At 37.0% G+C, this 72,089-nt stretch overlaps 1 long non-coding RNA gene across 1 annotated transcript; it reads right to left on the bottom strand.

The window, feature by feature from the left end:
- Positions 1–36,415: 36,415 nt before the first annotated feature.
- On the bottom strand, positions 36,416–49,042 carry LOC141325118 (uncharacterized). The gene is made up of 4 exons (XR_012353737.1): positions 48,666–49,042; positions 46,272–46,447; positions 39,928–40,046; positions 36,416–36,584 (listed from the first exon to the last, which is right to left on the bottom strand). It is a non-coding gene; the product is annotated as an uncharacterized lncRNA (long non-coding RNA).
- Between the last annotated feature and the right edge of the window lie 23,047 nt (positions 49,043–72,089).

Here is a 72,089-nt window from a genome sequence, read left to right as displayed (position 1 = left end):
TGACAATTCATAATTTTACGAGTTGGCTAATTTTTTTGCTAAATCATACTTAATTTACAAGTTCCCCAATTCGTATGAATTCACCCCTAAACCTACCTATTACTAGGCTCTAAACAAATCATGACAAAAAAAATTAATTAGTAAGAGTGAGGTCAACAACAAAGCTACAAACAAACACAGAAACAGATCGCAGCTTCTCCCTGAGGACCAAGGCAAAATGTGAGGAATGAACTTTAAAACTTGGAGTTGCAGTTTAAGTTAGATCATACATTCGGTACGTGAGGGTGACAGAGCTAACCTGCAGGTAATAGCAAGTAAAGCTGAGCCATTTCATCGGCCGCATGCAAAAAAGAGTGTTTTAACTCTGAGAGGGGAGATGAGGGTTGAAGTTCTGGTATTAACGGTCACTAGGCTCTAGACAAATCATACAAAATCGTGATTATGTACAAATTTGTACAAATTAGCTACCTCATAAAATACCAATGACTTGGTCATGAGGTTGGACCATCAAAATTCTTCATCACTTGAATTAAGATGATGAAAATGTAATTTTAAAGCACAGCCAACACAAAACCAGATTTCAGCACCTCTTTACTTTGAGATCATTCTGAGGTTAAATACTGATTTAAAATCATAACAAGATATAGTTTAATAGATATAATACTGGGACTTTATAATCGTTAACATTTTCATAAAGTACCTGTAACTGATTTTTTTTCAGTAACTGTAACAGATTACAGTTACATTTATTTTGTAATTAAATTACATAAGTGACCAAATACTTTTAAATACATAAATAACAGACTTTTTTATTATACTTTTCTTTTGCAAGGATGCATTCAATTGTTCAAAAGGGACATTATAGACTTATAAAAGATTTAAATCTTAAATAAATGTTCTTTTCAACTTTTGTATTCATCAAAAAATAATGAAAAAAATAACATCAAAAATATTTGCAAAAAATATTAAGCAGCAACACTGTTTTCACAAGTGATAATAATAGTAAATTGTAGTCAGTTCATTTTACATTTCACCTTTTGTGTTCCACAAAACAAAGTCTTGCATGTTTGAAGCAACTGAGTAAATGATGACGGAATTTTAAAAACCTAACATGAGATAATGGTAGTTCATAAACGTTAGAATAAATGTCAGGTCATGTGGCTGGGCTTTTTTTTTTTTTTTTAAGCAAAATACCGCAAATTAGTGCATCACTCAGAGCATCAAAATCATTTATGTACAGAGTGATTTTTAAAGTGCTTTCATCTGTTGTATAACAGTTATTTTCAGTGGGGTGGGTCACAGCGAGCAGATCGTTTTGGGGCGAGGACCCCTCATTAGCAAGGTGACAGCAAAAATAAACAGTGTACCAAACTATGCCTGTGTTCGGTTCCATTTGCATAGTTCAAGCCAATCTGCACCATTACCCAACATAAGAGCACAATGCTTTAAAAAGCCAGTCCTCCACCTGCAGTGCCCTGGCAAGTCAACAGCCATGCATCAATCAGGCAATGAGCTAATTTAGCGGGTCTCTCTCGGCTTCCACTGAGTGTGACGTGCAGGTGGGCTAAAGCGCTGTTTTAGGCCACCACTCCATTTAGAGTGACACGCACAACAAAGCCGCAAACAAACACGGAAATGGATCGCAGCTTCTCCCTGAGGACAAAGGCAAAGTGGAAGTATGAACTTTAAAACTTGGAGTTGCGGTTTAAGTTAGATCATACATTCGGTATGTGTATGTGACAGAGCTCTGGGACGTTACAAGCCTAATCTGCAGGTAATAGCATGTAAAGTCGAGCCCTTTCATCGGCCGCATGCGAAAAAGAGTGTTTTAACTCTGAGAGGGGAGCCAAGGGTTGAAGTTGTGGTATTAGCGGGCATAGTTAACATCAGCAGCGTGAGGTAGGCAGGGGAAGTTGGCGTTGTGCTAGCGTTTCTCGTGTCATTAGTCTGAGATGGCTCTAATGGCTGTCCCGCTGGAGAGCCTCTTCAGAGCCGGCGCTGGCAGAGCGGCGCTCTTTTCGCACGCCGCACACCCCGACGCGCTGAGAAGCGGAGAGCGGCATGCTGCGTGTTGTATGTAAATTCTGCCTCATTTATGGCATTATCTGAAGGAGGGATATTGTCACTCTGCTGTAATGTGCGTGTTCGTACCTCTGCTGCATGAGGAAGGGAGAGAACGAGAGCGCGGGAGAGAGAGGCGGTCTGGGCATGCATAAGAGAGATATCCACTAACTCACAATAGCCATTCTGCATATGAAAACAGTGGAGAGGAAGGGAGGAATGAAAGAGAAAAATAGAGTGGCTGATGAAGAGAGAAAGGTGGAGGGAGGAGAAAAGGAAAGAGAGAGCGAGAAAAGGAAAACAAGAATCAGCCAGACATATGCGCTGCTTTTCTGAGCAGAATAAAGAGACGTCTCTATTGAAAAATAGCCAGGTGGGTAAATTTGACTAGCTCAGCCATTTGAAACACCCTGAAGAGACGAGAGAAGACAAGGCTGAAAAAGTGTGACGGCGGAAGGGAAAGACAGCATCAGTATGAACAGGTGGACCGTGATGTATGTGGTGTACAGTTTGGAAGTAGAACATTATTGAAATTTCAACATATCTACCAGATTTAAGATGGGTTCTCAATCCCATCATGAAAGGGTTCATGACATAGTTAAGAATAATGTAAAAATTAGGTGCAACAATCACTCAAATCATCTCTCTCTATAACGTTTAAGATTTTAAAAGTCCAATGAAGCCATGTACTTTTGTCTGACCCAGATTTCCAAATGAACACATATGGGACTTTAACTTATGTGTCTGAGAGAGTTAAACATGGACAAGCAGGGCCAGCCCGTGTAAATAAAGTAATACAATTTTGCCTCTGCATAGAAACAGAACAGTGGGCCACAAAAGACACATACCTAATTTACACTTAAACACAAGAAATTAATTGCTTAAACAACAAATATTCAAAGCAAGTGCCATTTATACAACCATGGTGTAAGAGCTTTTTAAAACATCCCTTTTTTTGCAATTACTTCTTAACCATCTGGTCTTAAAATAATTTTTAGTGGATGTAAATGTTTGTGTGTTTTCGTAAAATCCGAGCTACTTAATATTTTGTTCTGCCTTAAAAAATTTCCAAGGTACAGAGTATTAAAAACAGGTAAAATCAAAATTAAATAATATAATATAATACTAATGCATTATTAAAATCACAAGTTGTGATTATTAACATGAGTTAATGCACTGTGAACTAACATGAACAAACATTGAACAACTTTTTTAGTAACAAACATTAATAAATAGTGTAATAAATGCATTGTTCATTGTTTGTTCATGTTAGTTAATACATAAGGATAGGACAATATTTGGCCGAGAAACAACTATTTGAATATCTGGAATCTGAGGGCACAAAAAAACAAAATATTAAGAAAATCATCTTTAACGTTATTCAAATTAAGTTCTTCGCAATGCATATTACTAAATAAAAATTAAGCTTTGATATGTCTATGGTAGTAAATTTACAAAATATCTTCATGGAACATGATCTTTACTTAATATCCTACATTTTTGAAATTTTGACCCATACAATGTATTATCGGCTATTGCTACAAATATACCCGTGCTACTTATGACTGATTTTGTGGTCCAGGGTCATAAATGATACCTTATTGTAAAATGTTACCACATATTTATAGCTGACTGGAAAAATTTGTTCAGTCACCTGTTACAGTACATGAGTGGCATGGCACAACACAACAAAGCTAAACTGGAGATGTTTGATAAATAATAATAATTTTGAAAAGAACAGATTTATAAAATATATTATACTTAGATGTTGTCATGCCGCTCACTGTCAGTGTAGAATGGATGAGAAGTGTTCTCATATCACAAGTTATGATCTGCTCATTTATTATGAACCATCTTGTAGGCACCCCCGGGCACATCGGCTATAGGATGGGCCGGCAGTGTGTACAAAGAATCCATGTCATTTCATCTGCTGCTTCTGCATCCAATGTAAATATGTAAACCACAGCACCACAGGCGGTCCAAAATCGCTTTGTCATGATGAAATAAGTAAGTCGCAGAAGCAGACTGTGTTTGACAGTGCCAGCCTCTCTCTCTCTCTCTCTCTCTCTCTCTCAGCCACCGTCTCTCACCCGGGCATAATAAGCTTCAATTACCCGTGGCTCTCTCTTTCATTAAAGACAGCCGCTGCACTTTGCTAGCCCACAATAAACACTAACAGAGAGAAATATTAGAGTCCCGTTTATTTATGAACCCGTTAATAATGAGTCGCTTGATGAAAACGGCTTTCTCAGCAGTGTGCTAGCTGAACAAACAGTGTGCATCGGGGAGAGATAGCTAGTTAGCCTCCGTGACTTAAACAAAAGCTAAGGCGTGACAACAAGTGTTGGCAATTAGCCGAACCTCCTCCAGAGGTAACCCTACGTGCCTTTGTCTTTTCCGATCTCACAAGTCTGCCACTGTAGAATTAAAGCAAGGATGTCATCAGTTTCCCTAAACTTCAACCTAATGCTCTGCCTTCACATGCTGGTGATTGATTGTTTTTGTCAGTTTATGAACGATGGTGCCCGTTTGCATGTGAGGGTGAGGGCTCACGCAGGGCACGACCCGCATCCCACTTGCTGTCTGAGGCCCTAATGACTGGCTCAGCAATGCCCTGCTCTTCTAATTAAAAAGGTTCTGGAAGGATGAAGCATAGTTAGAAAACTAGGTGCTGTATTCTCATCCATTGGTTTGCATGAATGTAGGTGTTTATTTAACTTTAACTGGACTTTTAAACTCACTGAAAACACACTTAAAATGTTTTCAATTAATTTTACCAGTTTCAATTAATTTTAAGTTAAATCAACTTAAGTCATTTTAACTCACAAGTTAAATCAACTCATTTTTAGTGTAATAAGTTAAAATGACTTGTAGTTTTAAGCTGATTTAACTTAAAATCTTAAAGCAGCTGCTGAACTTAGGGTTTTAAATTGAAACTGGTGAAAACTTTTTACAGTGTTTTTTCCTTAAACCATCATGGTCAAATATCATTTCCACCAGTAAAATTCCAGAAAATAATATCACAGTTTCTACAAAATTATAAAGCAGAACAACTGTTTATATAATACATTAAATGAGCACTAAATCAGCAAATTAGAATGATTTCTGAATGATTAAGTGACATTTAAGACTGTAGTAATGGCTGTTGAAAATTCAGCTTAGTCATCACAAGAATAAATCACATTTCTAAACATATTAAAACAAAAACTTTATTTTAAATTGTAGTAATATTTAACAATATTAGTGTTTAATGTTTAAAGTTGTTCAAGTGTCCAAATACTTTTAGAAACACTGTATTAAAAATAAATCAATAATAATAAAAAATCATTAATTGTTCATATTCTTAATCTTCCAAATTATTAAAAAAAGTGGCACAAAACAACAAAGCTAAAATGGACTTGTTTGATAAATAATAATAGTATCTTTTAAACACAATAAATATTAATTTCTGATAATTTCACTCTTTGTTTAGTGAAAGTCTGGAAAAACAAGGAAAAACAATCAAGGCCTGGTTTTACAGAAAGGGCTTAAATTAAGCCAGGATTAGGCCATAGTTTAATTAGGACATTTAAGTATTTTTTATAAATGTGCCTAGAAAAAAAATGAATCTTGAGACAAAACAAAGGCACTTTTATATTTTAAGATCAGTCAGTGCAAGTTTCTTTCAGTTGAAACAGCTCAGACTTACATTTTAGTCTGGGATAAGGCTTAAGCCTTGTCTGTTATACCGGGGGTAGATCTATATACAAAATAAATTTGAAAAGTAGGGGGGAAAATGATGAAGGCACGGTAAAAGGTTTATGTGATACCAAGAAAGGGGTTTACTTTATACCAAAAAAGGGGTTAGGTTAAATTCTATTATTTTTCATAAAATTCTATTCCTGGATCATAAAAGTGAATAGCCACATGTGAATATACACCCTGCAAATTCCACTTTGTTCTTTATATACGGCGACACCAAAAGATGCTGTGAGGAGCTCTCTCTCTCTCTCACCACCAAAGTCCCATCATCACCAGCTTTCTCCATTACCTCTGTCAATCAGACACCCTGTTTCTCGACTTCAGTTCTGTCCTGCAATATCACACAGACGTGTGAAGAGGACCTGTGAGTACACATGTATATTAACAGCATTTCCATTCGGCGCTGGTCAATCAGGCCTGGCGCGCTCTCTCGGATACAGTGACGGCGCCTCTCCTCCCCTCAAGTACCCCAAGCTCACGCTCTGCAACGCTCCGGTGCAGATTGCGGGCCGGGCTTGTCTGACTAGATAAAAGATCGCGCAGGATTGAAGCTGGGGGGACGATAGCCCCTGTGACACGTGCAGCGCTCTCTCCTCTCGCTCATTCCCTTCCCGAAATGCTCTGTGCCTTCACTCATTTACATAACAGACTTCTGACACCTTTACTTTATTCATCAATCACAGCGCTTCTCTCCCAGTCTACCTTTTGTCTGAGCATGTCTCTGCTCCATCAGGACCTGCACAAAAGATTAATTTCACAGTTTTTTTGCCCTCCCTGCTTCCCCCTCTCCATAATCCTCTGCTTTTTTAAAACCCTCCCTTCTCATTCTTTCATTTCAAAGATACAAAGCTCATGAAATGACAGTAGCTAGATAATGAAAACAACAATGCAAGCAATTTTTACTCCTGCAGGTCGCATCGCTGGATTTTCGCTCCCCTTCCCGTCCCCGTTTCTCCTCCTTCTTCTCTCCCATTTCCGCTGAGGCGCTGCCATCTGTCTAAGGTTCACGCTGCCGTCCCGCTCTTTAATCTGCATACTGGCAGCACTGGGCCCGCCACCTCACTGAATTCATCTATGCTCCTCTCCGCCACCCCTAACACTAATCTTTTGCTTCTCTACATACTTCTGAATTATTTATCGAGCTTGGAATTTCCTCTCTAGCCACTTTCTCACGTACTTTTAAAGAGGAACAATCTAAACAACATCAAATCCGCCGAATCATTTCTGTTCCATGTGCTCATGCAAGTTATGATACCATCATGCACCTGGTCCATAGTGGCTGACAAAAAAAAGAAAAAAAAGAAAATAATTTCACTTTTAGCACCTAAAATTAATTTTAACCCTTTATTTAAAATATATAATTATATTATTTATTAATAAATAACATTTACTGTAAATAATAAATGCTAAAATATTTAAATAAATAAATGAATTGATATATTTAAGTGCAATACATGTATTAATTTAAAATACATTTAAATTAATACATTAAAAACAAGTAGACTGTATAAAGATATGTTTGTGTACATTTTCTATTCATCATGGCATCATATATTTAGTGTTGGGGAGAATCTAGTTACATGTAATGAAGTTACACAATTTAATTACAAAATAAATGTAACTGCAATCTGTTACAGTAAGAAAAGAATGTAATTAAAATACAGTAACTTATGAAAATGTTAACGATTACAACGGAGTCTGAATATTTTCACATACAGTACAAAGATTTAATGAATTTATTTCCAAAATTGCATTGACTGCTCTTAAATATGAGACACCAATGTTTCAGGAGTTTAGGACACAGAATAGGACAAATGTTTATTTGATAACTGTTTTATTTTCTATTTGGGTTTGAGAATATGCTTTATTTTTTAAATTAACTGTTTTGGTCAAGGCATTTCTTAGATTACTGTAAAAAAAACAACAACTGTGTTTCCTGTCATAGCTATGCAAAGATTTGATTTCAAAAACAGTATCATAGCTATTAAAATATTTATTGTTATCATTTTAAATCAGTATTTAAACTCAGAATGATCTCAAAGTAAAAAAGAGCTACTAAAGTCTGATGGTGGCTGTGCTTGAAAATTCAAGTAATGAAGAATTTTGAAATTCAATACTGTAAGGTGAACCCTGCATGGTTTAAATGTTTGAAAATGATTCATAGTTTAGAAAATTAGGTAATCAAATGTAATCAGTTACATTACTTTAATATAATAATTGAAACAGTTACACTACTTATTACATTTCAAATAGGGTAACTTTTAATCTGTAATCTACTGCATTTCCAAAGTAGCCCTCCCAACACTGCATATAATTCAGCCGATATTCCATATATCCAGGCCTTCTAAGTGCACTTTCGACATTTTCAAAAAGAGCCGACTCAGGTGCTTGGATTGCAGTGGTTGAGCAATGTTGTAGAGTCACAGCATAGGATGCTGGATTGTAATAATTCACTGCATCCTCCACAATCTAGTAGTACTCATAGCCGGCTTGCGAGTATGCAAATAGGCACTTATTTTGTGGGCACATCTGCAGCGTTACCTGATTTGCAAAAGGGCATTAGAACCGCGTGTCAAAATAAATGACTGCATCAGCAACCGCTTAAATTATTCTTAGCAAATTTCTTTGATTGCAAGTGGCACAAATTAAAATCAAATTAATTGTCCAATCATGACAGAAATTCCGGACATCCTCATATTTTAGATCTCCACCAATCCGACTGCAAGCTTTGCTTAATGCAAGTGAGTGTTTGTTAAAGTATAGAGGGGGGAAAAAGCAGCGAGTTCATTTAATAATGGAGAGGCGCTATTTTAAATGGTACACATCTGCTTGTGAGTGCTGTTGCTCGCAGTAATGGGTCACTGGATGCCTTTGGGCAGGGCATGGACATTAGCTCCACAGGACAGCAGGGGCAAACAGCCTCATCCAACACCTGAACTTATTTAACAGGATAATTACCTCCGTGTGACTCTTCTGCTCTAGATAACTAACAGTGTTAAAGGTAACGCTACACAACGACCTCGCACCACTCGGCAAAAACACAATTAACTGCAAACATAATGAGCAAACAAAAGAGAAAAAAGCATGGTGTTGTTTTCTGCACAAGAAGATGGCGCAGACAGGTACGGTGCAGCAAACACACTGACATGCAGTTCAAAGGACGTTTGCGGAGAGTTTTTGTGGGCCCTGACCATCTCTTCTCTTTTTCTCCGTCCCCCTCCCGTCGCTTTATCTCGCTCTTTACACCTCTCGGCTTTCTCTCTTTTTCTGGGTGGAAAATGAGCGCTCTCCACCCACCGCAGGTGGCGCAGGGAGGGAAGAGAGGAAGCAAGCGTCTTGATTTATCGGAGGCTGTCAGCCCCTCTGAGGATTGGAGGCTACGGGAGGGTGGCGTCTCCTCCTTGGCCCCTTGGCTGGCTCTGAGGCAGACCCCATCTCTCATTAGGAGAGAGCTGCAGTTCTACTTGAAAGTGACATTCACACTCCCCTCTCCTCTCACAAATGCAAAGAGATGACAGCCCCTCACCACTTAAAAGCCCGGGTCCCTCTTTTCAGGCCCAGGAAAACATCAATTTATTACATTAGGTTTGGCAGATATCCATATGATACCTATACGACACAAATAACCCACCCCCTTTCCATTACAAACACTCACTCACTCACTCACTCACACACACACACACTCACTCACTCCTCACACTCTTCCTGTCGTTTCCTTCATCACCTCGTTCGGCAGCCCACCCTCTCGTTCGCCGACACCTCCTCACGGCTGTCAGCCTCACTCCAACCAAACATTTTGTTTGCTTGTCGGGATTTTAATTCACAATTAGCTCATAGGAGCATGTAGGGCAGTGGGGACAAAAGCATTTTTCAGGGGGTGTGTCTACAACAGGCACTTCCTTCGGACCCATGTATTTAATTATCTACTGAACGTTAGAATGTAAATAATGAAATCATGTACACAAAAAGTAAAGGCGTTCTCTGTTTTGAAAGCGTGATGTAAATGTTGCCATTGTGTTTCGCTAAAACATTCATTCAAGTTGGGGAATGTTAGTGTGAAATGCAGTCAAAGATATAACTTAAAAACACAACATGTGGTGAAACTTATATTAATTTAAATGGAAAAAAGTACAGTGTCCCAAAACGGCATACCTGAATGCATCTCCTATCCTAATACTCTTGCATCAAAGGTTACAATATGCATGCCAATAGCATATTAAATTAAAACAAACAAACAAACTAATAGTTGTTACTTGCTAAAATAAATTTTCTATTTAAAATATTTATAGTATTTATAGTATATAAGAAATTCATTCAAATTATGTTAAGGCAGTCTAAGCTTCTTAAAACATACAACAAAGTCTGGTGTAGCTAATTAAAATAAATAGTAGTAGTAATAAAAAATAGTTGTTACAATAAATTTTCTATTTAAAATATTTCTAATAATAATAATAATAAAAAATATATTTGTTATTGTGTGTATCTACAATCTTCATTCATGTTAAGTAATTTTAGTATATCAAAATGTCTTAAAATTATGTTAAGGCAGTCTAAGCTTCAAAAACATACAAAGTCTGGTGTAGTTAATTTCATATTCTTTTAAATGAGAAAATCAGGTCACAATGGCACACCTGAATGCAAAAATCCCTGTTCTAGTCATGCCAATAAGTCTTAGCAAAACAAATAAAAACAACTGAAATAACCTAAACTTAATTTAACCTAAATTATCACAATAAAATAGCTCACACAAACAATGTTGGGCCAATCCTTATATGGAAAGTAGTACATAGAAACTAACAGCCACATAATTATGAGACATATACCCAAGAAATCTCCATATCAAACATACAAGCTGTCATTCCCTTTTCTAAGCATTAAGGGACTTAAAAAAAAAAAAACTATAATGGGTCCAGCACGCAAAGCCACACGTTCGCTGGCTCGACTGTTCGCGGTGTTGACTAATTAGCCAGTAATAATTATCCTGGAAATCAGTCTCCATTATTGAATACAATAGGAACGTAATATTCGCTCGAAATACAGAGATTGAAGAGGAGTGATGGGGGAGGGAAGCCATTCGCCTGTATACTCAGACCAAAGCTGTCAAACACAGAGCAAAGACAAAGTGGAGAGACAGAAGCACGAGGGAGGGAGACGCAGGAACAGCAATGATAGACACGGGAAAATGAAAGACAGAAATCAATCAATTAAGCTCGATTTGGAGAAGATGAGCCGGTGTCACGCAGAGGAGAACTTTTGCATGACAAGGAGAAAAGTGATGAAGGTATGCATCAGAAAGAAAAGAAGTAGCTAACTCGCTCTCCTTCTGTGCCGCTCTCTCTCTCTCTTTAAAGATCACCGGCGTGTCAGGAGGGGGGTGGGTTGCGATATGCAAAACACGGCCTCCATAACCAAAGTAGCCTGCAAAATGAGGTGTCAGCACGCGAAGCTCATTGATGTATGAATGCGGAAAATGAAAAGCGGCAGCAGACAGACGAGGCTAAAGGTGAGACAGGCGCAATGTGAGCAGCTGTACATCTACGTCAAGGTGTTGGCGTAGCGGCCCTCTCTCTCACTCTCTCCCCTCCTCATCCCACTCGCTCTCTCTTCTTTATTTATTTATTTTCTTCTATCTATCTCTTTTCTCCATTGGAAGGGCCACAGCCTAACAAGGAACACCGGCCACAGGACATTGAAGGAATGCTACTCAGGGAAACAATCCTGTTCCCTGTGGAATACTAACTAAACTTGAATGAACCGGATAGTCTCTCCCTCTCTTTCATTCTTGCAGACCTCATCTGCCATGTCAAAATACATCACTCACTGTTGTGTGCGCAAATTCTAATTTCTGTCTATATGTTGGGAATGATATTACAAGGCTATTGTTATCATTTTTGCCTGTATTGCAGAAACAAAAGAGGAGAAAAAACACCATGTTCTAGCAGCCACAAGACAATGTTTACTTGAATACTGACAATGCAAGTAAAACTATTTATAGAACACATTTTAAAACAGTGCTTTACAGATAGATATGTTTTGTACACAAAGAATAAAAAATAGCCTATGAGATTAGCTACATATAATAAAAAAAGAAAACACAAAATTAAGTAATGAGAGAGGATAATTAAATAGTCTTAGTAAAAGTAAGTAAATAAATGTTTGCAATACTTTTTAGTAAATTAAACTAACTGCACAAGGTTTTTTGAGAGAATGACTACAGGGTGGCTCGCCACTTTTCAGCCATGTACAACTAGCAAGTTTAGAAAGAACATGCTGAGGTTCACTGAAGACATAAAAAAGATCCCAAAATAAATTCTGCAAGACACTGAGTCAGTGAAGGGATTTAGAAACTGGAATATTATTATTTAACAGATTATTTATTAAAACAAACTAGTTATTAAAACAGTTAAAGGGGTCATCGGTCATCAGTTAAAGGGGTCATTTAATAAATTAAATGAAATGCAACATTTATCTTATCTCTTTATGTCAAGATCATTGCTAGTCCGTCCAATCACACTCTGTATTTCAGCACAAATCCAAGACAAACTATCCAAGACAAAAGAAAATATGACTCAGACTATGTTAAATATCACATGCTAAATCACAGTTCTACTTTTTAATCTTTTTTTTTAAAGTTTAATTATCCCATTGGTCTTTCAGGTTAGTAATTTTATATAATAGAAATAAAAAAGAAAACACAAAATTAAGTAATGAGAGAGGATAATTAAATAGCCTTAGTAAAACTCAGTAAATAGATGTGCTTTGGGATACTTTTTAAAAGAGTAAACCGAATTAACTGTTTATAGGTAGTCTGAGAGAGAGTGACTACAGGATGGCTCGCCACTTTTCAGCCGTGATCATTTACAATTAGCAAGTGTAGAAAGAACATATTGCAACATTATCTTACCTCTTTATGTCGAAATCATTGGCAGTACATCCAATCACACTCAGTATTTCAGCACAAATTCAGATCAAATGGCACGTCCTCATCTTCAAACGAAGAACACAACTATCCAAGACAAAAGAAAATATGACTCAGACTATGTTAAACATCACATGCTAAATCGCAGTTCTACTTTTTATCCATTTTAAAAGTTTAATTATCCCATTGGGTCTTTCAGGTTAATAATTTTGCATACTTTTGCTATGCAGTTCATCAATTTGATTGATTTCAGGGATATGTTTACTTCCGCACACATCATACTTGATGTCCATTGTAAAATCTGGGTCCTGAAGCAAAAACACTTTCAGACAGCTCCAAGAACTGCTTCTTATTGATGGTCAAGCCTGGCAGTCTGTGAAACAGCACATGATGCTGCTTTCATTGAATTGGAAGGATACCTGCTGACAGCGGACTTAAAGGAGCTCCTGGCTGAGCTATCACTGCCTCAGTGTGTGTGTGTGTGTGTGTGTGTGTGTGTGTGTGATTGATAAAACAGATCAGAGGAAGCTTGTCTTACACAGTTTGTGATGTTTGTAATGCTTGTTTCATTCCAGCCTTATCGCATGGGATTTCAGAGATCTAGTCCATCAGTCCTACAACACCATGACCATCACATAAAAACACTGTGCAGTTTAGATGACCCAGAACCTTCATGCAACATTTTACCATGTAGAATTGTTGTAGAATGTACAATCTGTAAATGTGTTCAAAAAGACAAATGCATAGCCGAACATGTAGAATTTAGATTGTGAACTTTAACTTCCATTTTTGTACGTTGCACAATCATTACAGCTCATTGATAACATAAACTATGCATAAATACATGCCACCGGTAACATTAAATCAAAAAGGCCAGAGTCAACGTCCTCTTCAGGCCTTCAGAAATTGTTGTGCGCGTTGGGTAATTTGCTCTTTTGTCAAGGCGGCTGATGCGGGAGCAATTTGCATGCCTCCTCCGTGAAGAGCTTTGAAATAAAGGATGGTCGCTGTAATGCACTAAGTGTTTGTGCCACAGCTGATTGATAAAGTGAAGCCCTCTGTTGTGCAACACTCATCACTGGCCAGAGGGCTGCAAACAGAGAGAGAAAGAAGGGAGGAAAGGAAGAAAAGAAAGAGAAATGACACCATATGCAAATTAAAATTGAGAGAGAGAGAGAGGATGACAGAACAAAATGAGTTACACACCCTCTGCTCGGGAGGCTTGCAAAGGGGCGGTGGGGAGAGAATGGAGCTGAAATGAGTTGTTTAGGTATGCTCCTGGGTGCAGGACTTGTAAAGCAGATGTCACTCTAATAATGTGCGCTGGCGAACACGCTGGGCCTAAACCCAGCAGGATGAAGCTTCAAGCCCCAGCAATGGCAGCTAATGCCATTTTATGAGGTGCCATCTTATAAAGACAATGCCCACCTCATGCCATGCGCTTAAGCTAGTCAGCTGCAGGCACCAGCAAGCATTTGCTGCAGGGATTTTTATTTATTATTTCATAAGCCTCAATTTTGAAATCTGATTCCCACCTCCCATTTTACTAAAGCCGTCGTTTTCCATTTTTTCCTGGACAAGTGCTTCTTCATGTCCTCTTGCCGAGCCGTGGGCTCAAACCAGAACAGACCTTACTGAACTTCCTATTCTAGTTTCTTCAAGTCCAAAAGCTTTATTCACATTCAAATAAGCCGTTCAAAAATGTCTCATGTACCAGACCCCAGAAATGCCCCTAAAATAAAGCATACTTTTTTTCAATTGTATTATTATTAAATGTATGATTGTAATAGGAAAATAGTTTGGCCATATTACAGCTGAGGCTTGCAACCTGCCCATGCTGACGTGTCAGTTTTGACATATGTCAAGTTCTACCTAGCAAACAGGGTTGTGCAAAATTTAGAATTGAAGAACTGGCTTTCTTTTAGTCAATGAGCATCCATCCATCCATTCATCCATGGTTTTGTCAAGTCAAGTTTGCCTTACTTTTTGAGTTAAAACACTTAAAATTAATTTTAAATTAAATTATAATTGGTGCACAATGATGTAGATGAATGAAAAACACACGCAAACACACATACGGGTTTCCATTTTTTGTGGGGACATTCCATAGACGTAAGAACAGGAGTGGACGATATGGCAAAAGTATCATATCACTTTTTTTTTTTTTTTTTTTTTAAAACCCATGATTTATGTTTTAATTATTTGTCAAGTTAGCTTGAGGTTTTGACAAGTTGTCTGAGCAGTACAGCCAAACTAATTTCCCTACATTAAAAACAAAGCCTTATAATTTTATTAACATTAAAGAGATAATTCACCCCAAAATAAAAAATGGTCATTATGTACTTACAAGTTGTTTTAAACCTGAATAAGCTTCTTTCTTCATTTAAACATAAACATTACATTGAGGAATGTGGGTAACCAAACAGTTGTTGGTCCCTGGTGACTTCAACAGTATTTTTTCCCTATACTATCAAAGTCAATGGGGACCATACAGCAACTGTTTACCCACATTCTTCAAAAAAATCTTCTTTTGGCAGCAGAGGTGCACACGCTCAGAAAAGGCAGATATCAGAACAGCACATGAATGAAACGTTTAATCGGCAAAGCTTTAAAGCACATGCAGATAATGTACTTTTGTGATTGTGCAGTGCAGTGTTCCATGAGTTAACATTTGATGTGAACGTATGTCACATTGTACAATATATTGAGACGGATACCCCAGAACTGCAACTTATAGAATGTGTGCTGTAGCGCAATACTACGATATTTCTTCAAAAGCAGAGCGTGAGGACATTTTAATCCTCAGCTATCAAAAGCGTTACCCTAACCCTACCCCTAAACCCACCCCTCACACAAAACTTTCTCCTATTACACTCTTAAAAATAAAGGTTCCAAAAGGGTGATTTTGCAGTGATGCCATAAAAGAACCATTTTTGGTTCCCCCCCAAAAAATTTCAGTCAACAGTTCTTAAAAGAACCATTTTGAAGAAGATTTTAAAAATCTAAAGAACCTTTTTTGACTATAAAGAACCTTTTCTGCATTTGAAAGGTTCCATGGATGTTATTCATGGAACCATCAATGCCAATTAAGAACCTTTATTTTTAAGAGTGTATAGATTTTTAAAACACTCCATTCTGTATGATTTATATGCTTGTTTCCTCATGGGGACCAAAAAAGGTCAAAATTTGCTTGCAATACCATCCTTGTAGGGTCATTTGGTTCTCATAATGTAGGGAATACCAGGCACACACACACAAACATAGCAACAAGTGGATATGCAAAAAAAAAAAAAAAAAAAAAAAACACTTGCACGAACTGTAACACAGGATTAAACCATTAAGCAATACTGGACCTGGCTTTAATTATGGCGTATGGCTGTGTAAGTCCAAAGATGTGATGATACAGTGCAAAGGTGTGTATTTTCCATCCGGCTCTGCAGCCTTCACTCATTACCTGATGGCTCCAGGCTCAAGGCTACAGCTTAATAAAAGTTAATCATGAGAAACTTGCTCATTAATTACATTTCTGGTGGCTACCAAGCACAGTTCCACACTCTCTGCTTCCATTCTTCTCTTTCCTGCTTGTTTGGAGATACATTGTTACACACACACACACACACACACACACACACACACACACACACACACACACACACACACACACACACACACACACACACACACATATACACATTCATTCACACAGCGAGACATTTCCATAGCTCCAAGCATGGTGGCCTAAAGTAACAGGCCTGAGTGGCAGCGGGGCGGGTTGGGCCACAGACGTCCACAGACCCTGTCCAAAAACGCAGCAGGGTTTGGGTCTGGGATCCAGAAATAAAAGGGCAGGAGATCTGCCCCCAGGCGCCACAGCTTTGCCTGAATATGAAGTTTTAATTTACAAGCCGAGCGCTTGTAATTAAGCTCACGCAGATATGCGAGAAGCTGACCGATGCTTTTAATGCTTCCAGACCAGCACCAAACATGTTATTTGGGTTCTTAAATCACATCACACAGACAGTCAGAAAGCTACAAAAGCGGAGACTGACAGCCGCTGGACTGCACGCACACATCTTCGTGTTTGTTTACAGGTCTGTCGATATGTTCATTTGTTAAGGGTGTTTGTTATGTTTGACTTCCTGTTTTGGACTCTGAGCAAACCCCAGCTAATCCCTCGTGAGTTGAGCTGAATGTGTGTAGAGAAAGGGCCTTGTTCCAGAAACAGACAACGAGAAGAAGAAAAGAAGATTCAAGTGTAAACAGCCTCGTCTCTGTAATGTTAGGATGCACAGATCGGAATTATCATATGGCTTTGGGTGAAGGGACCAGCGAACCGAGTGTATCATTAAATATCAAGCATTCTTTCTCAGCTACAGTAGTTTTTGTCTCATTATGCTTTAATCGCTCTGACCACACAGCCTGTTTTAATGTTCAAAATGCTGAAATCAAATAACAGACGCATCCAGCCGTTTCAGAGCAACGCACCAAACAGAATGTCCATCCAAATAAGAAAACAATTAGAGGAACCATGAGTTTCTTTTAATGTTTAATTATTGCCCGAACTAATTTGTAAGAAAGTCTTGTTACCAAAGATGTTTGGTGCAGTTATACATTTACTTTACTACTTTAATTACTACAGATTCAACTGCAATTAAATTGCATTGCATTATATTGTAGCAACTACTTTTTTTCTATAAATAAATAAACAATTCAATAAATAAATCATGATTGTGATATTTTAGGAACTCCAAAAATTTCTCTCATCATTTACCTACCTTCATGTTATGTAATCCTTTATGACTTACTTTCTTCTGTGGAATATGAAAGAATATATTTTAGAAAATATCCACACCGTGAAAGTCTACAGCAGGGCTCCTCAAATCTTACCCTGGAGGTCCAATGCACTGCAGAGTTTAGCTCTAACCCTAATCAAACCTGAGAATGCTAATCAAGGCCTTCAGGATCATTAGAGAATCACAGGTAGGTGAGTTTCATCAGGGTTGGAGCTAAACTCTGCAGTGCATTGGACCTCCAGGGTAAGATTTGAGGAACCCTGGTCTACAGGGTTCAAGTCTACAGGGTTGTTTGAACCTTAATATTCTGTAACACATCTTCTTTTGTGTTCTACAGTAGAAAGAAGGTCATACAGGTTTGGAACGACGTAAGAGTAAGTAAGAAGAAGACAGAATTCTCATTTTTGGGTGACTTTTTCCTTTAACCATTGCTGTTCTGAATATGGGTGTGGTATGTTGGCATGTTAACATGTATTTCTCTGTGTGTGTTCAGACTCCACTGGGAATAAGATGTTAATTGGAAAAGAAATGGTGTCTACATTGTACTTTAAGGTGTGAACTGTGAGGAAGGACAATGGAAGACAGATGTTTACAGCAGTCGGAGCATAGTTCAGCAAATGCTGTAAGCAACTATTTGCAGATTTGTTTTAAATTTTAATTTTAAATATATATATATATATATATATATATATATATTTATATTTCTGTAAAAACTGGGAGTGAGAATTAACACATTGGTGTAAATAAATAAATACAGTAATACATAAAACAATAGTTTAAACAATATTCATACTGTCTAGAAGTTTGGGGTTAGTATTTATTTTATTTTATTTTTTAATTTTTTTGAAAGAAACGTTATTACATTGTTTAGCAAGGATGCGTTAAATTCATCAAAAGTTATATTAAAGATGTTACTAATGTTACTAAACAATTCAATTTCAAATAATTTATGTTTTGAACCTTCTATTCATCAAATAATCCTGAAGTCTTTTTTCCTTAGTTACTTTATATAAAATAGTTAAATAGTAAAATAGTTACTTATAAATTGTATATGGTTGAGCTAAAGAGACTTAAATAAATAAATAAGTAAATAAACAAATCTCACCAACACAAAACTTTTGAATGGTAGTGTAAATATAAGTAATTTTTCTACATGCTGCAAATAAAAACCTGAAGTACCACTGTTATGTTTGTTCAAGTCAGCTTCTACAGAAAACACACCTCAATAAACTACTTGACACAGCATTGGCCTACATGTTTACACAGACCAAAAACATAACAGCATGCGTAAACGACCCAAATCTAAGTCAACCTCAGACTCAGAATTAACAAACTTGGACTGCAAGCCATTGAAAACAAATGTCTAAAGTCTATTCAGTTCTTGTTTATCAGAGTAATGTACTGTATATCAAATATCTTCATTTAGAGTTGTGTTTCAGCAATACTGATACAGTATATGTTATTAATTATTTAATTAATTAAATAGTTGATGGCTCCAGTGTCACTGGAGCCTATGTTGGTATGTTAACTACATCTAAAACTATTTAAAAATATCAGCTATCAGCTCAAATAAAATATAAATATTACACGAAAAACTTACTTAACTTTCTGAGATTAGATAGGCTGAAGTACTAAAAATAAGTACTAAAAATGAATAAATAATATAATAATACAAGAAATAACCACCTGAAATCAACTTAAAAATGCTCATTGAATGCACTCATGAAACTAAGTCTGTTGTCACCTTAGTCAAAAAAAGAGATCAAACTTCAAAACTGCACAAGTGTGTCTAGTAATCCAGGCTATTTAGTCTAAAAGAGCGTGTTGTTTCTCCTCGAACACTGAAACTAAACAAATTAAAAATCTCAGCCTGACCAAAATAGATCCTTGTGATGCCTCTCAAACCTAAGACGTAGAAAAAGGTCTGGCAACTGTCTGAACTTATTTACATCTCTATTGATTGGGAGGCTCTTATGGGCAGAGGGGCTGCATGAGGAGAGGGAGGGGACCACCTGAATACTGTTTCTCCTGCCGTACTGAAGCAAATGGGTTTTGTTCAGGCTAAAGAGGACATGGAGAGAGCCGAGGAGGGGAATGGGACAACGGGGGGTCACAGCTTAATATTCCAGACCTCTTGAAAAAAACCCCAGAAAGGCTGAGAAACAGAAAAGAGGAGGAAAAAAACAGAACAGGCCAAAGAAATATACAAGTTTTGAATGATTTTGGCAGCAACAAGCTACATATTGATCACAGCCTTTGTCGTACCATATTAAATAAGGTTCCGACATGGCAGGCGATTGAAATTAAGCAGGCACCGTTCCCGGATCAAGCTGCTCCCAAACGGAGCAGCCCTGGAAGGCCAAACCAAACCTGAGACCCTGAGAGCACAATTATTATTTTAATAAATCAGGCAATGTGGGCCACAGTTTAATCGCCTCCTTTGAGATAAACAGAGAAATAGGTTTCCATCATGTTCACACACTTATGGTACTTACACATGTTTGTCATTAGCTTAGGCCTCCAAACTTAATTTACTGTGACCAGGTCCTCAACCTCCTCCAGCCAGATCTAAAAATGATTTTTGTTAATTGAAATAAAGCTGAAGTTTAATAAAACATAAATATTAGATGGAAACCTTAAAAATAGCTTCCATGGTATTCACATTTTAGTGACCCGTGTTTTTTTTTTGTCCTCACCCTTCTCCAGCCAGATCTAAAAAATTATTTTTGTTAATTGAAATAATGCTGAAATTAAATAAAATATAAATATTAGATGGGAAAACGTAAAAATAGCTTCTATGGCCTCCAAACTTTAGTGACCTGTGGCCTTTTTCTTTTCACCAGGTCCTCATCCTCCTCCATCAAGATAAAAGAAAAAAAGTTTTTTTTTTCTTGTTAACTAAAAGCTGATTTCATAATATAAATATTAGATGAAACAATTAAGTGAGAATTATAAATGCTGCCTTGGCAACTAACTGAAATGAGCTGAATACTAAAAATACTAATACTAAAACTGAAATAAAAATAAAGCTAAACAGAAATATTTAAAAGAAAATAACTAATACATATGACAAAAGCACATAAAATTAATAAAACTTATTGTTAAAATAACAGATAATTTAAAATATTAATACAAACTTTAAAAAATATAAAAAATTACAGTGGAGAGCCCTAAACAAAAAAGTGAAAGTGAAGAAAGTGTTCACAGCTTAATTGCTCCTTTTGAGATAAACACAGAAAACAAGGTTTCATCTGCCATGTTTACCCACTTGTACTTGCACATCTCCATGTTTGTCGCCATAGCTTATGATCTCCAAACTTAATTTACTTTGACCAGGTCCCAGATCTAAATAATTATTTTTGTTAATTGAAACAAAGCATAAATCAAATAAAATCGAAATATTACATGAAAAACTAAAAAAAAAGCTTCTATGACCTCCAAACTTTAGTGACTGCTAACCTTTTTTTTTTTTTTTTTAAACCAGGTCCTCATCCGCCTCCACCAAGATCGAAAAAAGCTTTTTTGTCTTGTTAATTGAAAGCTGAAATAAAATAAAATAAAATATAAATAATAGATGAAACAATTAGGTGAGAATTATAAATGCTGCCTTGGCAACTAACTGTAGTACTACTAAAACTGAAATAAAAATAAAGCTAAACATAAATATTTAAAAGAAAATAACAAATAAATATGACTAAAGCACTTAACAAAATTTCTAAAACTTATTTTTAAAATGATAAAACTGAAAATCTAAATATAGTAGTTGATTTTAAATATTAATAAAAACTATAACAGTATAAGAATTAAAAGTGGGCCACAGTTTATTCGACCCTTTTGAGATAAACACAGAAAACAAGGTACATTTTTTGTCATTAGCTTATGGTCTCCAAAATAAATTTGGAACATTAAACATTAACATGTGGATTTTTTCCCCCTAGGTCTTCACCCTCCTCTAACCAGATCAATTTTTTTTTTTTTTTTTTAATTGAAATAAATCTGAAATTAAATAAAATACATATATTAGATGGAAAACTTAAAAATAGCTTCTGTGGTCTCTTAAACTCCAACTTCAACTTAAAAAAAAAAGAAAAGAAAATTAGGTTCTATAAAAATATTTAAAAATAGCTAAAATATATCAAAATAGTTTCCAAACTGACCTGTGAACTTTTTTATTTGTATTTTTTCACCAGGTTCTCACCCCCTTCCACCAAATAAAAAATAAATAAATATACAAATCTATATATATATTAGACGAAACACTTAAGTGAAAATTAGAAATCCTTAACTGGCAACTAACTGAAATAAGTTGAAGTACTAAAAATACTAATGCTAAAACAGAAAAAAATATATATATGACAAAACTTGACTTAAACAAAAAAGTGAAAGTGAAAAAAGTGAGCCACAGTTTAATCGCTCCTTTTGAGGTTTTCAACGGCCTGGACACTTACTTAAACATCTCCATGTTTGTCTTTAGCTTATGGTCTCCAAACTTTATTTACTGTGACCTGTGGATTTTTTTTCTCACCCAGGTCCTCACTCTCCTCCACCCAGATCTGTATATCCACAAATGAGAGCTATTCATTGTGGTATTCTTCAGCTGTCCTCACGCCACCGTCGCCGCTCCTCTGCGGCCTTTGTGCTCGGCGCAGCGCCTCTCCATCCACACTCTTCATCATCCTGATGGTGCAGCTTTATCTTGCTTTAGTGCAGCTGCTTTCAGCCTATCAAAAGTGCTGAGGGATACAAGGAGAACGGAGAGCGAGTAGAGAGGGAGAAACAGTGAGAAAAAGAGCGAGTGAGAGAGCGGGGAATGGCCAGTGCCCACTAGAAGGGATAATTTGTACTTTCTCAATAAATAAGGAGGACAGGCTAATTACTGGCTTAACAAGGGCAGGCCGTGGATCCTCGTGTCAAAAGGACAGGCATAATTATCAACCATCAAAGTGCATTCATATGGCAGCACAAAGAAGAGGTGGAGGGAGAACGAAAGCGGGCGTAGTGGCAGCGGCGGGGTGGTGGAGGGGGGGACTTGTGGCAAATGGATCTGGCTAATAAACAGCGGTGAGAGCCGCATTATGGCTGTCTGTGAGGATCCAGGCGCATTAGGACATGGCATGACTATGACCAAAAAGACAAGAGGCATTCTCCGGAAGAGCGGGAGGTGGAAGAGAGAGAGAAAGAGAGGATGATAATTAAAAGCTCCCATTTGTGTGGGTTTGGCTGGGGGCTGATGCAGGGGGTGCAGCCTGGGCCGGCGGGGGGAAACAATGCTCCGCTAATGGTCTAAAGGTGGCCCTTTAGAAAGTTGAGGGCAGTGGTGTGCAACTCCACAGGGGCAGACAAGACAGAGGCCCCTCAAAAATAGTACAAATAGTATTTACATCACCAACTTATTATAATATTTGCACATTTATATGTTAAATAAATCGCCCCTGTTCAAAAATCTGTTAATACACCTGCCTCATCCTCAATTATTATGCTATTTTTTTTGTTATCTTTTATATGTTCCCTGTCTCAACTGTTTCTCCACAGCTATTCTCTGATCTGAAAGTCTTTTTTGAGGATCTTAAAAACAGCTTGCAAAGTAGAAAATGACATAATACAATTTCAATAAACAACAATTTATTATTATTATTATTAAATGTTGTTATTATTATATAAAATAAATACAATTATTATATTGTGCCATTAAACATAGCTTCAACACATTTTACAGGATAAAAAAAAAAAAATGCTACACCGCAGTAAAATATGTGACTCTGGACATAAGTGTCATAAGTGTCAATTTTTCATAATTGAGATTTATACATCATCTGAAACCTGAATAAATAAGCTTTCCATTGATAGGAAAATATTTGGCCAAGATACAACTATTTTAAAATCTGGAATCTGAGGGTGCAAAAAAAAAAAAATCTAAATATTAAGAATATCGAGTTCTTAGCAATGCATATTACTGATCAAAAGTTTTGATGTATTTACGGTAGAAATTTACAAAATATCTTCATGGATCTTTACTTAATATCCTAATGATAAAATTAAAAATCGATAATTTTGACCCATATAATGTATTTGTGGCTACTGCTACAAATATACCCATGCTATTTTAAAAATGACCATGAATTAAACATTAAAAGACTGTAAAAATGCTACAGTGAAAACCTGTTAAATGGTTAATGGTAAGTTCCCTTACTATATATGGTGAAAAACTCTATTGGACACTGCATGTAAATTTATGGTATACCGTTTATACCATTTTTGGAAGTGAAAATACAGTGAATAACCGTAAATTGACATTCCCAGAATTCCCTGTGTCACATTTCAAATTTTTTTTTTCTTTAATGCCAAAAATCATATTCAGTAAAGATCATGTTCTATGAAGATATTTTGTAAATTGCCAATCATAAATATTGATTAGTAATGTGCATTGTCTTATCCAAACAAATCTCACATCAATAGAAAGCACATGTATTCAGCTTTCAGGTGTTGTATAAATGTCAGTTTCTAAAACTTGACACTTACGACTGGTTTTGTGGTTCAGAGTCACATACATGAGAGTATTTAAAAGTTGCTTGTGATGGGCTTTGGTTCACTAGTGACTTTCTCATCACCACCTGCTTTTGGTGGTTATCAGTGTATTACAAAGGTACAAAACGTAATATTCTGGCAACCACAGCTGCTGTTTTTTCAACACACTTTTTACGGATTTTACAGTGTTTTACAGTGTACTTAAGACTGGTGTTGTGGTCCAGGGTTACATATAAAATTGGCTTATAAATATAATATGCAACCAGCTAAACATTCAAATTTATTTTCTATTCTTTTTATTAAACAAACCTGAATATTATTAATTAATTCATTTTAAGTTTGACATTGATATATTAAGTGTTATTTTATATTATGAATTAATATGAAAGTGGCCTACTAGAAGGCCACTTTCAGAGTGTGGAATAAAAGGGGCAGGGACTGGAGCTCCTGCTGCCCCCCTCTGTGCACGCCACCTCTACTGGGGATGCCATCCTTTATTGGACGAACCACAATAGCCAGAGACTAGCAAGACACAAGGTCAGCAGAGGTTGTGAATTTTGGCTGGAGAGGCTTTGAATGATCCATGAGACACATTGAAGACAGGGCAACACCAGGTGGGTTGTGACCAATTTAATTTGGATGAATTGGGCATAAAAAGCAGCCATATTAAAAGGGGAACCAATCTATAGTCCCTATTCTTTGGAAAAGACAATGAAGGAGAATGGCTGTCTGTCTCTGTAAAGACTGGACAGAGAATGGAGAAATGGAGGGAGGGATGAAGGAAATGAGGTCTTGCAGAGAAGAGAGGAGAGGTTTGGAGAACTGGGTGAAGAGATGGGGAGGGGGTGTCAAGGGTTACTGTGTCAGTTGAAAGAGCTACTTAAATTAGTATCTAAACCAGTGTCATGTCTGGGTATGTGTGAAAGATGTTTTTAGTACTGTCATTCGATTCATCATACGATATCAATATTTGTTGAGAAAAAATACATTAGATTATTGTAGCAGGTGACAACAGACATTACACAAGTGTTTTCTGAAGTCAGTATATACACTGTAGTAGACACTGAACATAGGCCTACCACTGGTCTAGACTCAACAATATTGCATTTTTCCATAAAGTTTGTCAATTTGTTTCCAAAAATTGGTGTTAACACCTGAAACATTCTTGTACACATCTTGCGATATATATTTTAAAAGCTTTAAAGAGTCCTTAAAACAAATATGCTTTTTCTCAAACTCACACTGACTAGCACAAATGCTAACTGCTAAGATTAATAAGCAACAAACAGTAAACAAAGAGTTATCAGATAAAGCAAAAAGTGATCTAGATACAACACTTTTCAGAAACTTTTTGAAGATTTTTAATTATTTTTTATTCCCTAATGCTCACCAAGGCTGTATTTATTTGATTTAAAAAAAAATAAAACAGTAAAAAATTTATTATTTATTATTATCAAATTTAAAATAACTATTTTAATATATTTTCATCTCATTTACTCCTGAGAATTTTCAGCAGCCATTACATTCAGTCTTTAGTGTTACATGATCCTCTAGAAATCATTCTAGATATCCTGATTTGGTTCTCAAAAAAAAAAAAAAAAAAAAAAAATATGTGGAGCTTAATATTTTTGAGGAAAACGTGGTAATTTTTTTTTTTCAGGATTTCTTAATGAATAGAAAGTTCACAATAAAAGCATTTATTTGAAATAGGAAATCATGTAACATTTTACATGTCTTCACTGTCAATTTTGGTCAGTTACTGCACTGCAAAAAATGCTTGTCTTGTTTCCAGCCAAAATATTATTTCAAACAGAAAACAAGATTATTTTTCTTACCCCATTGGCAGAATATTTTGCTTGTTTCAAGCAAAAACAAACTTAATTTTGACTTGTTTTTTTTTTTTTTTGAAAACAAGACAATATTTTTTACTTGTCTAGAAAATCCTTCTTGATTTAAGCATTTTTTTGATATTTTGGCTGGAAACAAGACAAAAAACATAAGTAAGAAAATCATTTTTTTTTGCAGTGTGAATAAAAGTTTCAATTTCAAATGAATAAATAAATAAACATACTGACTCCAAATTTTTACACGTTGATGGAGGCGAACCATTTTTTTTTTTTTTTTTTTTTTTTGCAGTTTAACACAGAAGTCTTCACGACCAAATCAAATGGGAGACTTTTGTGAAGATTTTAAGTTCACCTAAATTAGAGGTTATATTTTTAAATCTATTAAATGTTCAAATTGATAGCTTTCAATTATACTGTAATGTTGAATGGCTATAGACAAAGGTTAAATATTGGGGGAAAAAAACTGTTTTCTAGAGACATTACTCACATACTCACCTTCAGTCATAATAAATATTTAATTTTTTAAATTACTGCAATATAAAAGTCTATTTAAAAACTTTAATGTTAGGTAGGATTAATCGTGATTAATCGCAATTAATTTCAGAAAACATGATGACTGTTTTTCATCAAAAAGGCACGTATGTGACTTTTCTGCAGCCTCATACTTGCTTCTGTTGGAGCACAAGAATTTTACACTATATTTGTCATGCAGCCAGAGGCGACGTACAAACAGTAAAGGTAAAGAACAAAAGCAGCGTGCAGCACAGACAGGTATTCTTGTAAGAGCAGTACGCCTGGGCCATTCCTCTAAACAGGCCCGGAATGACCATAGGGAAGCCACAGCAGGTCTGTGTGGCGTGTGTGAGAGAGAGAAAGGGAGATGAAAGAAACAGCTTAAATGAAAATGAAAAAAAAAAAAAAAAAAGGCAGCACAAGCTCTTGCCGGGGGTACAAACATCCGGCTAGAAAGGAACCCTAAACCCCAGGTTGGGTTTCGGAGGAAATGGGCAGAAAGGATATAAAAAACAAATGCACACACACACACTGAAAATGTGGCTGCAACCCAAAGTGTAGACTGCAGCCAAAGCCGACTAACACCCAGCTCTCTACTGGCTAGGGATGAAGGGCCAGGCTGTCTCTACTGAAACCACTTACCACCGTCAGTGTTCCTTTCTCCTAACCCCCATCTGGAGCGCTGCCCGAGCTGGAGTTTATTAGAAAGCACCATGTGCGTTACGAATGTTGAGGAATGCACTGGTCAAAACCATATTTGAGGACTTACAAACCATGAACTTGCCCTGTACAGTAATTACTGTGTGTGTGGGAGTGCTATGTGCATATGAACATGCCTTCCTTTAACTTTAACTTATATGTGAAGGCATGCTCGCAGGCCTTTGGCCACTGCATGTGGATGCGGATCTCCGGATTTTCTCAACGGGCCCATTTAGAAGACCTCTAATGGAAGGCTCCAGGAGCAGCTGTGGTCATCTAGAGCATTAATTAAAACAAAAATCAGTTTAGCGCAGACCACGAGAGGAACTGAAGTTAGTTCTGTAGGTTAAATTTAAATGCTTGAGGAGAAGAGTTCAAAGGAGCACCAGCACGTTCTTGGCACGCTTGCTTCTTGAAGTATGAGAAATTATCAAATACATGAAACTAATGAAGCACCCGGTATATTGGCTGTATATTGTTTTTGACTTAATCACATTCAGTAATGCAGCTTCTTTACAGCGCATGAGTGACCTTAAAGGGATAGTTCAGAAAAAATGTAAATTTATTTGAGTGAATCTGGAATCTGCTGATAAGCTACAAAACTGACAAAAAACATAAGTGTTCCATATGACTAGATTTTAAAGTGTCTGAAGCTGTATGATAGATTTGTGCGAAGAACAGGTGTCTGTCATTATTTACATCCTCTCTCCTGTAGCTGTCTTACATCACCTGTTCTTTCACATATGTGACCCTGGACCAAAAAAAACAGTCATAAGGGTCATTTAAAAAAAACAAACAAACAAAAAAAAAAAAAAAACCCTGAGATTTATACATCATCTGAAAGCTGAATAAATAAGATTTTCATTGATGTATGGTTTGTTAGGATAGGACAATATTAGTAAATCTTTAGTTGTCCAAATTAAGTTCTTAGCAATGCATATTACTATTCAAAAAATAAGTTTTGATATATTTATGGTATGAAATGTAAAAAATATTTAAATGTAACATGATCTTTACTTAAAGGAGAATTTTACTTCCAGAACAAAGAATTACAGATAATTTACTCACCCCCTTGTCATCTAAGTTCACGTCTTTCTTTCTTTAGCTGTAAAGAAATTATATTATTTAAGAAAAACGTTTCAGGATTTCTCTCCATATAGTGGACTTCTATGGTATCCGCAAGTTTAAATGCAGCTTCAAAAGGCTCTAAATGATCCCAGCTGAGAAAAAACGGTCTTATCTAGCAAAACAATTGGTTATTTTATAAATAAAATGGACATAACATTTTTTTACCTTAAAATGATTGTCTTGTCTAGCTCTGTGTGAACTCTGTGTATTCTGGTTCAAGACAGTTAGGGTAGGTAGAAAAACCATCTCATTTTCTCCTCCAACTTCAAAATCATACTACATCTCTGCAAAAGTACTGACCGAGTGTTTACAAAGTGAACGTGCAAAGAAGCCCTTTACAAAAAAGTTAAAACAGTGAAGTAGGACGATTTTGAAATTGGAGGAGAAAATGAAATGGGGGTTTTTGGGAGAAGACAGACATGAACATCTTGGATCACAAGGGGGTGAGTAAATGATCTCTAAATGTTTGTTCTGGAAGTGAACTACTTATGATTTGATCCTTATCCTAATGATTTTTGGCATAAAAGATGAATCTAGAATTTTGACCCATACAATGGTTTGTTGGCTATTGCTACAAATATACCCGTGCTACTTATGACTGGTTTTGTGGTCCAGGGTTAGGTAAACTTTCTGCATTATGAATGGTCACTAACTTATGGAAACAATGTGGCCAATACATTCAATAACAAACTATTCTGTTCCACAGAAGAAAGAATAAAACATTATTCAGGTTTGGAATGATTATACAATTTTCATTTTTGGATGAACTACTCCTTTTGAAAAGAACATGCATACAAGATGTGGCTCAGTGTGCTTTCTGCAGCGTTGTCTTCAACTGTCCAGTTTATGTAGTTAATTCTTGTACCACGATCATGAAATACAGGCAACTGATCGGCAAATGTTCACGATAGAGCATCGTCAAATAAAAAGCCTTTCCATTAGGTTCTGCTCATTAAGAGAGAACAAATGGCATGCTGACAAAGCCTTCCTATATCTGCCTCTAAATGCTTCAGATAGTTTACCAGGATGAACTTATGCCCCCATCAAATAGACGTTTAATTGGTGTCTGGTCTACAGCACGTTTTACACCCCCTGACTCACGTTCACAAACACACACACAGAGTGAGCTGTCACCTGATATCACAAATGATAATGTATCTTTTGCCCCATTGATGGTTTATAATACGAAACAAGAGGCCGAAGGTGAGCAAACAGGGACGCCGGCGAATAAATGAGATCATGGCTGAAATAGCTAATTATGTGCATTTTATTTCCATGGCTTGTAACAGGTATAAACATAATAGCTCTTGTCAGGTGGGTTGCTGTGTTGACTAAAACCAGAAGCCTGACCTAGCCTGACAAACAGCCCTCTAATCCATTAGAATGCATTATGGAAATTAATGTTGTTGTTTTTTAATGTAAACCCACATATGAGAGTCCGAAGATCTTTTTTTTTTTTTTTTGGTCCTGCTAAAGCACAGCCGCTCGAAGGAAAGAAAGACACAGACAGAGATACAGAAACAGAGAAAAGAGAGAGAGAATCAGACAGGACAAAAGGCACAACACTTTCCCCTCTTTTGCGTTCTTGTTCCTTTCTCGTTTCCTTTCACGGAGGAAATCAGCTGCATTTGAGAAACACGAGGCATACCTTTTACTTTCCTTTCAGCACAAAATGATCCTGTGCTGCCTTTCAATAGTTGCAAGCTAATTTCATATTCAGCATTTGTGAGGGGAAGGGACGCTTTTCGGGATAGGGAAGTGCTTAATTTGCCTGTCTGAATTGGAGAGGCTGAATAGACATGACCGGGGTCGGGGGGGAAATGCTAACCCTCAGCCTTGATCGCACAGAGGCTGTCAGAGAACTGGGCGCTGATGGAGTAATCCACACTCGTTTCTCTTATGTTTGCTCTCCTGGGCTGATGCTGATCAGGGAACAGCAGACGAGTGTAAATGGGAGCTAAGGAGCCCTTGTAATTGACAGGAATTAATCAGGAGATGTGTTTAAAGGAATGTTTAGGGCTCTGTACAACAGTATTTGTGGAGAAATTTCAGCTTTTGAGGAAAAATTCTACACTAAAGCACTTAAAATGGAAGTAAACAGGGCCGGACAAACTAAATATGTTAATAGTAGGAAATAGCCAGAACATCTATTCTACTCATTAAAAATATTATTATTTTTTATAGTAGGTAGTTCCAGTTCTTGAATTTGATTGTCGAAGTTACACAAGTGATGGCATTACACCAGTAGGTGGTGACACTGATCATGCATTATTCAATCAACTGAATCATTCACTCAACTGAGCAGATTCATTCAAAACACTAATCTGCAGACAGTAGCAAAACAAGTGACTCGCAGCATCCAAAATCGCAAACTACACTAGTAGCTACACTAATAAAAATGATTTTGTGGTGTAGTATATGCTACATAAAACACAAATGTAATTTCTACATAAAAAAGTTAGTTCAGGCAATAATTTGAAAAAAAAGTAAAAAAGTAAATTCTATATCTCTCAACTCTTGTTCCATTAGAATTCTTCAGCTTGTAGAAGCATAAATTTAATCATTTAAACAAAATTAAGTAAAGCCTACTCAACTTTTCTGATACTGGCGTTCCCATCATGCACTGGGGCATGAATAATTAATAAAGCTGATTTTTTCCCGTTTTATAGCTGTATTTACACAGTTTTATCATTGATTTTGTTGTTAGATTTAGTAACTTGTAATTTTGTTACATCTGGAGTTCATTTTCTACTTAAAATATTCATTCATACTCAAAAAATGAAACATAGAACGTTACTGTCATCGTGTATTGTGTACAGAGTATTGAAGTATTTGTGTTCAGATGAGTGCCGCATTACTAATTCTGTATATATGGTGTCCACATGATACCTATTGTATAATTTACTTATATCTTTCTGAGGAATATACAGTTTAAAAGCATGGTGCTACATGTAAGTTTTGACTAAGTAAAAATTACTCAAACATGTACTAGCCAAACTAAAGTTACTTATTTTCATTGTTAAGTTTACTTAAGTAGAATTTATGTAATTCTATAAGTGAAATTATATATAATTATGTAATAAATATGTAATTTTAATATTTATATTTATAATTTCTTTATAAACCTTCAGTAGTGATAATTTCAATAGTATATTTTACAGAGCAGTAGCAGTAAAATGTACTTAAAGGAACACTCCACTTTTTTTGGAAATCTCCAACTCCCCCCGAGTTAATAAATTGATTTTTACCGTTTTGAAATCCATTCAGCCGTTCTCCTGTTCTGGCGATATCACTTTTAGCATAGCTTAGCATAGATCATTGAATCCTATTAGACCAGTAGCATCGCGTTCAAAAATGACCAACAAGTTTCCATATTTGTTGTATTTAAAACTTGACTCTACTGTAGTTATATCGTGTACTAAAACCAGCGGAAATGTAAAGCTGCAGTTTTCTAGGCCGATAAGATTAGGAACTACACTCCCATTCCGGCGTAACAGTCAAGGAAGTTTGCTGCCGTAATATGGCCGAAGGAGGCGCAGTAATATCACACAGCGCCTGAAATTAGATCCCAGCTAGGTAACTTCCAATGTGACCGGTGCTAAGTTTGTGTAATTCCGGTTGTTGCAGCTGTCAGAGTTGCAGCTGGTAAATTGTTAGTGGCTGGATTTACCTGCGTGTGATTAGCTATGGTTATGTGCATTGTAAGGGGCTGTGATAGTAAGTCGAAGACGTACTCTACTACCATGTTTCATAGAATTCCCACGAAAAAAAAGCAATTCCGACTAATGAATCAATGACTGGCTGCTCTGAACATGGATCTCAAAACACCGTTAGAAACGATCAAGAAATGGCGTGTTTGCTCCGAGGATTTTGAACCAGATGACTATTTGGATAGTTTTACCGGTACTACAGCGCGGCGTCTAAAGGACACGGCAATCCCAACAATCTTCAAACTAACGTTACAGACAGGACAACGAGGAGCATCGCCCATGGCTGTAAGTGTAAAATGATTAATTGCTATTGTTGGCTAATGTTACCTGTGAAATGCAAACCCTGAAGAGTAGTTTTGGGGGAACAGTTGGCCTAGTATTTATCTAACTGAATCAACAAATTTAAAACCACTGATTAATTCAGAACCTACAAAAGTGTGTTGCTTAACCATGTGCAATTATTAATTTTGAGTAGTTTGAACCTGTTTTCATTGGCAGCAATATTATGTCTAAAGTAATTACTTTATAACTTCTTATATTATATTGACTACTGTATGAAAGCAATATGGCATACAATCAACATTATGCAACAAATGCCGTCAACTGACCTTGTCGTCGATTGAACCAGAAATATTCTTTTAAGAAAGAGACAGAATACAAAGAGTTGCAATAAGTACTTAGCTGTGTTCATGTTTTACTGTTGTTTAGTGCAATGAAACAAAACAACCTCCAAGCATTAAGAAAGGTTTTGTGGAGTCATTCTGCTGGAGTTATCCTTTTCAAACTGTTAACAGAAGGACATCGGATGATGAGAGTTCCTCCTTACCCCCGCCCCCGCCCAAAATGGCTCCCTCACTCAAAGCCACTCCAGAGGGACTAAGGGTCTCTGGCACTCAGTGCCTCGCCGTCCGCTCTGAGACCGCCCTGCCAAGAAAGAGAAGGGTCTCTCATTTTTCTGACACTCTTGTCCTTCAGCCTATTGATCGGTAGGGAGAGAACATCCCTACCATGGCCACTAATAGAAAGTGAAGTTCATCAGCCGCTGCCTGCTGATCCCCTCAACAGACATACAGATCTATAAAGGCCACCCAACTAACCTTTTTCTTTTTTACCTTCTCATGTCCCTTCTGTCTTCAACTTTTCTCACATTTTATATATTTATTTATTTGCCCATTTTTTTTCCAAAGGACTTCTGTGTTTACATTTTTTATTTGTTTGCTCTTAGTCCACTAAAAACTGTAGTATGCCAGACTGTTGTTGCAATCCAACGCTTTTTCCTTAGCAAGGCAGGATGTATGCAAACAAAGCTGAGGTTGAAATCAAAGTAAACCTTTATATGAAGAATCTTCTTTTAGCACCTGTGATAATAAGCTGGATCGGAGGACAATCAGAATGGAATATTTATGTGTTTTTCCTACAGTTTCTTTTCCGCAAAGAAGCTACTTTGAGACGCACAGCTATTATTCGTATTTGTCATTCACATTATTCCAATTGCATGCAGGGAGCGTCTACCAATGAGTGTGTGCAATGAGAGGAGGATTACATTCTAATTACAAAATAACACTGAACACCTCCATCGGGCTGAACCCTTTTATAATCCAGTATAAAAAGATGACCGTAACCTTGGGAGACGAAAATAAGGAGAGGGAGCTTCTTAAACACACACATGTGCATGCACACACACACACACACACAAAGAGAGAGAACTAAACCCTGCTGTCTTTTTCTTGACTGAGTGAGGGAGCTTTATTTTGTTGGGGACATGCAGTTGTGGTTTGTTGTCAGTGCTGGGAGAAATGCACATTTCTCATTCAGGCAACTAAGGGGTGAATGAGGTACCGTAGATACACACAGCCCTCAGGCCTCCACGCTGTCGGTCCTCAGCACAGCTCCACTGTACCGCAGTGATAAGCTAAGGAAATGGACTCTGAGAATGACAGGTAAACCTGCACACTATTTATGTTTGTCTAGTGCAGAGCTGGCATTTTAACATATTCATTTAGTACAAAAAACAATGATGGGCTAAAAATGAGCAGAATTACTGAATATTTGACCCCTACATAAATTTCGTAATCATTAACAGATAAAGATGGAGATAAATACTTACCTTCATGTCTTTCCAAACCTGTAAGACCTTTGTTCATCTTTAGAACACAAATTAAGATATTTTTACCCTACAATAGACCCTTCATGCAACTGATACGTTCAAGGCCCAGAAAGGAAGTAAGGACATCATTAAAATAGTCCATGTGACATCAGTGGCTGAACCTTAAATTTATGAAGTTACAAAAATAACTTTTGTGTGCAAAGAAATAAAAAAACAACTACTTTATTTAACAATTTCTTCTCTTCTGTGGCAGTCTTCGATGTGGGTTCATGAGAGTATCATGATGCATACGTGTAGTGCTGCTGACATAGAAGCCAGTGTTCTGACGTAGAACGTGCATCTCTCTTAGTTCACAGTGTGTATATTTTGGTTTAAATAAGTAAGGTTGGTCAAAAAATTGCTAGTCATTCTCTCTGTCTAAATCTTCAGACATGTTTACGAAGGCTTTTTTATGTACAGAGTGCATCTTCTGCTTGTAAACAATTCACAGTGCATCTGGGTTCTATGTCAGAACTTCATCAGCTGTGTCAGCAACACCACAAGCATGCATTGTGTGTCAACGACTTAGACAGAAGACAAAAAATTGTTTCATAAAGTCGTCTTTTTTGTTTTCTTTGCACACAAGAAGTGTTTTTGTAGCTTCATAAAATTAAGGTTGAACCAATGTCACATGGACTATTTTAACAATGTCCTTACTACCTTTCTGGACCTTGAATGTGTCAGTTGCTTGCTGTCTATGTAGGGCCAGAAAGCTGTCGGATTTTATTAAAAATATTGTAATTTATTTTCTGAAGATGAACGAAGGTCTTATGGGTTTAGAACGACATGAAGGTGTGTTATTAATGACAGAATTTTCATTTTTGGGTGAACTATTCCTTTAACCTATAGGCTGCGGCAAACAACTATGAGGAAATATGAAGAGTACAATTACAAAGGAAACGTTAGAACTTAAGTATTTTGTTCTTTCAACAGTAAGATTTTCCTTAACCACCATTTAAACAAGCAGCTTAGTCAGAAAAGTACAGAGTTTAAGTTACACTCAGTCAGTCTGAGTCACAAACACAAAACAATTGAAGGAAAAACACACATACAAAATCTTTCCTGTTTAGATCATATTTCCCACATCTCACTATCTTCTTTTAGTATAATCTTACACCAAATCTTACTTAATGATTAAGGGTCAAAAAAGGGTGAAAAAAGTCAGATTCAAATCTAACACATCAATCAGTCTATTGAGGCTTTCGTGTGTTTTCAGACCACATCTAGGCAGCTGCAAGAGCAATACGCTTTCATAAAACAACATTCAAATCACAAAACCCAAATGCAATTATTAAATCTTGCTTCGAGGCATGTTATTGTGCAATGTTTCAGTTAGAGCTGAATGAATGTTGAGTAATATTACATGAGTCTATTAGTCAGGATAAGACTGAAATCCACTCTGCCTTAAAACACCCTCTTATTCCTTTCAATTCGAGCCCACAAGTGCCATAAAGCCAGCCAGAATGCTCAACTTATCACGAATTATGACCACACATGAGCCATCACACCACACCCAGTGCCATACATCAATACCGAAAGAGCCAAGAGAACTGGAAGATATCGACAAACGTGCGTGAATTCACACAGAATGTCTGATATTGTAAATATGGCTATGGTAACAGTTTGTCCCCTTTGCAGGGCATCAAAACACGGGCATCTCATTCATCTGAGATTCTGATTGGAACCAACTCAATTCAGTTTCGTATGTTTACGTGAGTACGGTCAGAAAACGAGGTTTTGATGGCAATGTGATATGCTAGAGGTTCAGTCATAACAGACAGATGGCCATACAAATCATCCGTAATAAGAAATACATGCTAACTATCTCATTTTACTGATACATTCCTATTCCTCAGGAGCACTGGAAATGTTTTAAAGCCACAATCCAAATGATACCCCAGAGAATAAAATGCTGGGCTGAGTTTGGGTTGAAATTTATCTTCATGCATAATCACTGGAAGATACATTTTCACTGAATATACATTTTCAGAGTAAGCTAGCAGACATCGTATAAAAGTATGACTTACAGCATAAGTAACATGTTAGGAAGAAAGAAAGAAAGAAAGAAAGAAAGAAAGAAAGAAAGAAAGAAAGAAAGAAAGAAAGCAGTTATCTTGATTAGTATACAAAGTTTTGAACTGTTACTGAAGTCTGTCCAAAAAAAAAAAAAAAAAAAAAAAAAAAAAAAAAACACACATTCATGAACTTGGCTGTCCAAAACATCTAAATTTGTCCGCTCAATTAAAACTACACCGACTTTCTAAATCAAAGGAAATTACAATAATTATGACAACATTTCTCTGTCATTACTGCACCACATACCAGAGATTTGGATCCCGTTCAGACACAGCTCTCCTAACTGTCTGGGCGAAACCATCAGACATTTTTAGTAAACTTAATGGCAGCCCGTTCCAGAGGGACAGTTCACATCTCGAGTCTCTTCTCCAACCGCTTATATTCATTTTCTGTGATGGGTTTTATGTGTAGGATGAACCCGATAGCCTGAAATGAAAAAAGAGACAAGCTTGAAAAAGAAGAAGAAAAAAATTGTCATCATTTAATCATTTACTTACCTATGTGCCATTATACACACATACAACTTTCTTTCTTACATGGAATGTAAAAATTACATTTCTTAAGAATATCCTGGACACTCTTTTACAATATACTATGGAGTATATATACTATGAGTATATATATAAAATTAATGTCTTTACTGTCACTTTTGATTGATTTAATGCATTAAATTTAATTGCTGAATAAAATCATTATTTTATTATCCATGTAATTTGTACAATCTTGATATTCACTGCAGCTCTTCTTGCAGCATGCCACTTCATAAGAGAAGTAATGTGTTCAAGATCTGAGTTAATGAATCAGTTAAGAAAATCTGTCTGAATGATTTGTTTATAAATGATCCGGGTTCGCTAGTTTAACTCACTGACTCGAACACTGATTTAAGTATTTTTTATTTTGCATTCAACAAAAGAAAAAAAAAAAAGTCATACAGGTTTAGATTATATATGGGTGAATAAAAGATGGCACAATTATCATTTTTCTGGGTGAACTCATCTCTTTAAGATGATAGACACGATACTTGCTGTAAAACATCTTTAACTTTTTAACTCTTTAACCTTCGCCGTACATATTTTTATGCAAAGGTCCACCACACTTAATGAGTTCTGTTTTTACTGATCCCATGGCTGAATGGCAGAATTTTTCATTCGTCCAGACAGCAGCTCGTCTCCGCCAGATCATTTGCATGGGCTGGCAGCTGCTCACCTCTGCAGGGCACTTGAGATGCTGTGCATGGCCTCTTCTACCTCCTTCAGCCCTTTTTTAACTTAAGACCAATGGCTCCTATTAAGGACTCAGGCAGGGCTACTGACAAGCCAGTCAATAACAATGTGAGGTTACTTCATTAATGGTCTAATGGCTGATGGACTGAGGCTTGGAAAGGCGCCAGTGAGACTGATTCTGGGTCGCAGAGGATGGAAGAAGCTTATCCAAAACCATCTAAGAGTGTGTTCAACGGCTGGCGGTTACCTACATACACACTTTGAAGGAGTTTACGGAGGTCTAGGACACCAAGACACACATCCCTCCCTAAATCAATAGTGACATAGCCTGTTGTTTCCCATTGTTCTTCCTTCTCCAGTAGCTGTGCACAAGTATAAAGGAAGACTCTCAAGGTCTGTGCCGGTCTGTCAGAGGCACATGGCTCAGACTCGCACAAAGGGCTCTTTTATTTCACCGGTGACCCCAGCAGAGAACTGCCCATCATCCTCTAGCCAAATTAGCATACAGCAATCCATTAGACAGGCCCTGACACACGCAGCGGAAATCCCCAATAGGCCTGATCATAGGAGGACAAGTTCATTATTCATAATGGGAGGACAGAAAAATAAGGAGAATGAGAGAGAGTTTGATAGAGGAAAGCATTGTCAGATTAAGGCACGTATATGGCAAAAAAAAAGAAATAGAGAGAGACGTACAAATACAGTAAGTGTCATTAGGTGGCATTTGTATCCATTACACCTATGCAAAGGTAACTTTAATATAGACAAGTTTATAACTAACACTTTAACAAAACACAACTTTTTCTTGCTGTACAGTATATACATATTTTACTGAAATACAAAATATGAGCAATATCACATTTTTATCGGTGGCCGAACACAGAAGGTAACCACAGCCAAAAACCCTCTTTTCTGTAAACTACTTCCTTTTGTCATGATTTCAAATCTCATTACCAATTAGAAAACGTTACTTTAGAACTAACAAAGGAACACTGAGTTGCTTCATTGAAAGCTTATTGTGTTACAGTATTAAAAGCTCACTGTATTATGTAGAGTATTATGAGAGAGAGATGGACTGAGCGAGTGTGATTACCTCCATTGGATACAGCATTCATTCTTCAGCTTAATCTCATATTCACAATAAAATGTTAGTTTAAATGCCCGCTGATGAAAGCTATCTTTGTCGTACTATCCTTTAATTTTTTTACGGGTGATTTCTGATGACAGCGCTTTTCAGTGGATTTGTTGGTGTCTTACAAGGTGTCTTTGAAAGTAAATATAACTTTCTTGTTTGCAATCTTGTTTCAGTGTCTTTTAATATAAAAGTCTCGTCACCATCTAATGGCGAAACAATCACCATCACGTACACACACACCGTTTCCCAATACTAAATACTATTATAAGATACTACTATTATTTATTTACAATAATATTTATTGGCAATTCAGTCCAAAGGCAGCGCTCTGATATACAGCATTACATTTACATAAAACATAACGTGATGAGATTTTGCCCTCAGCCAAAACTATTCACTCTGGAACAAATAATAGATTAATGAAACCAAAAACTTCCCGTTAGATTTACCCTTCAAAAAATTGTATCCTCATCTTTAACCACTATACTGTAGAGACATCAGAGCCAGCAGCAAATTCCAGAAGATCTGTCTAAAAACATCTCCAAAAACATCAAAGCCATTTAAAACAAACAAACAAAAAAAAAAACATTACTTTTATTAAGAAACCGCATATTTGAAGTCTAAACAAGTATATTCTTACCAAAAAGAAAACTCTTAAAACCATATTCTGTGACACAAAAACAGTATTATTTATAAAATTATAGTGGATTTGGGCATCTGCCATGACACTCACTGTGAAAAACATCACAAGCAGCAGTGATACAAATCCTGAAACGGTTGGATTTTTTATTTTTATTTTTTCAATAAATATGCTGTTACAACTGATAATTTAACTGTCTTCCTATGAAGCACTTTTCATAACCCTGCTTGTAATGTCAAAATAAAGTATTTTTTATTAATTAAATTCAAGATGGCATAATGCAAAAGAGAACACTTTCACTATTAGAAACATTATTTATAACCATTATTTCCCTGGTTAAAACCTTAAATTAACTTAAAGGTATCTTGTGCCTGACAAATAGGCAACATCAGTCATCTTTTTCAGAAAAAAAGAAAGAAAAAAGAAAAGAGAGAAAAATACAATTGCAGTGATGTGATATATATATATGTATATATATATATACATACTTTCTCTAAAGGTTTTTTATTTCTGTGCATAAAAGTGGATTATTTTATGTTACAGGGAAACGGAGGAGGCTTTATAAAAAAGGTGGGAGTTTATGATTGTGGTTTATAAATTCATTTATGATCACAAGAGTGTTTTTTCATATCTGCATGTTAAATGTCCCTTTCCACTGCCGATGACAACAGCTAATATCATAAGTGGCTGTGAACAAATACACATACATTAAGAAGCCATAAATGGAGAGTGAAGTTCTGCTGACATGTGTAATGTTAAATGCCAACGTACCATTTAAAATGAAAGGGCAGCAGCATTTCCAGTCTTTGTGGTGCGCCATTCAGACTCATTTAGAAATAAAATGGTCCTTTAGTGTTCTGTACCTGCCAAGAGTTGGACTGGTTAAAGACCTGCAGAAGAACAATAGAACAGAGGAGGATGTAACGTTAGCATTGTCCCTTCTCGACATAAGAATAATACACTTTTCTCAGCTGTTTTCTCTTCGTCTATTTATGATTTTATTTTAAAATCTTACGGATTCAAACTTTCTATATTGTATGCTGGCAAAAAAGGCTAAATCAAGTTTGACTCAAGGGAAAGGCCATGCTGACCTCCATTGCTGCCCTGACAGGCAAGTACTACATCTTTTCCTGCAGAGAAATGCCATCTCTGAAAGGCTTCCATTTGATTAATATTTATAATGGAAGTCTGACTCTTTTTTTTCTCCTCTCCACAGGCTGTTTTATTGTCAGATGGTCACCTCTCTAATTTGGGGGTTGAAAATGATGGTCTTGGTTGTGGCACTCTGCCAGCACAGGCAGTTCCTCTGATGTCTCTGAAGTCCTCAGTAAGTCTCCCTCTCTCTCTCCCTCTCTCTTTTCATATCAGGCCTGTGCTGCTCAATCCTTGGCAAACCTCTAATCCTCATATTATAAGACACCTGGACAGTCTTACACTGTCTGTCTGCCCAGAACTCTCCAGATTGGTCGCGCTATTTCACACCTTTTCTCTTGCCTGATGTTCAGGCAGCTTCTCTGATATGAATAGCAGTTTCAATGTGGAAATCGTTGGCCCAGCCGGGACCAAATCCACTGTTATCTCTCTCTGAGCCAGGACTACTTGGGAGGGTGTGGGATAGATTTCGTGTAAGGGTAAAAATGAGCACAGAGGAGGTGAGGAGAACTAGAGAGGAACTGGCAGAAGTTTTCAGGAATACCTCCATGGCCTCATTTACACCTGAGACCCATCACAGGTAATCCAATCACAAGTGGCCAGCACTAAAAACAAGTGTAAACGGGGTGGTGCAAAATATTTTGCAATTTAATCATGCAAGTCACATTCGGAGCAATGTGGTTGTTGGTAATAAAAAACGATTATATTAGGTGGTCTTAACTACTATGTACTTACATTTAAATTAATCATTTGGTACAATGCACTTATTGTGTAGATACATGTTTTTATAATGTGCTATAAAAAATACCTACATGTAATTACATCTGTAATTATTTTCTGTAATTACATTTATAATTAAACTGTTAACCCATGCCTTACACCTTAACCCAACCTTTACACCCATACCACCAAACCTGTCCCAAACCTTACCTGTATCCCTCCTCAATAGCAGAAAAAGTGTTTTGCAATACAATATGAACATAAGAACATTGTACTTAATTTTGATGTAAGTGCATAGTAGTTAAGGCCATCTAATATAAAGTGGGAAGGAATAAAAAATGGTTTCTTAATTGATAAACAATACACATAGTTGAAGTACTAGATTACTTAAACTCAAATACGAATAAGCTAAATAGTAATAAATAAAAAAAATAAAAATGACAAAACCACAACAAAATGATTAAAATCTAAACTAAAATTATAATGAAAACTGACAATATAAAAATAAAAGCTAATTCAAAAATGTTTTACTTAATTTAGGTTATACAGAATATATTTAACGTACAGTCAAACCAAATTTTTTTCAGTCACCTTCAAGATTTCTCACCTTATCAGTTTATTCGCTATAGTTTAGAAAATGGTTATAAAATATGACAAGAACTTGAAGTTAAACTGTGTCAGAACAAATTCATTTTGATAATGTCAGATAACTTTGATAGAAATTCAGTTAGTATGATATTTATACAACCATCAATACTTTGTTGACCAATAACACAACAATGCTTCATTTTGTTCAGTCTGTGGTGTAAAAAGGTCGCATTAGCAATTAAAATAAAAATACTTAAGTAAAACATGGTCAGGTCAAAGTGTTTAAATTTTTGGTCCCAAATTTGTATCAATTTTACTGAAATTGTTGGGTATATTATGTCACAGTATACTTTATCTTGCTATTCTCACTTACATGAATGAACTTTAGTGTCCTGTATCCACTAGTAAAAAATCTAGTATAAATTTTGTTTCTTTTTTGAGCTTTATCCACATGAATGACACAATGACATAGAGAAAGATGTACAGTATGTAGCTGACGAAATCAAAGGTGACTACTAGATCTCCCCTAACCACTTGTGACTGGATCCCAAGCTGATTGTATTACCAGTTGTGAAGAGGGGCCCATGTTTTGCTCTTTTGGCGAGAGCTGGTGGTCGATGTTCGAGGTTTCACACCACTTGACACACATACAAGTCTCAGCTCGAACTCCTTCCACTCGCGCCTCCATTGGTAATGTTCAAAACCTCACAGGTTGTAATAGCAAGGCTTTAGCTTTCTTCTCTCTATACTGTCATTGGTATATTCAGCTTCAGAAAAAGCGTCTCGACCCACTTCAAATAGCCGTTGTGTTCAATTTCCACCTCTCCAAAACAAACCAGAGGCGGCTTTTCAAGCCATATGTCAGCAGTATGAGAGGACGGCTTTTATGTGGTGAAAGCAGTTTAATATTTTGTGAAGGCTTACTGCTGCTGCAGACCAGCTGAATGACAGTCTGACAATACACTCCCATCCATTCTGCTTCTCAGATCAAGCGCTCGCAGCAGCAACCCTGAGACACATTCACTCGCTCGCCCGCCCGCTCTCGGCAGGGTGAGAGGGCGACGTGGCCACCCTGACGGAGAGAGCGAGAGCGAAAGCGCAAGACTGAGAAGGAGTGAGATGTAGAGGTAATGCAGAGGTTTTCGGTGACCTTGGCTATGGTGGATGAGGAGTGATGAGTGTGTTGATATTGCGTATTCTGGATCCATTACTCACAGAACCTCTGCTGCAGGAGGTTTATGCCTTTGTCTCTATGCCGTACACACAAACACGGATGTTGAGGGTGCAGTGGGCACTGCCCTTCTTTGGCACCACACATACAGAGAGCCCGTTCTCTCTGGCTCACCACATCTGCGCGGAGTTTTCGCACCGTTTCTCCTCTCATCTTTATTCCTATTTAAGTCAAAGACAGAAATTCAATGCACAGGGCACGGCGTAGAGCTAAGCTTCACTGGTTTTCTCCGTGCAGAAAATGAGATCTAATAATGATTTGCTCACCGTGGACGCTATCAGCACATAAAATCATCCAGGTTAATCAAATGGTTGTTGTGAAAGCCGTTTCTTTCTCTGCAGCGCTAACCCTTGCCGGCACAAGCTGAAAAGATCATTGATTTTTAATCTGCAATGAAAACCTCTTGTCACCCTTGGTTGTTTCTGAAATAATGCTGTTTTCAGTAGTTATACTTTTTCAGGCTCTTCTGGGATGGGCCTGTGGAAATTCTGACGAGCTTTTGGGACTGCGAGTCTAAATGTTATGAACTTTGCCTTTTGACCAAGCTGCAAAACATCACATGAACGAAAGGAAACTCGCTTTGTAATTCTGGCGACCTTAGACCTAGCAACCTACATACTGTGCATAATAACAAACAATCAAAAATAAATGCAAAGTACATGTAATGATATTTTGCATGCCTCTGGCTTATATTGATTGCACGGAAGAGACACGGCACTTAAACGGAATTATTCTACCCCATCTTTCAAGGTTCTGTGATTCCCCTCAAATTAAAATATGTAATCTTTAAACTGCATTTAAAGAAACATTTTTTTTTCAATATTTAAAAAGCCAATTCCACCACAATGACAGGCTGTCATTAGCAAGACCTTGTGATGTCAATGCAACAGGAAGACAAGAAAACAAGTTTTGAATAAGCCCTTGAATTAAGAGTTACCTGATGAATACGACTTAGCAAACAGAAAATTATTTACACTATATGGAAGAAAACACCTTTAACTCAATCAAGGTTTGCATCAAAGCTGTAATGAGGACGAAGTCAACAAACAACACAAGGACATCCTTCTAATATGAATAATGCGGGCCAAAGAAAAAGCAAAATGTTCTGACACTGGTTTTCTGGAGCGAGTTAAAAGAAAGAAGTGAAAGAAGAACGTGGAGAAGACGTGCTGGGTCTGGGCGGTGTTCGGCTAAGGCGAGATGATGAAGCATGCTGAGTGGGACAAATGAGACACGGAGAGAAAGGCACAAAGTCTTGAGGAGAGAAGTCTGTCGGTCGAGCGTCCTTCATTCCTAAAGTACTGCAGACTGTTATCTGCTTACCAGCAGGGTTTTCTCTGAGAGTGCAATGGATAAAAAAAAAAATCACCAGTACAAAAATTGAAGAAATACAATATGAGATCCAACAGTTGTAGAATGTTTTTCTTTAAACTGTTTTTTTCTTTTTCTTTTGTGGTTACGCTGTCCAACAGTAACATCAGTGACAGTATCTCTTTTACTTTTTAAGCTCATTGTTTTTCAATGAGATCCTTATGCAATGCGTAAATGTGAGGGGGGAATTGCAATATGCAAACGAAAAGGCGAGTAGAGACACTGCGTCTTTAGTTTTATGATTGACCGATTACCCCTTCTACACGATGATGCCTGACTATAAAAAAATAAATAAATAAAAAATCTACCTAAATGGGTTAAACTGGAGGAAATGGACAACTCAACCACTTAAATCAACACAAGTCCAAATCAAATTTAACTTAAAATAACTGCAGCTTTGCGCTTATTTGCCAAAGAAATATTTCACTACATTATTGTAGTACTCATAATTGTATTTTAATATTAAGTTAATATTAAATATAATACCAATAATATATCAATAAATATATATTACACATTAAAAACTATGTACGGACTAGGGATATATGAAATTTCTAGTATGAAATTTCTTATCACAATTATAGTGACTAATGGTCACAGTTATCAGTATTATGACGGTATTGTTAAAATGTGCTGGAAAGTTCAAAAAGTACTGACACATAAACCACTTCACCATGTTTTATATTTAAAATCAACAAACAACCTATAAAATAACTTTTTGTTTGCATAATCACTAAAACAAACAACACCGATGACGTCCAGATTTGAAATGACAATATGACTGACAACATTTTATCTAATAGCATGTTCAAATATCTAATGCACAGTTAAAATAGCTTTGAATTTTTTTTTTATAAAAAGGTAAATAAAGAAAAGGGTAAAGTCAAAATGATAATTGATTATTAAATGATTATTAAGTGTATTTTATCTGCTCCATAAATAATTCTTGATAACCATATCTGAATTGTTTAAATGTGTAGAATCCACATAAGTGGGTCAAAATTTACAGCAGTCCATGCAAATCTGGTAAATTTTTCGGCGAGACAAACACTGCACACAGGCTGAATGTGAATGCAAATCTCTGTAAATCCACTCTATGACAGCAGGTGGCGCTTCTGGAAAAGCTGAATTAGAGCTGTTTCCCGTAAACTCCGTGGACAAAGCAGCATTACGATTAAGAACACTTCTTTAGGTATTACATGGAGCGAAGATGAAAACAAAATGCCATCGAATCTTTTCTAAAGACAGTCAGAACCTTTAGAGGTACATTCATAAAATTCAAATATGAAACGGTAATACTAACCGTTGGGAATATCATGATTTATCGTCAAACCGGTTATCGTTACATCCCTAGTATTTCTTCCAATATTTTGTGAATTGTGAAGAGGGATCTTGTTCTGCCTGCTGCAGTATCTTCTCTTTTGTGCTCATCTTCAGTGTCTCTTGTTTCTGTTAACAGCCTGTTACAGTTATTTGCCCAATTAAATAATCAGTTGTGTGTTATAAATAGTTCTTAAAGTTCTCCAACCATTAGTGAGTAGTGTATGCAGTTAACAAGGATCTCCTCTCAGTTGACAACACTGTCTACATTGTTTAGCAACTTGTACCAGTATGCCGGTTTCTTAAAAACTCACACCGTGTGCACAATTCAAACCTGTTTACCGTCTGATCTGGTATATTGCCCAGCAATAATAGCTGAATAACTGAAATTCCTCAAACCTATAGAGCGGAATTTGCTTTGTCATTTCTATCACATACCTTTGCTGCTTACTATACAGGACACGACATGAACAAAAAGTTAGGCAAAGTGTCACTTTGTTGCACTTTAGACGACATTGTTCAATTCTGTAGAACAGTCACGGACGCATGAACATGGCTCTCACGCTGAGGTTTCATAATGGACACACAAAAGAGGAAACCCTGTTGAGAAACGCCTATACCAGAACTCCACTCCCCCTCTTAGAGATAGAGGGAATGGGATGAGGAGAAGAAATGAGAGTGTTTATTCTCAGCAGTGCTTTGCTAATGAAAGAGCACATTCTTGTTTTCTTACTGTGTCATTGCGGAACTCAGGGGTTGTGGTGTTGTCACGCTCTTTCTTTCTCCACGTCTGTTTGGCGACCCACTATGAAGCATCGCCCGACTTGGTGACAAGGACTGAAGATAAAGCCTCCATAAATGTTCAGTAAATCATCTCCTGACCTTTCCTGGCATCGCACACATCGGCACCTGAAATGTTAAAGACAAAAGGAAGATTGAAACTTCCAGTGGCGTGATGAAGTACAGTCTCCGGCCTCCCTCCTCCTCCTCCTCTCCCGTAATCTCTCTTCCTCTCTGTCCAACTACGTCGTCTTTTCTTCCTGTCCCCGTACCTGCCTGGCTGTGTGAACGCGTAGGGTGGCGGACATTTTGCATATGCGATCCGTCATAGGGCAAGGATTAATGTTGTTTGCTGGCTCCCAAACACAGCTTGTGGTGCACTGTGGGCGACAGGAAACTTGGCCAAGTCTGGCTGCCGCACGGCTGGGTGGAAAATTAACCCTTGGTGGCGGGAGACTGGAGGCCGTAGCTCAGGTGTCCTTACATATGTTTGCGGTGTCAGGACAAGCCCGGCTCCGGGGCCCCCTGCAGGGAAAGAGCACTACCAGCGAGCCCGGCGTCAGAGGCCCGGAAGGGGGAGAAGGGGGAGAGGGATGCGCCTTGGCACCGAGCACAGCCAATATGCTTCGCTTTTTAAGGCCTCTCTGGCTGCCGACAGTCGAGCCGCTGATAGTTAATCATTATCTATATGTATGAAACAGATTTATTCTGATGTTTTCATGTCATTTCGGAAGAGAGGACGGGAGAGAAGAGGAGGTCCAGTCCCTGCTGGGACACAGGTGTCTTTGTATCTCCTGCTATGCTCACTCAGAAGATCGCACAGTGGGACTATCACGCCGAATTGCTTATTCCATAATTACGGCCCAGCTTCCCGTAAGAACACAGAGAATCAGAAACACCCTCATGCATAGCTTTCTCTGCAAATAACATATTACTCATCTGAGAAATTGCAAAGACCTGGTTAGGGTTTTGATGTGGTATGAAATTATTGTTTTTTTGACAAGCATAAATAGACTTCCGGTTCGGATACGCCAGAAATTAGACAGAGAAGGAGGCGAGATAAAGATAGAACGTGTAACTCGAGGGGCCGAATAACAATATCCAACAGCCGTCGTCATGGCATTGACCTTTACTGTGGCCCACGGTGACCTGTGGTTCTGCATTTAAACTTTTAAATTGTAAACTTGAACCTTGGCATTTCCAAGCCTCTGTGCAAGGGTGTTATCTTAGGGGAGAGTGACAGTTCGCAAAACGTAACCAGAAGCGGGCTTCTGTCAGCCTTCTTCAACAAAGCTTGAAAGGAGAGAGAGGACATCTACGACTGGATGTCTTTCATAATCACAGTTTCCTAAAACTAGGCTCTGTCTTACACAGAAAAGCTGTGATGCTCTGTCAAAGCGGAGTTACTGTGGGTCAAGTATGTGGCGGATGATAGAGGAGCCGAATGTTCTCTTGTTCGTGACTGCTTAGCTTGACTTCTTCCTGTGCTCTGATCCAAACTCCACCAATCAGTGGATCTGTGTCGCCCTGCTCCGGAGAACCGCGCAAAGGACAGAAATAAAGAATAAGAGAGAATCACCCTGAGGCTACATCTAACACCTCCACTATTTTCCCCATCATTTCCAGTTGAGATTTGAAGTTGCTGCTACCGCTAATAGAAATATGCCTATGAAGGGAAACAGAAGAAACTGGGAGAGACAGAAAGGTAGAGAAGTAATAAAAACAGGACCGTTCTTTCGACAGGTGATATATACTGTATATAGCACCACTCAAAATATGGGGTCTGTAATTTTTGTTTTAATATTGAAAGAATTTAAAACTTTTTTTTAGCAAGGATGGATTAAATGGATCAAAAGCGACAGTAAAGGCCGTTATAAAATAAGCACAACTGTTTACAATAATTATAATAAGAAGAAATGCTATAGAAACAGTTCTTTTAAATTGCAATATTTCACTTTTTTTGATCAAATAAATGCAACCTTCATAAGCATATGAGAATTATTTCAAAAAGTATTTAACAATCTTAATGACCCTAACATTTTAAACAGTACTGTATGTGTAAATATGTTTGTAATTTATATGTACCACATGATTCTTTTTCCAGTAATCCACAAATAAATACATATATATATATATATATATATATATATATATATATATATATATATGTGTGTTTTAAAACTTAGAATTCAAAGATATGATTTATTATGACTGAATCAACCTAACCACATAAAGTTACTCCAAAGAAACTAATTTTTTTCAGGGTCAGATATAAACTTTGTACAGAACTGTATGTACACTGTGATTATTTCTAGTGCTTTCTCTTAAGAAGAAGAAAACCACTCACGTTGTGGAGGTTCTATAGATGTTATTATGTTATGGCCATTCTTTCACTGATCTGGCCTGAGGCCCCACAAACCCACAGGCTGGCCCTGAGTGGGAAAGAGAAAAACAAATGAAAATAAGAAGGAAGAGAGTAACTGAAAGAGAAAGCAATAGTCTGCAAGCAAGATGCTGACCCGAGAGACAGTGCTGGCGATAGTTGTCCCAGCTAGCGAGATAAAAGCTACATTACATGAAATTAATGGAGGCTGTGCAAGCCATACATGAATCACTGTTTCAACAGTATGAAACAAGTACAAAGGCATGAAGAAATCTAACCACAGCTTCAAAGGTCTGCCATTTACTGTAGTCAGTCAGAACAGGCCTGACAGAGGAAAGAGGGGGTTTAGATGAGCAGTTGAGCGAAAGAGTGCGAAAGAGTGTGAAAGAGCGCGAACGAAGGAATGAGATGGATAATACAAGACAAGGTCTATGAGAAAGGCACAGTCTGGGAGAGAGAGAAAAAAAGAATCGAAACGAATGAAGGGGAGCAGATGAGCATATGCGCAGCTTGCGTCTCTTCTCTGAGGTGATATCAAACACTGTTTAATGAAAGTTAAATAGTTTCTGTGGAGTGCACAGGCTGGAACAGATGAGATCAGGCTGCGGAAGCTGTCAGTGCCATTGTTGCCGGTGCACACCGTCACCCTGCCTGAAAAAAAAAGTGTATGCAGTTACAAACCACCCACCGTATGCACCATGTTGACTCATAAAAAAGCCGGAGAGTTTTTTTTCTTTCCTTCTCCTGCCTTTTTTCTCCACTTGGCATGGTCGTTTTGCAAATACATCTTTGTAATTTGAAACTGGCAAGAGGAGATTTATGACACAATAAGTGGCCTTTTCTGCTAGAATTTATAATGTAGTGGAAGAAGAGCATTTACGGTTAGGAAGAAGGAGCTAGGAGGATGCTATTGTGGGTGTTTGAATATGCAAAAAAAAAATCGCTAAAATCATTGAATTGTCTCTGCACCTCTTTGATATGAGAGGATTTTGCTCTCTTCCATCACTTTTCTTTTGCAGACAGACACACACAGATTGCTAAAATCTACCCTCCCACTTTCCGTTGCTCTGTCATTTTCCCTCTAGATGCTTTAAGGAAACATCATTTCCTCTCTATATACATCTTTCTCAGCCTGTTCCAACACATTTTTCTAACGGACCCGCCATTCACGAGAGTACCACAATGCATGCAGTCATTACTTTCATTTTCTTTGCGCACAAAAACCACTGATGTCATGGATGTCATGGATTATTTTAACAATGTCCTTACTTTCTTTCTGGGCCTTGAACATGGTAGTTGCACTGCTGTCTATGCAGGGTCAGAAATTTATTGGATTTCATCAAAAATATCTTACTTTGTGTTCTGTGAGTCTTACGGGTTTGGAATGACAAAAGGGTGAGTAATTAATGACAGAATTGTCACTTTTGGGGAAACATTTTTTAAAGGTCTCCAAAAATTACTCACTTTCATGTCAAGATGGTAGATTTTCAAAGCAGAGCTTTCAATGCTTAAAGCTAGCTTTTTCCAGGTATTATAAACCTCCTTGGTGTAGAAAGACCAAATTCCTATTGGAAGAGAAAGGCAAACAGCATTTACACATAGATAAATGACCATAAAACATAAAACAAAAGAGAACTGCTGGTTAAAATTACAGTGAACTTAGGAACGGGACAGCAAGAGTGAGTCACAGTTTGATGTGGCACCTGGGTGCACTAATTAATGCACAGTTCCAGTGGCTGAACATTTAACCTCCTCTTGCATGTATCACCCAGTGGCTCCTCTCACTTCCACAACAATAAACACAAACAAACCATTAGAGACGGTCAGTGGCTCAGGCATTCACCATACACAGTTTCTTTAGAACAAGAGACCACAGCATGAAATGATCACAACAAATACCATAACTCCAGGAGGAATTTATCACGGGTGGGTCACAGATGCTTAAAAAATCCACATAATATAGCAAGATGATCTAATTCAGTGCTGGAAATAGAAATAAACAGGAATATGATGGTTGTGTGGCAATTTCGGGTGACCGAGAAGTACACAAGTGCTTCTCCTGTCACCCTAAAGCGCTCTATAAAGTAGGTCAAAGGTCAACTGAAAGGCATGACAGCAAAAGAGAAAACAGCATTGAGATGGTCTCATTTTGAAAAGAGGCTCAGAGATGCAGAGGTCGCTCCAGGGCGAGACTGTTGCTTTCTGATCTGCCTTGTGACTGCGTGCTGAGGCCTTTCACATGATTCAACCCCAGCCTAACCTTGTCATCATTAAGGTCAGGGTTATTTATCTGTTCATTTCTCCAATACAGAAACAGCCGGGCATCACAGAAAGGTCATATGTGGTCATAGAGGCTGTAAGGAAATTATGAAACATGGAGAGAAAGCGCTTTTGATCCGGGATCATTCTTTCTGGATCGCTGCATAGCGCTAATGGACATTTGAATTACTGTAGTCTGTAAACATTGTTTTTTTTCTTCTTCTATGTTTTCTTTCATATTTTAACAGTGTAAACATTACATGGTTTTTAAAACAAATTCCTAAATATCCGATGACATCATTTCCACATTTACAATTCATGTTAAGTACTGGGTTCTGAGTACTGAGACAAAACAGACTAGCAAACAGAAAAGGTTTGTGTTTGAAGAAACTATCCTGGATTAATCACTTCAGCGTTTACTTTATGTTTGGATGCAATTTGCTGTCTTCAATCATGTCATGCCTTTTTCCTTTCCTATAATATTGGTCAACACCTTCAGATATAAAAACAACATGTCATAAATAATGACAAGTGACAAATCTAGCATTCAGTTGAATGAATCACAATGATTGAATTAATTGAGACTGCTCATATCCCAAACAGTTTCTTTACAATTTGCGTGAGTTGACATTTCATGGTTGTGCAAGAAAACAAATCAAAAGTGACAGTAAAGACATTTCTAATGTTACAAAAGACTTCCATTTCATATAAATGTGGTTCTTTTGAACTTTTCATTCATCTAAGAACCTAAGAAACCACACACATAGTAAGCAGCACAACTACTTTCAGCATTTATGATAATATGAAATGTTTCTTGAACACCAACTGAGTATATTAGAATGATTTCTGAAGGATCATATTCTTGATCAAATTGCAATAATATTTCCAAAAATTGCCATTTTTACAGCCTTGGTCTGCATAAGAGACGTCTTTCGAAAAAATCTGTATATATAGTATACAGTTGAGGTCAAAAGTTTACATCCCGCTTTAAGAATCTGCAAAATGTTAATTATTTTATCAAAATAAGAGCGATCATACAAAATGCATGTTACTGTTTATTTAGTACTGACTTAAATAAGATATTTTACATAAATTATGTTTACATACAGTCAGTAACAATAGTTGAATTTATAAAAATGACCCAGTTCAAAAGTTTACATCCCCTTGATTCTTAATACTGTGTTGTTACCTGAATGATCCACAGTTTAGTGATAGTTGTTCATGAGTCTCTTGTTCGTCCTGAACAGTTAAACTACCAGTTGTCCTTCAGAAAAATCCTTCAGGTCCCATAAATTCTTTGGTTTTACAGCATTTTTTGTGTATTTGAACCCTTTCCAGTAATGACTGTATGATTTTGAGATCCATCTTTTCACATTGAGGACAACCAAGGGACTCATATGCAACTATTACAGAAGGTCCAAATGCTCACTGATGCTCTAGAATGAACAACCATTAAGAGCCGGGGGTAAAAACTTTTGAACAGAATGGAGATGTGTACATTTTTCTCATTTTGCCTAAATATTTTATATTTTTTTTATTTAGTACTGCCCTTTAGAGTCTAAAGAACTTACATGTTTCACGGAAGACAAAATAAGCTAATTTTACCCTGATTTCAAATTCAAAAAGTCTGAACAGGGTAAATTTTTGACCTCAACTGTGTATGTCAAAATTTTGAAGAATAACCGGCAAATAAAATGGTAAGACCATATATAAATAATCACTAGCTGGGTTTCCATCCAGAGTTGCAAATTTAATACATGCGCTAAACTGAAATATCACACAAAACATGTGCAAATAAGTGCAGTTTCAGACATGAATGAGTCAAAGAGAACAAAATCATCACTTCCTAACTAGCATTAACTATAACTAAGAAAAGTAGGAGAAGCCACTGAATGTAAAAAAAAAAAAATCATATAAAATAAATTACTTGTGCCTCAGAGTGAGCAGAAAAAAACAATAAATGCAGTATTTGCTTTCGGAGATGGATGCATTTGGGAACACAGTCATGTAAGTCAGTTTTAGGAGGCAATTTTACAGAAATACTTTGATGGCAAACTTTTCACTGATATTTCAGAATGACCATAATGACATGTCATATGCTATGCAACAAGATTAGTCCACTGGTTATTCAGGTTATGCCATCCTACTGTATAGCGCAAAGTCACATGACTTTTTTAATGCGCATTATTTGCCTAACAAGTTTCCATTATGTATTTAGTCAAAAACCACCCTCCGTCAGAATTAAGGGATTTTCTTTTTCAAAATTTGGCATTTACATCACTCTCTTATGTGAAACTTTAAAACTGGCATAAAAACAGGGTGATAGAAACATAGCTACTGTAAGACATTTGTGATTTACTTAAGGGCTAAAAAATGGAATATCAAACTGTTATTCTTGATAATGACTATTCTACCGAGAGGACCGAGAACACGCTTACTAATGTCCTCGCTTTGCTTTGGACAAGAAGTTCAGCTCTGCTGCTTTACATTAGGCCTGATCCTCAAGCATAATAATCCTTTCTTGCTCTTAAAAATCTAAAACACACAAACTGCCAAAGTCATTTGAAAAAGCCTTAATTAAGTTCATCTGTGCAAACATTAACCTTGTAAGAGGCTAAAGAGAAGGAAGAATGAAAGAAAGTCTGTGAGTATGTGTGTGAGCGAGAGAGAGAGAGACAGAGAGAGAGAGAGAGAGAGAGAGAGAGAGAGAGATTCTATGGATGGAGAGAGATCGGAGGAAGGTTAATGAAGGAGGGCGAAGTTGTGTTTGCTTAGACCTTTGCGACGGAGACGGAGGAGGGGGGCAAAGGAGATCTTTCATGGAGAACCGCACACACGTCCCTCGGTTTTACTCGAAGTACTGCACAAACAGGCTCCAAATGACAAGGTGACACTGGGAATACACTACTACGTGACCGCCGCTGGAATTGCCTTCATCCGTTTAAGATGACTGCAGCCACTGTGGACACTGTCGCGCCATTAGAGAGATCGGGAGAATAAGCCACGGAGATAGCAGAGATTATCACGGCCTGTGTGTTCAAAGACCTCCCAAGGGCACAATGACAAGCCGCACCGCTGAGACTACAACAGGAAGAAATCTGATGATGTATTATTAAACTGCTCATCGTTACGTTACTGCTGTTTCTAAATTGTGCATCATTTAAAAGAACAGTTTACACAAAAATAAAACCCCTGTCATCATTTTACTCATTTTAACACTCCTGCTGCTTTTTGCCAAGTGGATGGTGACATTAAGGTTAAAAGTCCAGCATGATGCTTCAGTTTTTAATGTTAAAAGAGGTAAGATGTAAGTAGCCAAACATTTAATATTTGTCAACTTGTTTTTTTGTGATAGAAATGTTGAACAACCAAAAGTAATATCCAAAATTACTGATATATATGCTGAATCATTTATGCAATTAATGTAATTCATAACCGGATGTGACAAGACAAGAAACATTTTGCCGTTTCGTGAATTACTACGCATAAGAGTGAATATGTGCACATTTTTAAATACAAATATATGAGAAGTGTATATTGATTACAAAAAAGGGTCCCACTTTACATTAGGTGGCCTTAACTACTATGCACTTACATTTAAATTAGTCATTTGGTACAATGTACTTATTGTGTATATACATGTTTTTACATTGTACTTATCTTTAACAAAAAAAAAACATATAATTACATTTGTAATTCATTTCTGTAATTACTACTGTTGAACTAACCCTTACACCCTAACCCACCCTGAAACCTACCCATACCACCAAACCTGTCCCTAACCTTACCCATATCCCACCTTAATAGAAGCAAAAGTGTTTTGCAATGCAATATGACATTAAGTACACTGTACTTATTTGTTTGATATAAGTACATAATAGTTAAGGCCACCTAATATAAAGTGTGACCCAAAAAAGTTATCATTCTTGTTCTTTTTCAGTTCTTCTTTCCTTTCTTGATTCCATTAAATCAATTTAAATCCTTTAAGGGGAGACACTGCAGGCAAAGAGACAGTTTTTTCATGCACCAATCAAGTTTGAGATTTTGGGCTTTTTGGTTTTTCATAAAGTGATTTTTTTTCCAGACTAGTGGAAAGAAAACATCCAAAAACACTGTTACAATGCATATTTTTAAAGGCTGTTTTCTCAAAATTAGCCAAACTTTACATTTATTTTATTCCTGTCTATATCCTGAAGGTTTTTACAGAGGGATTTGTTCATATATGATTTACTTGAATTTATACAACAATTTATTCCCCCAAAAATGGTAATAAATATAGTGTTTCCTCTCTGTTCTACGTTTTTTCTGAATTATGGCGTGATGAAATGAGATACCCAAAATTCCCTCTGTAAAAACTTTTGACTCTAATATGTCAAAAAATAATAAAATAAACAAGAATTCTGAAACTGACTTCATCCTGTGTTTCAAATTTTTGTACTAGAAATGTGTGCAAATTAGCATATATTTTATTAAATAATGGCTCATTTGCATATTTAAACCTAACATTTAAGAAAACTTGTAATACAAAAAATGTTGCAATTATCAATGTAATCAATCAACTGGGTAAGTAAGTTATTATTAACTATTATAGTTAATTTTTTACCCTATTCACCTGCAGTGGGTTAGGGTTAGGGTTAGGTAAAAGCTAGGGGGAAAAAAAGACAGAAAAACACCATATTAACATACTTCATTTGAGTTGTGCAACAGTTTGAGCAGGGTTTTTTTTTTTTCTTTTGGGTAAACTGCTGTTTACTATTTCAGAATGACCATAACATCATTTCAGCTGTGCAACAAGATCGGTCCGCTGGTTAGTCAGGTTATGCCGTCCCATCGCACATGCCTTTTTTGATGAACATGAAGGAATTTATTCCGCAAAAAAAAATTCCATCTCCAATTACTGTATATATAATATTTCAATTTTAATGAGTTCAAAATAATTATCCTTCTACGTATTTGTTTGTTTTTACATAGTACATGTCTATTTGGTCTTTGGTCCACTAAAAGTGAAACTTATGCTGTATAACCATCTGCTTCCTCCTTCTTCAGGTAAAATAAATGAATGCATAAATAAAAAAATAAATGCAAAAATAAATAAATAAAGCATATTAACTAGTTTTTATGTAAAGAAACTGTGGTTTATGTGTTTGTCTGTGGGCTGGTTCAGACCTTAATTAGTCTCAACATTAAAAGCAGGAGCAGAAATCTTTTCAGCATTTAATGTGCCAGGAAATGTTTTTCTTTCATTTTTTTTTTCTCCAAATGACATCGCTCAATGTAAGTGTCAGAAAGGTCAACAGCCACTAGACATTCTACATGTGTTTATGTAAATGTTTTACATTTTCATATATTCAGCGGACTTTATTCAGTGTAACTTAACGGCTTTTGATGTGGACCCTGATCTGTTTGACACTAGTCAATTTGGGATTGTAACAGCAAACTGCATCCACATGAAAAGCTGGTCTGAGGTACAGTTTGTGTCACCTCTGGTGCAATTTGCAGTTATAAAAAAAGCCTTGTAGTGCATTTAAGGTATATGTTTATTTATGTTTATCATTCCAAGTGTTTCCTGAGAATCAAAACCATGACCTTTGCGTTGCTAGTGCTGTTTAGCTATGCTGTAGCAGCATATAACATATGTTGTGTTATGCTAACAGGAAGAAAGCTTTGACTGGATGTTCGAGGGTCCAGTAGAGCATGTGATGTACCCTGTCTGACAGCCCAAAGCTCCTTTTATGGGTTTTGGCCATTTTGGCTGTTGTGAGTCAGTTAAGATGATATGTTATGTCTCCCCGCAGAGCCGCCTTTGGCTGAGTGAGATCTGAGCTAGCCGGGACCACACGGGAGATGACATTTCCATGTCTGTTTAGATAGAGGTGTGGCGGACACATGTCTCTCTACCTGATCGAACTGATAGAGGGAAATCTATTCACGGCTTTCCATCCCGCTGTTTCTATAACAGAATCTGATTTTCACAGCCAGCCAATTAAGCAAAGATTACATATTTATATTAAACCCCCCCTTTAAGGATGATTATTTCATTTGGCTGATGAATATATTAACTGCGAATTGATCAAGTCTGCACTTTAGTGTGCTATGGAGAAACATTAACCTTTCTGGCAAGTTTTTCAACTACCACGGCCTTCATACCAACACACACATACATACACGGACTGTCACTATAAGGCCAGTGGTGCAGGGGTTAACGCTGCTGAGAGCTTTTGCCCAGTGGATTGTTTATCGACTGAAAGAGAAGGTCTTCTTTCTCTGGGCCAGTTAAGTCAGCCTCCCTTTTGTTTGACGCTGCCCATTTGAGGAAAGCTTATCCCTGACCTTCTGCCGCCGAGACTGATGACAAGGACAACGCGCACTAACCTTGACATTCAGTGGGCTAAATGGCTTTTTCCACTAGCAGTCAGCAAACCAGAAGACAGGCAGCAGGAGGCCAAAAACTAATGAATCTATACCTGAGAGAAACTTAGCACAGCCACATTCTTTAAAGGAGCAGTCCTTACAAAAGAAGTGACACGTACATCGGTGTGTGCGCGTGTCCCCGCACTGCTATGTGAATCAGTACAAGCCAGTAGTGAAAAAAGTATATAAAAAAGGGTTAACTACACCAGTGACTGTATTAGAGACAGTAGAACATTTGCATAAAAATGTGACTGTAAGACATTTTTATATATGTGACCCTGGACCACAAAACCAGTCATAAGGTTAAATTTGAAAAAACTGAGATTTATACATCATATGAAAGCTCAATAAATAAGCTTTCTATTGATGTATGGTTTGTTAGGATAGGACAATATTTGACTGAGATACATCTATTTGAAATCAGAAATCTGAGGATGCAAAAAAATCAAAAAGACTGAGAAAATCACCTTTAAAGTTGTCCAAATTAGGTTCTTAACAATGCATATTACAAATTAAAAATTACATTTTGATATGTTTACAGTAGGAATTTTACAAAAAATCTTCATGGAACATGATCTTTACTTAATTTCTTAATGATTTTTGGCATAAAAGAAAAATCAAAAATTTTGACCCATGCAGTGTATTTTTGGCTATTGCTACAAATATACCCCAGCGACTTAAGACTGGTTTTGTGGTCCAGGGTCACATATTAGAAAATTGGGATCCATTGCAGATAGTGGGCCATACACCGTATTGAAACACATCAGATCAATTGTAGATCACTAAGGCTTTTTTTGTGATTACAGAAAGTGTGATCAAAATGGTATAGAAATTGTACACTTCAGTAGTCAGTGTGAGTCAATGCTTTGAGTTTTCAGCCCACTGTACTTCTATAACCTAGTAGTGATGGGATTAACGGCGTTATAAATAAACAATGTTACTAATGGCATTACTTTTTTCAGTAAAGAGTAATCAAGCAAATTACTGTTTCCCCCGTTACAAGGCTGTTACTGTTACTGAAAATAAAATATAGCATTACAACAATTAAGCTCACTGAAGAGGCTTTCATCCGAGTAGGCTCTCTCTCAGCCATAGGACCTGCAAAGCTGCGCATCCCATCTTGTTCTTCTACTGAGGTAAATTCTGGCTTATTCCTCTCAGCGCGTTTTCTTCAAGAAACAAAAAGTAGCCGAGATGAACTTGATGAATGTTCATGTTTGTTTACGAAAATGATGTGGGTCTTTACCTACATGTCCACGAGTCTCACGTGGATGTTTAATATTTAAAAAGCGTAGCCGCTCGTGGGTGTGATAACATTAAAGATGAGTTTAGATGGGAAAAACTGGAGCTCGCGTTGGTATCATACAGATTGCTTTATCAGAGATTATTTGTTTTTGACTTGTCTTCATTTAAAAGTAGACATTTCAAGCTTTCTATAAATATATTTCTTATGTGTGTAAAATAGGTAGTTGCAGAGATTTAGGTTGTTTTATTTACATGTCTGTGAAGAGATGTGATGAAGACCAAGATGGCTGAGAACGCACCCTTTTTTTCCTTTATTTTACAAAAGCACATTGTTCTGTTGTATTATGACTATACACAAATAAAATTAGAGCCTTTGCAGTTTCAAACAATACCTTATTCTTATCTGTGGGACATTTTTTATGTCTGTGGGTTGAAGCAACCCTAAAAACATGCTATTTATCCCCTGGAAGGTGTCTTTCACATTGTCCCACAGCAACATTAAAACAGTGTAGATTAGTGTCAGATGTTTTATTTATTTAACATATTTAATATTGGGGTAACTACAGTAGTAACTAAAACAAATTACTTTTTAAAAGTAACATGCCCAACACTGTAACCTAGCATATTACTGAGTGAATAAAAACACCAGAATGGAGACAAACTAGTGCCTAATAGTGCAAATAAGTCAATTATGCATAAATGCTGATTTTTAAACAGGTAAAGTATGATGGCAGTAAAATGATGTATTATGGGCTTGTATTGCATCAGGTAGTTAGCTAAACAAACTGTGACCAAATCAGTGCCCAGATGCACACAAACATGAACCCACACACACAAACAAGCAACATATGCGGTAAACACCCCCAACCCAAAGTCACACGGAAAGACTATCTAGGGGGAGTTTTCAGGAGAGCTCTGCTTTATGACTGCTGTTGTCAGAGCACTTAGCGCGGTGTCCTTTGTTTCTAATGAGATAAGACAGTGTCAGACGGATACAGTACTAACCTTTCTGCTTGTTTACAGTGCAGAAGAACAGGATGGGGGGTGACCTCTCTAAAGTTTATGGTCCAGCTTGCCAGACAGCTCTGTTTCTAATGAGAGGCCTTGTGGGAGCATGTCACAGTGCCTCTGCTTGGCACACAAAGAGTGTTCACAGACAGGGGAGAGAGAGCTGGCCGTTTCCCTCTCGCCAAACACAAACACTTAAAGGGATACTTCACTCAAAAAATGAAATTTCTGTCATTAATTACTCAACCTCATGTCATTCCAAACCCGTAAGACCTTTGTTTATCTTCGGAACACAAACTAAGATATTTTTGATGAAATCCGACAGCTTTCTGACCCTGCATAGACAGCAGAGCAACTAAGGACATCTTAAAAATAGTCCATTTGACATCAGTGGTTCAACATTCATGCACATTCAAGCATGTGTGCATTCCTGTGCTTGTAAACAAGGTGCAGCGCATCCGGGTTCTACGTCAGAACACGTTGAAGACTGACATGGAAGAGAAGAAATTGATGAATCATCAAAAAAAAGTCATTATTTTTTGTTTTCTTTGTGCACAAAAAGTATTCTCGTAGCTTCACAAAATTACGGTTGAACCACTGATGTCACATGAACTATTTTATTGATTTCCTTACTACCTTTCTAGGCCTTGAACTTGGTAGTTACATTGCTATCTATGCAGGGTCAGAAAGCTCACAGATTTCATAAACAAAATCTTAATTCGTGTTCTAAAGATGAACGAAGGTCTTACAGGTTTGGAACTACATGGGTGAGTAATTAATGACGGAATTTTCATTTTTGGGTTGAACTATCTCTTTAAGATTAAAACCTTTATAAACCTTTAATTTTAGGGATGTGTGTATTTAATGCATTAGTTTACTTGAAGTAAATTATTACTTAAAAATATTTTTTAAGTAAGTCTTTGAGTATTTTTTAAAAAAACATAAAATAAATATTGAAAAAAAAAAAATATATATATATATATATATATGACAGTTATAATGCTAATAAGTATTAAGTATTAATAAGCACAGCATTCAATTCATTAATTTTATTGCATTTGTAAATAGCTTGACAGCCCTAAATTTGAAAAGCAGACTTTTGGATATTTGGAAGGCAGATGTCCCCATACAAAAAACATTGGGCTTCCATATATTATTTTTTTTTTAATATCCTCTGAATGAAAAAAATAAAAACTGGGCTTATACCAGACAACATAATCTTGTCTTGATACAGTGAGGTTTACTGTCACTCCTCAGCCAGCCTGCCACCCATGAAGCTGTCTGACCTTTGACCTTGGCGTTGCAGAGGGCTGATAGATACAACAGAGATGAGCCTGCGGTAAGGCAGAAGACAGAGCTCTGGCAAGAGCAGAAGCAAACCGAGGCAAAATAAACACTCTCCCATATCCCTCATCTCCTCTACTGTAACTTAATCAAGCTGCAGACAGTATGTGTATCTTTTTTTGGCAGCGTGTCTCTGTTCTATATCCGAGAGAGGCTGGGATGTCAGGGGCCAGTCTCCTCTCTTTATGAGGCTACGCTGCTACAGCCCTTCTGCACTCCGGCCCAACAGGACAGCTGCTCCACTCTCCCAAATACATCATCCTGTCCACCAGCCTCTCCCAGGACACCCTACTGTCCCCTCTCCCGCTCGCCTCGCTCTCTTTCTCCTAGCGCGAGGGAGGGGGGGTGGGTGGGAGGGGGGCCAGATGTGTAGACAGAGAGTCCTTGTCCAGCAGAGGTCAATGGATCTAACAGAGCTTCTTTCTGTGAGGAGCTGAAAGCCTTCTACTGCAGCTCTCCATCTCGCCACTGTCATGGGACGCCCGCGCGGAACGCTGAGTCAACCTTTCGACAGGCTGCGAAACAGTTTAGAGCGGCGGATGAAATTAAGATCACAACCTGCATCCTCCCTCGCTTGTCTCAAGGTTTTAAGGGCGGTTAACGCCAGACCCCAGGTCCACCTCCCCTGCCAAGGAGTTCATCCACACATCCCGATTCTGGATGGGAATGACACGTGTGCGCCACTGCCTGAGATTCCGAAGTGGTTTATACTTTCGAACGCATTTTTCAGGCTCTTTCAAACCTGCTGCTGTCAGTAATTTGTGGACATGTGATGAGCGAAAGGGTTAAACAATCACCTTAATGTAATCTTGTTTACTGCTCTGTCGCATGAGTAAATTATTTCACACGGGCTCCGGCCCACTCAACATATAAAAGCCGCCTTATCACCGACACGGCCATTTGCGGCGGCTTTACTGTGCAAAAATTATGAGTCATACTTTTACAGGGCTCTCCAGTTTTGACGGCCTTTTTAATCCCTGAACTCTGCTGAACTGTACATTTCCTTAATTGCGGCGCAGCTTGTAACCTCTGTAATTGGCCTCCCTCCTTTACCTCTGCTTGGAGATGTCTAGACAGAAAGGATATAAAAAAAAGCTGAGGTGAAATGCAAGAATAGAGATGGACGAAGCGAGAGAGAAAAACAGAGAAGGATAGATTAAATTTAGAGAACACTTTTCTTGCCGAAAACATAATGAGTGCCTCACAGGGTGGTGGTATTATTTCAAAGAAAGAATAAATGGAAAGGCTTACTTCAATTAAGCTCCTCCTACTTTAATATGATAGGTTGTTGACACCTTGATTGACTTATTGACCTGGATATTGAGGTTCAAATCAAATACAGCTGTTCAGTTTATAGCCCAAAATTTTGGATAAGAACATATACATTTTGAGCTATAATTTCTAATGAGTGTTTAGAATAGCGGTTTGTGGTTAATAAATTACAAACAGTCATTTCTCAAATGTGAACAGGGTTGCCGATAAGAGAGAATCAGGGGTAAAGTTTGGGGTCAGCAAGTTTTTTTTTTTTTTTGGTAAGAAAGTATTACTTTTATTTAATAAGGACACATTCAATTGATTAAAAGTGACAGTAAAGACATTTATAATGTCACAAGAGATTTCTGCTTCTATTTCAAATAAATGCTGTGCTTTTGAACTTTCCATTTAAAGAAACTTGAAGTTTCACTTATATATATATATATATATATATATATATATATATATATATATATATATATATATATATAACAATATTAGCAGCACAACTGTTTTCAATACTGATGATAAGAAAAAGCATATCCAGCTCAGCATATTAGAATGATTTCCAAAGGATCATGTGACACTGAAGACTTACGTAATAGCTGCCGAAAATTCAGCTTTACAATTTTTTTAATGTATTAAAATTCAGTTCTTAAATCGTAAATGTTATGTTTTTAATAGTTACATTTCACTTTTATTTTCTAAAATAAATGCAACCCTTGTGAGCATAATAGACTTCTTAAAAAATAAATAAATAAAAACAATCACATAAACATTGTACTGACCCTAGTTTTTTTAACGGTAGCATTATATAAAAAAGTAATATTGCAAAATGTTATTATGGTATAAAATAATAGTTTTTATTTTAATATGTTTTAAAATATAATTTATTCCTGTGATGCAAAGCTAAATTTTCATCAGCTGTTACTCCAGTCTTAAGTGTCACATGATCCTTCAGAAATCATTTTAATATGCTGATTTATTATTAGCAGTGTTGGGCACGTACCTTTAAAAAAGTAATTAGTTATAGTTACTAGTTACTTCTCACAAATAGTAACTGAGTTAGTAACTGAGTTACATCATTATAAAAGTAACTAATTACCAGGCAAAGTAACTATTGCGTTACTTTAAAAAAATCTAATTTAATATAACTGTAAAATAAATATAAAACATTGTACACTAATCTACACTATTTTAATGTTGTTGTGGGACAACGTGAGAGACAACTATCAAATTCAACATATTATTATAAATATTATCATTACTATAGTGGAACAATAAAGCACAATAGATGGTTTAGAACTTTAAATATTGTTATCATCTGCGTTCTTAGCCACTAATTTTGTGGTGGCATGTGACGATGTGAAGTGCTTCAGTAGATTAGAATTACTTGTCACCGACGCAGAGAGACTCTTTTTTTTCCCAGGGCATAAGTTGCACGTTACATAAATATTTTTGCCTTTCACCTCAGTGATGGAAAAGTAGTGCTTATACTTCCAGTTTGCAAAAGCTACCTTTGAACTTTTTGGACTTGCCATGTGCTTGTGTGTGAACACCCACACTACTCTGCCCTCTGATTGGCAAGCAATGGAAATTTACTCAATTTAAGCCAATCATCGCATTCTCAGTTACACCACGTTTACAGACACACCAATCATCATCACTGGTTATGTGTCCAGCCCCGGCCCCGAACACACACAAACACCCCAGAGAAAGAGAGGTCCTATGGCTGAGAGAAACGCTGCTCGCATGAAAACCGCTTCAGTGTTCTCAGTTATAGTAACATGCATTTTATTGTCAGTAACGGTAACGACGTTGTAACAGGGGAAACAGTAATTCGTTTGATTACTCGTTACTGAAAAAAGTATCGCCGTTAGTAACACCGTTTATTTATAGCGCCGTTATTCCCATCACTGATTATTAGAATTATTAATGTTGGAAACCTGTGATTATTTAATTTAGGATTCTTTGATGAATAACAAGTTAAAAAGAACAGCATTTATTCAAAATATAAATATTTTCTAACAGTGTAAATCTATGCTATCACTTTTTATTAATTTAACACATCCTTGGTGAATAAAAGTATGAATTTCTTTCAATAAAAGAAAGAATAAAAATGTACTGACCCCAAACCTTTGAACAGTAGTGTATATTGTTAGAAAACCTTTCTATTTTAATTAAATGCTGTTCTGTTAACTTTTTATTGACCAAAGAATCCGGAAAAAAGTACCACAGGTTCCAAAAAATTATTAAGCCATACAACTGTTTCCAGCACTGATAATAAATCAGCATATTAGAATGATTTTTAGAAAATCATGTGACACTGAAGACTGGAGTAATGATTCTGAAAATTCCAATTTAATTACAGATATAAATTAAATATTATTGTATATTAATGTAGAAAAATATTGTTTTACATCGTAATAATATTCGACAATATTACTTTTTCTTTATTTTTGATCAAATAAACACAGCCGCGAGGAGCAAAAAAAAAAAAAAAAAAAACTTCTTAAAAAAAAATTAAGGCCCGGTTTCACAGACAAGGCTTAAGCCTAGTCCTAGACTAAAATGTAAGTCTGAGCTGTTTGAACTGAAAGAAACTTGCACTGACTGATCTTAAAATATATCGGTGTCTTCGTTTTGTCTCAAGATGCACACCAGTAATGTTTTTTTCTAAGCATGTTTATAAAAATTACTTAAATATCCTAATTGAACTATCTGCTAATCCTGGCTTAGTCTAAGCCCTGTCTGTGAAACCGGGCCTAAAAGTCTTACTGATCCCAAATATTGGGGATCAGCAGTGTATATTCTGCATTTATCCTAATGTAGCAGCTTCTTAGCATCAGCAGCTTTGTTTTTAAAGTGCATAATGATTTCAATATTCACCATTTGGTAAAGAAAAAAAAAAGTCTGATTTTACTAATACAGTATTCACCACAGACCTTACACAGAAAACAGCCATTATAAAATTCCATTATAAATTCCAGAGAAAACCCATGAATTAACTCTCAAAGCTGACCTACAAACTAAGGTCATGACTGAACAACTTCATAAGCTGAAATATCCATATACAATGCTTTTAGAATGGAAAATGTTCCTCTTAACCTGTTAGTCACCGTTAATGTAAGACCTGTTTAGGCTGAAAAAAGACCAAAATCACATGCTCTCACTCAAATCCATTTGGTAAATACACACATTCAAATTCAAATATCCTCAATTCCGTTAAATGTAATAATGCTGTATATAGTCTCCTGATGTTTTTCTTTCTCTTTGGTGATGTGAGTTTCTGTTAAGGGTTAGATGTGTATATGATATAAACCAGTGCCGGGGGCCTCTTCTCTGACAAGGCCAGCAGTGTGTTTACCTAGTCGTGTTGAATCCACACACTGGCCGGTGGAAGGTCAGCAGGAGGCCAGCACGTCCCACCCCAGAGTCCTGCTATTCATCCCTGTCACTTATGGACAGGCCACACCCCACACTCCGTCCTTCCTCTCTTTTTCCTAACTTTGTTTTCCATTTCTGCCCATTGTAACCCGGGTTAACATGGAGATGGTAAGCAGAGGTCTTTTTAAACTGAACACCACCAAGTTTAGACCATAAATAAATCAGACACACAGGCCAGTGATAAATTAAATACTCTTGGGAAGGGCTTCATTAGTATGTAATGAGTGGACAACCTAGACTCTCAAAATATTTTCTAAAAATAAACTTGCTGAGTTTATATCCTCACCAGACTGTGTGGAAATTACTTTGTCTCTGTGCAAGTATGCAGAGCAAGTATGCAATTCCAGTCGCGACCGTCATGGTGGGCTGAACAGACTGACCTCTCAGGGTCAGGTGGATGGGGATGGTGTTGACCATGACCTTGTGAGAAATGCCACTCTGGTCCCTCTCAAGGGGCCAAGGCAAAAGCACCATTAGAGCAAGTCAGATGAACACTGCAAATCCTGCATGAAATCTATCTATCTATCTATCTATCTATCTATCTATCTATCTATCTATCTATCTATCTATCTATCTATCTATCTATCTATCTATCTATCTATCTATCTATCTATCTATCTATCTATCTATCTATCTACTCACCTACCTACCTACATATAGATACACGCTGAGCTCTTATAGGTATAATTAATCTTAAGTAGAATTAGATTAATGGACTAGAGACCACTGTTAAGTGCTTAATGAAGACATATATACTTCAGACATGAAATTGATTAGAGTGTTAATGTTTAAATTACAGAATTTGACAGTGTTGCACACCTATTATTTCAATTATGCCACTAATAATAAAAGTAATACTAAAAATAACCACATCAGTTATTTTATTATTAAAATTACAATAATCATTCAATCATTTTTATATGAATTGCTTTTGTTGCTATATGTGACCCTGGACCACAAAACCAGTAAGGGTCAGATTTTTTGAAATTGAGATTTATACATCACCTAAAGGTGAATAATCAATTTCCATTGATGTATGGTTTGTTGGGATAGGACAATATTTGGCCAAGATACAACTATTTAAAAAAAAATCTTGAATCTGAGGGTGCAAAAAAAAAAAAAAAAAAATCAAAAATCGCCTTTAAAGTTGTCCAAATGAAGTTCTTCGCAATGCATATTACTAATCAAAAATTATGTTTGATATATTTATGGTAGGAAACTTACAAAATATCTTCATGGAACATGATCTTTGCTTAATATCCTAACGACTTGTGGTATAAAAGAAAAATGTATAATTTTAACCCATGCAGTGTATTTTTGGCTATTGCTAGAAATAGACCTGTGCTACTTATGACTGGTTTTGTGGTCCAGGGTCACATATTAAAACTCATTTTATTTTTATTATTGCAAGACTGCATTGTGTGCAAGATATTTTCAATAATAATTAAATGGATTTTTTTTAAAATTAATTATATTTGTTTGTTTCGTTATGTATTTTTGGTTTAGTTTAAAACTGTCATCATGAATCAGTATTAGATGACAGTTTACCGCAGTCTGATATTCACCGTAACTCGTATGACTACCTAAACAGTAATTACCCTTCTCTCTGCATGTTTAAATCAGAAGCCTTCAGCAGAGCTGAACCTGGCAGCCCCCTGTGCACATTAATGGCCTTTCTTCTTAAAGTCCTGTCTCCCTGACAATAGAGCATCACTGAAACGCCTGTCGTCCAAACAAAGAGCCTTCTCTCCCAGACACCGGGGTCATGCTCTGTAGTGATGAACCTCGCTGTCACGTGAATACAATGTGATTCCCCCATGTGAATAACAGAAAACCAGAGAGAGACAAAGGGAAAGAGAGAGAGAGCTGGATGTGATGCTATTTTGTTTTGTTGACATGACTATGGATCAAAAGTGCAGATCTGGGGAATTATAACACCACATGTACTAGAATGCTGTCATTACAATCAACAAAGTTGTCTACACTGAAAGCGAGTGAACAGCCAGCTTTGTTTATTGTAATGGCAGTGCTCTAGTTTGTCTCGCTTGCAGTGTAGCTGGGGTGTAAGCGGTGAGAACTCTACTCTGTCCTTGGTCCTGTGCTGTCTCTGGCTGAGATTTATGATCGTCTGGGCTGCTGCTGCATGCACTTGGTTCTGATAATTAAAGGGGTCGTTATTAGTTAGCTGCGTATGCAGAGCAGGGCAGCGTGAAAGGTCAGGAGGAGGCACTGAGCACCCCAGCCATTCCTCACCTCTCCCAATAGAGACACGGTCACCTCGCACATAAAACATCCACACTGTCACTCTCTACTCCACCATCTGAAACTGCACAATCCGAAAACAAGAAAAAAAAAAAAAACATAATGCATGTACACACACATGTATGTATGCATGTGTGGGAAAAAATATATATATTTAAATAAAGTCACGGCATGTAGTTTTAAGAGCCTCCTAGAGCAACTTACCTCAGCCAGATTTTCTGGAATTTGCTACTGGCTCTGATGTCTTTATAGTGGTTAAACATAAGATATAATTTGTTTGAGTAAATTTACAGGTAGTCTTTGGTCTCATTATTCTATTATTATTTGTTCCAAAGCAAATAGTTTTCACTAAGGGCAAAATCTCAGCATGTTATATATATATATTGTAACTTTAACACTATATTTACTGAATTGCCTAGGAACTTTTATGATGGCTGTTGTTGTTGTTGTTAACTTAATATTATTTTTCAATAAATAATATTTTATATCAATACTAGTAGTATTTAAGTATAGTACTTATCATTTGGAAATGTGTGTGTTCTTGATGGTGATTAGTTACATTGTTCCACCATTAGATGGCGAAAAGTGAAAAGTCAACCCTGAAACAAGGTTGTAAACAAGAAAGTTAGTCGAAAGGATAGTACGGCCAAGATATTGCTTTCTTCAGTGGACATTCGAGGTAAAGTTTTAATGTGAATATAAGACTGAGCTGAAGAATGAATGCTGAATCAAATGCAGGTAATCACACTTGCTCATTCCATCTCTCTCTCATAATACTCTACATAATACTGTGAGATTTTTAATACAATAATATAATAAGTTTTTAATGAAGAAACTTAATGTTCCTTCATTACTAGTTCTGAAAATCACACTTTTGAATTAGTAACGGAGGCTTGGGCTCAGCTGTTAAACTGTCAATTTGAGATTTTAATTTGTCGCCGAAGGAAGTAGATCCACACAAAAGAGTGTTTTTTTCTTTTGTGCAGATTTACAAAACTCCACAAAAGAAAGTTTTGTAGACTTTCAACTCCATTGTTGTTTCTTATGCATTTACACACTTGTGCCGTCAAACTGTTGTATAAATGCAATATCACGCTTGTAGCCATGCCAATATACAGCCGTATCACATGGCTACTCGTGTGATATTGCTTTGAGATTGATTTGATTAATATATCATCTGAAAATCACATGAAAGCTGAATAAATAAGCTTTTCATTGATGTACAATATGTTAGGATAGAACAATATTTGGCAGAGATATTGAGAAAAATGCTGTTAAAGTTGTCCAAATGAAGTTCTTAGCAATGCATATTACTATTAAAGATTAAGTTTTGATATATTTATGTTAGGAAATTTACTAATTATCTTAATGGAACATGATCTTTACTTAATATTCTAATGATTTTTGGCATAAAAGAAAAAACGATCATTTTGATCCTTTCAATGTACTGTTGGCTATTGCTACAGATATACCCGTGCTACATATGTTTTGTGGTCCAGTGTCACATATATATACTACAAGAATGTCACATCACATTAGCCAATAGGGGCCTCTTCATCCCCTGTTAAACTTCCCCACAGAGAGTAAAATATCACACCACAACAACACGATTTGCAATTATCATTTGCCTTGCCAGTTGTCATTGGCAAGAAAAACAAAAGCATGTAATATTGGAAGAATCCATCAAGCCATGAATATAGCATGAAGAGTTAGCATATTTTCTATGTGCGCGTACATGCATTATCTATGACACAAAGGCTGCAAGGAGATGCAACCCCAGGGCTCCGTGATCCTTCTCTCTCTATCCAGCCGGCAGCAGAACCCAACCCTCTGCCTGCCAGCCTGCACACAATCATAATCACCATAATAACAATAATAATAAAGTAAAGGCATACCGGGCTGGCAGCAGTCTTAGCACACCTCAATCAAATTACACGGATGCACGAGGAACATGTCACCCTTGGATTTTTCATTTGCATAAAACAATTACCCCACGGACAGTGGGTTCAATGTCGTCTAGACTACATGCTTCAGATGGTGTCATCAGCCCCAGACACAGTAGACTGCCTATAAATTAGCAATGAGCTGAGCCTAGCCAAGATGCATTATAGCGCTTATAAACCCTGAGAATTTATTTAAATAGATAACACACATGCAAATCTCCCTGGCTGGCATGGCAACGATCTTGATAGTGGGGCTCCATATGTGCGGAGAGGGCAGCTGGGAGCGGCCGAGCACTGCGGCGGGCTAAAACGAACCCTGACACCTTATTAGTGTATACACTGGACACTCATTAACTTCCACTGCCAGGAGAAACCTGACCTGACCCAGCAAAGCTCTGCCTTCTTTTAAACCATAACATGCTGGTATGAAAGCAATACCAGTGTTTTGATGAAAATGCTTCCTGTATAATGACTTTCTGTGTTGAGTGATTGAGGCCTTGAAGCTGCGTTCTCAGTGGGACACCATTCAGCACTGACAGTGAAAGAGCGATAAAAAATCAAAACTAGTTTTCATTTATTTATTATTGTTGATTTATATCCTAAGCAGGCCTTAACAAACACACCTCGGCTTAAATAGCTTTTTATACCTAGTCTATTCGGTGCATGATTAGAAATGATCGATTTACCATGAATTTAATCTTAACCAAGAACATAAGTAAATGCGTTTTCATTTTGTCTTTGGTTAACAAGCTAACTATGCTAGCATAACAATGCTAAAACAATGCTTAAAAGAAAACTACAAGATATGATAACATGCTATGTTTTTAATCTCTTATAACACCAGAACCCGTTAATTCAAGAAACGACCCTGGTCCTGTAAGTATGTATGAATTAGTGTCACATGATTAAGCTGAGAGGTACATGATTAAATATAACTACCACTACTGAAGAATTTCTCTACTATTACAGATCTCATTTTTCTCTTTTTCTTGCTCTCTTTCTGTCAGTGGAGTGGGGAGGGACTTTTATCTTAACATCTTCATGTACTGCAGGGCATTTTCTGCACCTCCCCGTGCAAACACTCACCACCATCACGATTCCCCTAATCAATACAAGAATGTAGAGAATGAAAAGGAGAGATTGGGGAAATCACATGGGAGAAAAGGTTCCTAACAGATTCCTTTTCATTATTCATTTAATCAATTGATTGTATTTATATATGTATATGTGGAAGGGAATCTACTGTAGCTGTGTATGTAAAGTTTACCAAACTTATGCTGTGTAATTTTTTTTTTTTTTTTTGAGAGAGAGAGAGAGAGAGAGAGCTGCAGATCATATCTAGAGCTGTGTGCCAAAATGTGTGTGTGTGTTGTTTATTTGACCTCTCGGCCTCACTATGTTGTTGCAGGGAAAAACGACATAGACATATTCGTCTGGCAGTCCACACAAAAGAGAATAGTCCCACTTACCCTTCCATTACTCCACTAAAAAGTGATGTACCAGTCCATTAAAACAACTCTGCGTATTTGTTTTTCATTCTCTCTCGTCCCTTCATTTTAGCAAAGTGCACGTGAAGCATCTGTGAACAATGCTTTCTTGAGCTTGTAAATGTCATTAGTAACGATTTGTCTTTTTTTCCTAGCGTTTCTCAGAGCACCTCATAAACCACCCTCCATCTCCCCTCCCAAACCCCTCCGGCCCCCCATCCACCGCCAGTTGTCCTCGAAGAAGTTGAGCGTTACATCCGCCATCCAGAGATTTTACAGTGGATTCTTTATCTGTATAAACAAAGCAGGTAATGGTGGCTGTTTATTGTACAACGTGCCCCCATCCTAACTTTTATGTCTTGCATACCAGTTGCCTTGTTTATGTGTCTGTGTTCCCAGCCACTGCCCTTGAACTTAACCCCTGTCACCCCTGCCAGTTCCCCACCCCCCTCTCCCGGCTCCATCCGTGACCCCTCCTTCACCAACTCTCTCAACCCCCCTCTCTGTTAGGGATTGTGAATACCAGAGAGACAGAAAGAGGGAGAGAGAAGTAGTACACCACAATATTTGGTGAACCTCTATGATCCACAAGGTGAAGCCCCACCCATAAGCAGTGACATCATTCATAAGCATAACAATTTCGCAGACAGACACAGACTGTGATATTTTAGGTGATATTACAAACATCAAATATTATAGATATTATAGTGAGAGTGATATAGACATAA

The sequence above is a fragment of the Garra rufa genome, chromosome 2, assembly GCF_049309525.1.
Source record: "Garra rufa chromosome 2, GarRuf1.0, whole genome shotgun sequence".
Taxonomy (NCBI): Eukaryota; Metazoa; Chordata; class Actinopteri; order Cypriniformes; family Cyprinidae; genus Garra; species Garra rufa.
This window is presented reverse-complemented; position numbering and strand designations above follow the sequence as displayed.